General features: G+C 43.0%; 1 protein-coding gene and 4 non-coding genes across 8 annotated transcripts; 2 read left to right on the top strand and 3 right to left on the bottom strand.

Annotated features, from left to right (window-relative positions):
* Positions 1–16,411: 16,411 nt before the first annotated feature.
* Positions 16,412–16,484, top strand: Trnak-uuu (transfer RNA lysine (anticodon UUU)). Its single transcript has one exon. It is a non-coding gene; the product is annotated as a tRNA-Lys (tRNA).
* A 481-nt stretch (positions 16,485–16,965) lies between these two features.
* On the bottom strand, positions 16,966–17,038 carry Trnak-uuu (transfer RNA lysine (anticodon UUU)). The gene has a single exon. It is a non-coding gene; the product is annotated as a tRNA-Lys (tRNA).
* A 4,774-nt stretch (positions 17,039–21,812) lies between these two features.
* Positions 21,813–21,947, bottom strand: LOC150058505 (small nucleolar RNA SNORA48). Its single transcript, XR_016536921.1, has one exon. It is a non-coding gene; the product is annotated as a small nucleolar RNA SNORA48 (small nucleolar RNA).
* A 1,089-nt stretch (positions 21,948–23,036) lies between these two features.
* On the top strand, positions 23,037–52,992 carry Mdm4 (MDM4 regulator of p53). 4 transcript variants are annotated; one of them, XM_090341359.1, is made up of 12 exons: positions 23,037–23,118; positions 25,472–25,580; positions 27,956–28,030; positions 32,613–32,746; positions 33,579–33,634; positions 39,813–39,880; positions 40,604–40,703; positions 41,782–41,835; positions 43,862–44,022; positions 46,221–46,361; positions 49,984–50,064; positions 52,253–52,992. In XM_090341359.1, exons 2-12 carry the CDS (start codon positions 25,503–25,505, stop codon positions 52,823–52,825), a joined length of 1,521 nt encoding a protein of 506 aa, XP_090197485.1. In that variant the 5' UTR covers positions 23,037–23,118; positions 25,472–25,502; the 3' UTR covers positions 52,826–52,992. The 4 variants fall into 4 exon arrangements, with proteins under 4 accessions (XP_090197485.1, XP_090197489.1, XP_090197487.1 ...); XM_090341360.1 differs by lacking the exon at positions 23,037–23,118 and adding an exon at positions 23,792–23,825; XM_090341363.1 differs by lacking the exon at positions 41,782–41,835 and having other exon boundaries at positions 40,604–40,649.
* LOC150058504 (U6 spliceosomal RNA) lies at positions 26,851–26,957 on the bottom strand. The gene has a single exon (XR_016536932.1). It is a non-coding gene; the product is annotated as a U6 spliceosomal RNA (small nuclear RNA).
* Positions 52,993–56,100: the final 3,108 nt, after the last annotated feature.

Raw genomic sequence — 56,100 nt, 5'->3', positions numbered from 1 at the left:
CCTAAAAGATCAAGGAGCCCCCACTCCTGAGTGAGATGGATCTTCCCCAAGAGTCAGCTGACAACAGAAAGGTCTGGAAAGTTGTCTCTGGGAGAGAGAAAGAGGACGTACACAGTTCTACAGGCAACATGCCATCACTCCTCCAGCTGGCAAGGGGGTCATGGTAGACCTTCCATGTACCACTCAGCAGCCTAACCCTACTCCACCTCCATAAGGTCTATGTGGGAATTCTCACCTCTCTGGCTATGATGTTCTTCAGGAACATATAGTTTTTTCTCCCAGGTTCCCATTACCTACCCCTAATTTTTGTCAGTGATAGTGCTGGAACTCTGGGCCCTGGGCTGGTCAGCTCAAAGCTAGTGCTCTACCACTTTGAGCCACAGAGCCACTTCCAGTTTTCTGTGGTTAATTGGGGATAAGAGTCTCATGGACTTCCGTGGCCAGGCTGGCTTTGAATCTTGATCCTCAGATCTGTGCCTCCTTAGTAGGATTACAGGCATGAGCCACTGGCACCTAGGGATCTATCCCCAATTTAAAACAATCTCCTTCGTAGGGAAGAATCAACTCTACTCACTCCAACTTTCTTTCCCCCTATTAGGTACAGATCAGGGATGAGACATGTCCTCAGTGTACAGGAAAGTGGGGCTGAGAAAGGCCCTGGCATTACTATTATCTAGACCACCTGCACAAGAAAAGTGCCTATTTCTTCTATTGAGTAAGATAAACTGTAATAACAGTTCAAAATGAAGCCAGCTGTAATCTCAGCTACTCAGGAGGCTGAATCTGAGAATCACAGTTAAAAGCCAGCTCAAGCAAGATAGCTCAAGAGACTCTTATCTCCAATAAATCACAAAAAAGCCAGAAGTAGAACTGTGGCTCAAGTGGTAAAGCACCCTTCAAACAAAAAGCTAAGGAACAGTGCCCAGGCCCTGAGTTCAAGTCCTAGTACTGCCATAAAATAATTATCATTCAAAGTGGATTCTCCTTGGTCTTCTACTCTCTCCTTCACCCTCTCACCTTCTGATTTGCTGCAAAGCATAACAACTAATCTGAAAAAAGATTCAGTTGGCAACAATGCCTTCATGCAAATTTATTTCAGGAGGGCCTGGCTTAGATGGGTGTGTAGTTTGGAAATGAACCGTGTACGTGGAGCAGGCCTGGTCCCCACTTCTATAGTGAGGAGGATACAAACAGAGATGAAGTAGCATCCAACATCTAAGATAGGCCCCAGGGACGGAGACAAAGAAGGCAGACACAGGAAGTTTCCTGAGATAAGGAAATTTCCAGAGGCAAATGACCTTCACTTCCCTTTGAAAGGCTACGTTAGGTGAGGCTTCCCTGGGGAGCTCTCAGGAAGATCATTGTTCCAGAATCTGCAGGCTCCTTAATTCATCTCTGGTAAGTGAATTCCCATACCAATGTTGAGAGAGAAAAGAATTTCTCAACCAGGAAGTGCAAACTACCAAAAGTCAACTCCTTTCACTTTTGTGACCTGGGTTACAGCATGAGTTCCAGGATGGCTGAAACCCAGAAGAGCCACTTCTCCATGAGGTCATCTCCAGTCCAAACATTTGCTGTTGTTGTTGGTTGTGAGGCTTGAACGCAGGGCCTGGGGACAGTACCTGAGCTCTTTTTGCTCTACCACTTTGAGCTACAGTTCCACTTCTGATTTTCTGGTAGTTAACTGGAGATAAGAGTCTCATGGAGATTTTTCTGCCCAGGTTGGCTTTGAACCGTGATCCTTAGATTTCAGCCTCCTGAGTAGTTAGAATTATAGGCTTGAGCCACCAGGGCCCAACCCTAACACTTTACTGACTATAGAGAATGCAAAAATCATCCCTTAAGGGGCTGGGAGTTTGGCCTAGTGGTAGAGTGCTTGCCTAGCATGCATGAAGACCCGGGTTCAATTCCTCGATACCACATACGTAGCAAAAAGCCAGAAGTGGTTCTGAGGCTCAAGTGGTAGAGTGCTAGCCTTGAGAAAGCCCAAGGACAGTGCTCAAGCCCTGAGTCCAAGCCCAGGACTGGCAAAAAAAAAAAAATCATCCCTCACATTTCATTTTAGTAAAACATGAAGAGTGCTGACATGAACATATAACAAGTTAATATGATTAGAAATCTGGGGGCTGGGTGGCAAAGTGCTTGCCTAACATACATGAAGCCTCGGTTTGATTCTTCAGTACCACATACACAGGAAAAGCTGGAAGTGATGCTGTGACTCAAGTGGTAGAGTGCTAGCCTTGAGCAAAAGAAGCTCAGGGACAGTGCCCAGGCCTTAAGTTCAAGCCCTAGGATGGGCAGAAAAAAAAAAAATTCTGCCTTCATTTTCCCAGCCTTCTCCTCCCCAGTACCAAATCTGTTTACTAGATTGCCTAGAAGGTGGCCAAATGACCTCATCTGATTATTCTAATTGTTCTCTCTTGAAAGGATAAAAAAAAAATAATAAAATAAATAAAAAAGAGGAAAGCTATTAAGGCAGGAGCCTTAATTCTCATATGTGGACCTCATATAGTCTCATATACGGGCCTCAGTCCCCAAATGACCAAGGATGAAGGTGGTGCTCAGGGTGCCCTAGGGCTGGGTTGAAGAGACATCCCTGGGCCCCGTCCCTGAGAAGTTATCTAAGGAGGTCCCTGTCTGGTGACCAGACATTCAAGGGACCTACTACAAATTAATTCTGAAATTCTGCTGCCCTTTCCCTTCTCCTTTACCAATACCACTGGCACTGATAATATGAGCACAGGGTATAGATGCCTTGAGGTCTCCTGCTTCAAATCCCACCTCCATCACTAACTTGCTGGCTAACCTCAGGAAGAATTAGCTATCAAGTTACTTGCCAGTTTAGTAGTCCCTCCCCTGATTCCCTACAAATATTAAGCAGATTTTCTCTCCTAGTTCCCAACTCCATTTAGAGAAGAATATCCAAGGAATAGTTTATTTTGTGTTGTCAAATCAGTCTTTGCTAGCCAAAAAGCAATGGTTCTGGAACATTCCCTACTCTATACCCCCCCATCCCTCATCCTGCTACATAGGCACCTCTCACTGCTCTCCTCCCACACCCTGCCCCATGATGGATGCTAAAACCCAAGATATATAGCCAACTTTTGTAGAATAGTGTCTACAGTATCGTTTTCTGAGGGCTTTTGCATACATGTTCAGTCTGTTCATTCGGTTGGCAAGCAGTGTCCAACAAGACACAAGCACTTTTACCCCCCATTTGACAAACATGCTAACTAAAATCTTAGGTGCCCAAATTGTCCCTGCACACTTATCTAGGAAGTCACAGTAGGGCTCAAAATGGGGCCCTAATGGAACTGCTGTCCAAGTTCACATCTGGGGAACAGGAGGAGCTTCAAGTTTATGGTCAGTTACAAAGCCCCAAAAGGAACAGAGACTCCTTCAGTTTTTCCCCTGCTGGACCAGACAGGAGTGTCTAAGGCTGAAGGACTAGATAAAAGACACGTGAAGTTCTGAGCCCAGGGTGTGGGGGCACAGCAGAGGGGACCAAAGGCCTGCAAGGGTGTAGAGTGCTAAGAGTACAAGCCACATCATGGCAAAACACAGGCATTCCAGATCATTAGGCAAATCCCAGAAGGAGCATCCCAGAAAAATGCTCAGAGAAACTGACTTCCCTCACCCCAGCACCCCTCCTGGGCTGTCCCTCATCCATGCATCCAGTGGAGAGAAAATGGACAAGCTGCCTCTGGCCAGGCCTGAGAGCTTCATCTAATTCACAGACACACACCCATGCCCACTCAGCATTAAGGCCAGAGCCATGGAAATCAAACCTTGGCCTCACCCACCAGTCAAAGGAGAAGCAGCCACAGCCTGGGTCCAGGGCTCCAGCTCAGAGCCACTGTCTCCTCCAAGGTTGGCTGCCAGGCAGAGCTATAAAATGTGCCTGGACTTAATTTTTCCATGGATGCAACCCCAGATGGGGCTGCCAGGCTCTAGAGGAGCTTTGATTCCAAAGGCTCATTGTCTCTGTGCCCTGGGATCCACGGTGACAGTTAGGGAGAGTATTGGAGGGTCAGGGCCATTTCCCTTTCTAAGACCTTGGGCAGGAATAGAGTAAGTTTTCATTCAAGACTGATTCGCAGCTGGAAATAAGTGCAAATTACTTACACCTGCTTGGCCATGGCCCAGACAATCAGGTAGCTTAGAGAACGAAGGAGGGGCAGCCATGGCCCACTTCTGGGAGTTTGAGTAGCTGCGTAACTCTGGGTGTAAAGAATCTCTGGTGCCTGCTGGGATCAACCAGCCCAGGGCACACAACTCCCCAACAGAGTTGGGGGGGGAGAAATCGGGCAGCCAGAGACAATAGATTCCATACCCAGCATGAATGGTGGGATTGAGCCAGGAAAGCCACAAAGACACCCAAAAGAGTGGTGCTGAGGGAAGGAAAGTTGGCTTTTAGAAACAAGAGCAATGGTAGATTTTACCTTCTTGCCTACCTACCTACACACACACTCACACACTCTCCAAGTAGGGTGTGCACAGCACTGAAGCTCATCCATGTGGTAATCTTTTTTTCCCAATCCCGGAGCCTGCCAAGCCCTTGGGCTCCCCACCCCAGCTAGGGCAGCCTCGCTTGGACTTCCAGCTGCGACGGCACCCCACCCCTCAACATCAAAGCCATCGCTGTCGCTATAGGGAACTAAAATAAAAAAAAAAAAAAAAACCGAAAGACAGTACAGGCCAGGAGGGCAAGGTCTTCCCAGTGGGCCGGGAGCGCAAGCCCCGGGTGCTTCTCCTCTTCCTCTTGCAAGCTTTTGGTCTGCCTTTGCCGCCATAGCCTTATAAGGGAGAAGCCAGCTTTGCACTCCCTGACTTAAAAACGTGCACCCCGTCCTCAGGCTGGACGCAGACTTGCCACGGCGCACGGAAGGCGCCACCCCCATCACCTCTCCTCGGGACGCATCTGGCTTTTGATCTCTCCGGCCAGCCACCCCCCAGCCTCTGCTGGCTCCTACCTCCCAGTACCCGGGAGCCGGGAAGTGTGATCCGAGGGGCGGTGGTGGGCGCGGGGCCCGGGAGGCCGGAGCGGCGGGCGCGCCGCAGGGTGAGGGGCGAGCAACCTGCAGGGCGCCGCGGGCAGCGCCCGCGCTCCCATTGTTGCACTTCCTCGACGCTGGGCTGGATGGGGCGCCTGTCCACCTCCACCGCTCGGGCTCCGCGGCTCGCGGCGGGCCTCGGGCTGCCCGCAGACCCCCGGGCAGGGCGCGCCGAGTCCTACCTGCGCGGGCTGCGGGGCTCGGCGGAGCCGGGCGTCGTGGGCGGCTCCGGGGGAGGCGGGGGGGATCCGGGCGGCCCCGGGGGCCACGCGCGCTCCACCTCCTCACCGCCGCGGCGCTCTTCGCTTTGCACCGAGCCAGGGAGCCCGGAGAGCAGCTCGGGGAATGGACCGGGGCGCCGAGAGCGCGCGCCGACTCGCGATCAGGCGACCCCGGAGACAATGGCGGGAGCAGCGGGCGAGCGGGGAGAAGCCATCTCCCGGACAGCCGGCGCACTGCACGGACGCCGCTCCGCGCGCGCCAGACGCGGCCCGGACAGCCGCCGCCACCGCCGCCGCCGCCGCCACCGCCGGCCGGAGGGAGGGCGGGGCGGGAACCCCGGCCGGCCTCCCCGCTCCCTGCCCGCCCCCTCCCCTCCTCCTCCCCTGATCGCTTCCCTTCACCCTCCCCTCCCGGATCGATCCCTCTCTCCCCTCCCCTCCTTCCTTCCCCTCCTCCTTTTCTTCCAGCCCTCGGCGCGCGGGCGTCCTGCGCTGCCCTCCCAAGCCCAAGAGCCGGGACTCCTGCTTCCCAGGAGGGAAGGGTGAGGCTGCTTGTAGGTGGTCCATACTTTTCCCTGCTGGAGCTCCCCCACCCCCACCCCGCCTTAAGTCAGGTGACAGCAAGCCAGGCCTTTGGGGACACTGGGGACTGGCCCCCTCCTCATCTTCGTGCCTTCAGACCAGAGGTGCAGGTGCAGGTGCATGCGGTGCGGGGATACACACACCTGAGGGGAGAGAGGAGGCAGAGGACCCTCCAACCCAACTAATGGGACCAAAGGAAAAAAACAAAAACTTTTAGTATGTTATATCCCAATAGTTTACTTTTGGTACCTTTTTTTGGAGCACTGATCTTGAGAACCATTTTCCTACATCTTGTGAAGATCAGAACCTGATTCTCCCTCCTCTCTCCTCTGCATCCCTACAAGGTGCTGGGGTTTCAGGATACACAGACTCCCTCAGATGGCCACAACGCCCCAGCAAAAACGCCTGTGGAAACAGCCAAGAAGTCTTCTTGCCTTGCTCCATGGGAATATTTGTTAAACGGCTGCCATTCTAATCTAATGGAGTCCGAATGATGTAGGTCTCCTAAATTTTTCCCCCTGAATATGCATGTCTGCCACAAGCACAGCCAGAATCCCTCAGGAGACGATGCGTGAAGGTCATCCTAGTGTTAGTCTCAGAGCCTGGAAAAAGACCAGGGCTGGGTAAGTGGGAATACCTAGAGGAAGCCCAATGGAAAACAGCAGGTAGCAGTATAAAAAGTGCATTCCTGGGCCATGCCTTTAAACCTACCTACTTGAGAAGCTGAGATCTGAGGATGGCAGTTGGAAGCCAGCCCAATGAAGGCAACAGAGTACTAGACCTGGATATAGACAAAGAGACCTGAGGAGTGGTGTGACCTGGCAAATTAAAGCGGGGAGGATTGGGCAAATGAAAGCTTTGTCCTCCCGATCCATGCCATCTGTCCCTTGGTTTCCTGGTGAGGACTAGCTGCTGTGGACTCATGCACAAGACTGGGTGCGGGGACGGCATTGAGGACTTGATATTGATTCTTTGGAGTCATGACCAACCAAAACTCCCTCTAAGTAGTCCTCTTCCTTTTCCTTCCCTCTGTCTAGTTTCAGATAATCACTCCTGACCATTGAGGCCTGGAGGTGGGCTGCTGCTTGCTGTTGGCCCCATGTACAGCATGGTATTCCTGGTGGCTTTCCTATTCTCTGCTGCCACACTGTTCCCTGCTTCCACTCCCCCGCCCCCACCACACACACTCACAGTGCTGGGAAGCCCGGTACCTCCCACATACTAAGCAAGTGCTCTATCACTAAGCTACACCCCCAGCCCTAATTATTTTTAAGAACTCTTCTCAAATTACCCTAAGAATAATGTGCCAGTTGCTTTCTGATAAGACCTGGCTGTCACAGGAGCGTAAACTGGGAGATGAACAAGGAAACTGAGTCTACATTCTGGCTGGGAAATCACAGAAACTCAGAACTGTGGCAGAGATGAAAGCAAGCTGATATCTAAGCATAAGAGAGACTGTATAAAGGACAGGTACTAGTGACATGCCAATAATTCAAACTACTACAGAGGCTGAGATCTGATGCTGGTGGTTCAAAGCCAGACCAGGTAGGAGAGCCTGTGAGACTCTTATCTCCAACTAACCAGCAAAAAAAAAAAAAAAAAAAAAAAGCCAGGAGTGGTGTTCAAATAGTAGAGCCCTAGCCTTGAGCTATAAAGTTCAGGAACCAGTGCCCAAGCCATGAGTTCAAGCTCCACAACTAGCACCAAAGGGGTTAAAAAGTCCAGGAGTCTTATTGCCATTAACCAGCAAAAAAGCCAGAAATAGAGGTATGGCTCAAATGGAAGAGCCTTGAGCTCTACCTTGAGCAAAAAAAGACAAGTGGGAATAAAAAGCTCAGATTCAAGTCTCTCTCTCTCTTTCTCTGTGTGTGTCTCTCTCTCATACACATACACACACACTAAAAAAATAGAATGAGAGAATATGTCAAATAAATGATATTTAACAATATATTGAATGTAGGGAGTTGGTGAGGGGAGGAATCCTGAATTATAGCCCGGTTAATCCCTTAGGAATTGGTGGCAGAGATAGTCCAGGCTAGAGATAAGAGCTGTGATAAGGCTGGACCTTGGTGTGGGTTAGCCATCATGAGTTTAAATTTGGACATGCTGGGGTTGAGTTGCCCCTGGGACTGTCAGTCACAGGTAGTAATAAAATGATGGGCTGTATGAGATCACCAAAGGGGACAGTCAGAGAAAGGAAGAGGTAGCAAAAGAAACCAGGAAGTAGCCAGAGAGATGGGGGCCTAGAGTATCTAGGGGGAGTGGGGAAAGCTTGTCAGGAAAAGGTGAAGGACAGTACAGGACAGGGAGGACACACAGGATGGAGAGGTTTGGAATGGCCAGGAAGTCTCTGGTGTCCCAAGTTTGAGAGGGAAGATCACACAAAGCAAGAAGATGAGGGCCAGGAGTTTGCCTAGTGGTAGAGTGCTTGCCTAGCATGCGCAAAGACTCAGGTTCTTAACGCCAATTAATCACTAGAAAAGGGGAAGTAGGGTGGTAGCCTTGAGCTGAAGAGCTCAGGGACAATGTCCAGGCCCTGAATTCAAGCCCCGTGACCCACACAAAAAAAAAAAAAATAGAAAGAAAGAAGAAAAAGCCAGAGTGGTTCTGTGTCTCAAGTTCAAGTGGTAGAGCCCTAGCCTTGGAAAAGCCCCAGGACAGTGTCCAGACCCTGAGTTCAAGCCCCAGAACTGGCAAAAAAAAAAAAAAAAGCAAGAGCATGAGTGAACTCTGTCCCAGGCAGGGAAGATGGACAGAGACAGGACATTCTAGGATTATCTGAATGATTATCTGGACAAGAGATACACAAACAGATGTGCTCATAAATTGGAAAATCTAGAGGCTAGACTCAGAGGACTGGCTACTACCAGTCTCTAGACAATGTGTTAATAGAGAAGGCCTAAAAGGGGGTTGAAAAAGAGAAACTTGAGGTTTAAACAGCCACAGAAAACAATGAGGGGATGGAGGTGTAGCTCAGTGGCAGTTTGGGAGAAGGCCTGGGTTAAATCCCCAGTACTTGATTTACAAAAAAGGTCAGAGGCAAGACGATTACAGGAAGTGGAATTAGCAGAGTGTGGATAACAGCTAGAACTGGCTAGAATAGTAGTAGGTCATGGCTTCAAGCAGAACGTTGATTTGCAGGCATCCCAAGGACAATGTAGAATGTTAGGTAAGAGTCCCCTGGGGTAAGTGAAACAGAAAAGGCTGATAATATACCCCCATCCCACTTGAGTAAGAGTAAGGGTGAGGTGTTGGAATTCTGGCTTTGAGCTCTAGCTCAGGTTTTGGTGCTCTACTACTTGAGCCATAGGTCTATTTGTGACTTTTTTCTTTTTTGCCAGTCTGGGCTTGAGCTCAGGGCCTGAGCACTGTCCTCGGACTTTCTCATGGCTAGGGCTCTACCACTTGAACCACAGCACCACTTCTGGCTTTTTTCTATGTATGTGGTACTGAGGAATCAAACCCGGGTCTTCATGCATGCTAGACAAGCACTCTACAACTAGGTCACTAGGCCAAACTCCTGGCCCCTATTTGTGACTTTTTTTTTTTTGCCAGTCCTGGGACTTGAACTCAGGGCTTGAGCACTGAGCACTGTCCTTGGATTTTTTTTTTCCTCAAGGCTAGAGCTCTACCATTTGAGCCACAGCACAATTTCTGGCTTTTTCTATGTATGTGGTACCGAGGAATCAAACCTGGGTCTTCGTGAATGCTAGACAAGCACTCTACCACTAGGCCAAACTCCCAGCCCTATTTGTGACTTTTTGGTGGTTAATTGGACACAAGAGTTTCACAGACTTTTCTGTGTTTGCTTAAAACTTCCATGCTCCATATTTTTAGCGACCTTACTAAATAGGATTACAGGTGTGAGCCACCAATGCCTACCCTTGAAAGTTCAAATTCCTAGCCAGGTGTTGGCTCATACTTGTAATCCTAACTATGCAGGAGGCTGAGATCTGAGGATTGCAGTTCAAAGCCAGCCTAGGCAGGAAAGTCCATGAGTCATTTATCTCCAGTTAATCACCACAATGTTGGAAGTGGTGAGTTCTCCCAGGACAAGCATGCACACACACACACAATTCAAACTTCTGAAGAAAGCCCTGTCACAATTACCTCTTGCTTTTCTTTCTAACATCAATCAACAAGGACTTCATCCTGTTCATTTTGTTTATCTTTGTCTCCCTAGACCAACAACTGACCATTAATATTCAATCAACCTGAATATTTGAGTGAATAATCTCCCACATTACAATGCAAATGCTACACTTCAATTTTATTGAGCTCTTTGCAGATTCTATGACAATATTCTCACCCAGGGAGGGAGGGGCCTTTCTATAAGCTCCCCCTCAGTTCAGGAACGGGTCCTCCCACCCTGCTCCCCCATCCCTACCTCTGTTCATTTCACTTTGCGTCACTGACTTAAGGGAAGAGTATCAGATGCCTGGCAGGTGAGACACACGTGCTTCTCATTGGCTCTCCACGGCTGTCTGCTTGTATTGATAATCCTTTTTTTTTTTTTTTTTTTAACAGCCTTGGGACATAAACTCAGGGCCTGGCCATTGTCCCTGAGCTTCTTCTGCTCAAGGCTAGCATTCTACCACTTGAGCCACAGTGCCACCTCAGGCTTTTCCTGTGTATGTAGTACTAAGGAATCGAACCCGAGGTTTCATGCATGCTAGGCAAGCACTCTACCCTGTATTGATAACCTTGTATGGCCCAAATTATGGATGATATCATAAGCATCTAAATGGTCCTTGGCAGAAAGAGAAGATTCTTCATTCACCCCTGGAAGGAAGAACAACCTCCTGAGAGAGGAAATGGTCACTTACTAGTTTCTGTGATCTGAGGATGTGGTCTGTTACAAGATGAAAGGATTCTGCAGATGTGATTAGCTAAAGACCTGGAGATTAGCCTGGGTTATCCAGATGGACCCTATTTAATCATACCAGCCTTTAGAGACTTTGTGTGTGTGTTAGTTGTGGGGCTTGGACTCTGGGCCTGGACTCTGTCCCTGAGCTCTTCAGCACAAGGCTATCACCCTACCCATTGAGCCACAGTGCCACTTCAGTTTTCTAGTGGTTATTTGGAGATAAAAGTCTCATTGTTTAGTGCCCTGGCTGGCTTTGAACCTCGATCCTCAGATTTCAGCCTCCTGAATAGCTAGGATTATAGGCATAAACCACCATGCCTGACAAAGTGGAGACTCTTATTTGACACCACTGGTGGCTCAGTCATGTAACCTTAGCTACTCAGGAGGCTGAGATCTGAGAATTGCAGGTCAAGGCCAAACAGGAGAAGAAAAATCCAGGAGATGCTTATCTCCAATTAACCACCAGAAAGCCAAACATGCAGGTGCAGTTCCAGTCGTAGAACACTGTCCTTGAGCAAAAAAGCTAAGGGATAATGCCCAGGCCTTTATTTCAAGCCCTAGTACCAACACACACACACACACACACACACACACACACACACACACACACACACACACACACACACAATCTTTACTATAAGCCAGAGAGAGATGAGATGGAAGAATGCAGGGGACTCACACCTGTAATTCGAGCTACTCAGAAGCTGGAGACTTGAGTTTTGCGATTCAAAGCTAGCCCAGGCAGAAAAGTCCCTATGAGACTCCAACTGACCAGTCAAAAACCAGTATCAGGACTGTAGCTCAACGTGGTAGAATGCCAGCTCTGAACAAAAGAGCTCAGAGACAGGGCCCAGGCCCTGTGATTCTCACCCACACACACACAAAAAAAGTGTAGCACTTAGGTGTTAGGCACATCTGTTCAAACCTACCTGTGTTAAAAGAATTAGTAAAATAAGCTTAAGAGAACTAGCAGCTCAAATATACAGTCTGAGGGTTTAGCCTGCTCTCTAATGGCCAGACTGAATTTATGTCAAAATGTAGTGTTTTCTGCATTCAAGTTGTTGGATGGAGGTTCTGAATCAAGGAATGTTACCATCCTCAAAAACAAGGAAGAGATTTCACCTTGGTTTATGTGAGCAGGTGTGTCTAACCTCTAAGACTCATAAAATGCAACTAGGCACCCTGCAATAATTGTATCTCCAACATTGATAGCTGAAAGTCTGTACCTTTTACTACCATCTACCATTTCTTCGAGCTTCCAAATGGAACAGCCCTGCTGACGCTTGGACTCATCGTGGACTTCTGACCCACAGGACTGAAGGTAACAAATTTGTATTGTCTCCAATGTGCTAAATTTGGGATGATTTGTGCAGCAGTCATAATAAATGAATAAACCCCAGAATTAGGTTTCCAGGAAATTTCCCTACAGGGATCTCCTAAGAGAGCCTACACATAGCTCCCTGGGCCATGACACTAGTTGTGGGTGTTGTAATGGGTTGTGTGCAGTTTCCTTAGCTGGGAGGGGAGAAGTGGTACTATTGCTCCACTTCTTGAGTTTAAGCCCCAAGACTGGCAAAAAAAAAAAAAAGTGTAAAAAAATAAGCCGGGGGCTGGGAAGGTAGCTTAACGATAGACTGCTTGCCTTGCATGCATGAAGCCCTGGGTTTGATTCCTCAGTTCCACATACACAGAAAAAGCCTGAAGTGGCACACTGTAGCTCAAGATGGCAGAGTGCTAGCCTTAAGCAAAAGAAGCTCAGACCGTGAGTTCAAGCCTCAGGACTGACAAAAAAATAAAAATAAAAAATAAAAAAGTCAGCCTCTGGCCAGATGCTAATATCCCCCCGCCCCCGAAAAAAATAAACTGGGCATGGTGGCTCCCACCTATGATCTTAACTACTCAGGAGGCTGAGATCGGATTGTTCAAAGCCAGTGTGGGCACTACAAAGATTCTTATCTCTAATTAATCACTAGAAAAACGGAAGTGGGGGCTGTGGCTCAAGCATAGCCTTGAGCTGAATTGCTCAGGGACAGCCCCCAGGCCCAGAGTTCAAGCCCCATGATTGCCCCCCCACCAAAAAAAATAGCCAACAAGTGGAAACAGGTAAGTACCCACCAACAGATGAATGGATAGAAGAAATGTGGCACATATAGTGTGGAATACTATTCAGCCCTAAAAATAAAGGAAACTGGGCTGGGAGTTGGCTTAATGGTAGAGTGCTTGCCTAGCATGCACAAAGACCCAGGTTTGATTCCTCGGTACCACATACATAGAAAAAGCCAGAAATTGTGCTGTGGCTCAAGTGGTAGAACTCTAGCCTTGAGGAAAAAAAATCCAAAGACAGTGCTCAGTGCTCAAGCCCTGAGTTCAAGCCCCAGGACTGGCAAAAAAAAAAAAAAAAAAGTCACAAATAGGGGCCAGGTGTTTGGCCTAGTGACCTAGTGGTAGAGTGCTTGCCTAGCATGCATGAAGACCCAGGTTTGATTCCTCGGTACCACATACATAGCAAAAAGCCGAAGTAGTGCTGTGGCTCAAGTGGTAGAGCTCTAGCCTTGAGAAAGTCCAAGGACAGTGCTCAAGCCCTGAGCCCAAGCCCAGGACTGGCAAAAAAAAAAAAAAAAAAACCCAAAAAACAAAAAACAACAACAACAAAAAAAAAACAACAAAAATAAAGGAAACTGCTGAGCATCAGTGGCTCAGACCTGTAATTCTAGCTACTTAAGAGTTTGAGATCAGAGGATAATGGTTCAAAGCCAACACATGCAGGAAAGTCCTATGAGACTCTTAATCTCTGATTAACCAACAACAACAAAAACAACCCAGAAATGATACTCTGGCTCAAGTGGTAGAGCACTAGGCTTGAGTGAAAGTGCTTGGGGAAAGCCTGCCTTGTGCAACTTCATCCATGAACCTGGAGTAAAATAAATCAGATGCAGAAAGACACATACTATATGGTCTTACTTACGCAGAATTCACAGAGTCAGGGGGCATTGTTATGGCCTCTGGCAGTTAGTGAGGGAAATAAATATAATCTTCTAAGTATGAATGTTTGGGATTTAATTATTGTAACAATGTTGCTTTATATAAGAGTATAGAAGCTGGGTGCTGGTGACTCATACCTGTATTCAGGAGGCTGAGATCTGAGGATCCTGGTTCAAGCTAGCCCAGGCAGGAAAGTCCCTAGGAGATTCTTATCTCCAATTAACCACTCAAAAACCAGTAATAGAGCTGAAGCCCAAAGTGGTAGAGTTCCAGCTCTGATCAAAAGAGCTCAGGCATAGCACCCAGGCTCTGAGTTCAAGTGTTATGAGCCACAAAAAAAGAAAGAAAGAAAGAGTGTTATGCACATCTGTTCAAACATACCTGTGTTAAAAGAAATAGCAAAATAAGTTTAAGAACTAGCAGTTCAAATATACCATCTGGGGGTTTAGCCTGCTCTCTAGTGGCCAGATTGAGTTCAACAGTTTGTGTCAAAGGACAAGTTTCAGAAAGCAATTCAGGAACAGCAAAAAGACATCATTTATTGAGTACCTCCTGTTTGCACAGCAGAGAGGTAGGCACACAGTCAAAGCAGAAAGCAGTGAATCTGAGAGGGAACCATAGGGAGGGCTGGTATATTTAGAAGATGTTGTGTGATATTACCTGGTTGGAGTGCAGGGAGGTAGAAAAAGGGCCAAATTGTAGCTTAGATCTGTTTAAGGAGAATAATTATTTTATCTTATGGGGAAAAGTATGAGAGTTGTCTTAGAAGCCACGTGCCCCCCCTTCAGTGTGTGTGTGTGTGTGTGTGTGTATGTGTGTGTGTGTGTGTGTGTGTGTGTGTGTGTAAGTCCTGGGGCTTGAACTGGGGATTGGCAGGGTGCTGTCCATTAGCCTTTTTTGATCAAGGCTAGTACTCTACCACTTGAACCACAGATCCACTTCTGGCTTTCTGGTGATTAAAGATAACAGTCTTGTAGACTTATCTGCCTGGGAGGGAGGACTGGTTTCTAATCACAGTCCTCAAATCCTAGCCTCGCTTGAGTAGCTAAGATTACATGTCGAGCCACTGGTGTCTGGCAGTTTCCATTTTTTTTTTTTTTTTTGTCTATTGTGGGACTTAAACTGTGAGCCTGGGTGTCATCTCTGAGCTCTTCAGCTCAAGGCTACCACCCTACCCTTTGAGCCACAGCACCACTTCCAGTTTTCTGGTGGTTACTTAGAAATGAGAGTCTTATGGACTTTAGTGTCCAGGCTGGCTTTGAACTGCAATCCTCAGATCTCAGCCTCCTGGACTTTTCCTCCTTTTAATTAAAAAAGAAAAAAAGCCAGTCATGGACCTTGAACTCAGGGCCTAAGTACTGTCCTTGAGCTTTCTCAAAGCTAGAGCTCTACCACTTGAGCCACAGCACCACTTCCAACTTTTTCCTATGTATGTATGCGGTACCAAGAACGGGGGGGTCTTCCTGCCTGCTAGGCAAGCATTCTACCACTAGATCAAACTCCTGGCCCAGTTTCCCTCTTTTTATCCGTGAAAACCTAAGCCTATTCAGCATCCTTAAGTTTGGTGGTCTTTGTTCTAAAAGAACCACACAATTGTAGGAAACGAAAATTCCTCCCCCTGAGGCTGAGTTATTTTTTCATTGTGTTCAGAAGTTCTCAGAAACAAAAAGTGAATTCCCTTATCACTCTTTGAAATTTCATCATTCTGTGTTGTTGCACGCCCTGTGAGTCAGGGTTGGTGAACTGGTTTTAGAAAAAGTAGGTTGATTTGCAGGCTTTACTTAACACTCCATGTTCCACTGCTGGTGGGCATAAGCTATATTACAATTGAAAGGATTCTTGTGAGCACATATTAAAAACGGTTACTTACTTGTTCATTCCTGAAAGGAGGAGGAAAAGACAAAATCAAAATCTAAAATCAAAATTCCTATAGTGTAAATTCAGACGGGCCTCTCCACAGCCACTCCTGTTTACCTACAATGGGTGCCCCCCTTTCAGGAATCAAATGTCTTTTCTTCTTCCTCTGGTGAATGGCAGTGTTATTTTCCTTAAAGGAGTGGTAGTGGAGGAAATAAAGCTTTCATCAGACTTAATTAAGAGGCTGTCTCCTGGGATAGTGATAGGAGAAAAAAAGTGTAACTGAAAAGTGCACTGGACACATGGCTCTTGCTTGTAATCCTAGCTACTCAGGAGGCTGGGATCTGAGAATCTTGGTTCAAAGCTAGCACAGCCACTAAAGTCAGTGAGACTTTTATCTCCAATCAACCACTAGAAAACCAGAAGTGGCTGTGTGACTCAAGGGGTAGGGCAGTAGCCTTGACCTGTAAGAGCTCAGGCACAGCAGAGCCCAAGCTCAGAGTTCAAACCCCAGGGCCACAAAAATAAATAAATAAATAAATAAATTAATTAATTAAAAAAAAAAAGATAGTGCAGCCCTGCCTTTGAAGTCTCAGTCTCCTGTAACTTACTATTATTAATTTCACTTCAGAGAATTTAGTTGGTATTGGTAATTAAACAAGCAAAATGAAGGCATGTCAGAAAATAAATGCATTAAGTGAGTGCAATTTTAAAAAGTTAGAGAAATATTATTTTACTTTATTCAATTAAGAAAATACTTTGAATCTAACCGAAAAGCAGAATTTAGTGAGGAGCAAACAAGTCATCATTTATATCAAGTAAACAAAAGCAGAGACCCACAGTAGAGCGCCCGGATAGCTCAGTCGGTAGAGCATCAGACTTTTAATCTGAGGGTCCAGGGTTCAAGTCCCTGTTCGGGCGTGTCCGCTTTTTCTTTTCAAACGGTGTTTATCGGCCAGCACACTAGGGTCAGGATTTAAGGTTACGGGGAGTACATCTCAAAATATAAAGGTTGGTTCACTTGGAGTTGATTGCAGACTATGCTACGTTCCTTCTTAAAGGGGAAGAGAAGGTGATTGCAGGAAGCCATTTCATTCTTGGCGGGCTCCGAAGCCTTGTAGGCGTGGCACCCATGCCAGGGAGGAATTTGTTTCTTCGGATTGCTCAAACAAAAATCTGGAAAATAAGAAACTGGAATAAGAAACCCACATTCTTCCGCACTCTCATTTCCAACCCCCTCCCCCGACATAAACATATTACGCAGGAATAACGTATATCAATTAATTTTTTGATAAGTATTGCAAAGGGACGCAGACATTAGTATTTAGTTAGAAATGTGTAAAAATGTTGGTTGTTGAAAGACAAAAACAAAATGACGAAAAGAAACAAGAGGAAAACAAAGCGCCCGAACAGGGACTTGAACCCTGGACCCTCAGATTAAAAGTCTGATGCTCTACCGACTGAGCTATCCGGGCTCTTGCGAGAACCCGTCTCGCTCTAAAGCTCTTTAAGTATAAGGAAACGTTGCGTAATGGGGCCCGCAGAGGATTCCAGCGCAGAATCTGTACCTTTTCCTATCTTTCACCAGCTCGGTCCAAATCACAAAATCAATTTACACGTACTTGCTTCATCCTTAGCCAGACGTCTTTGGTATGTCATCTAAACAGATCCAGGCTTGCAGCCGTGATCTGGGGCCTATTTTTACCGTTGATCACCATGGACTCCGCATTGCAAAGCCGGTAACCCGACAGGGCAGACGTCTAAGAGAAACGACCAATAGTCCTGTTCTGAAGCTATTTGCACTTAGATTATCGTGTAGGTCATTTGGAGGCATCTCAAGTCATTTTGGGTGGCCCAAGCACCTGTCTGGCCTTGGGAGCAGAATCCCTGAGAAGCCCAGGGAGCCCGAGAGCAGCCTGGAGGCCCCTGGATCCGCCCCTCTTGACCCCCAGGCCCTTCCCGTCCGCAGCCGTGGGTAACCTGAACACCGCCAAGAAGCTGGGTCAGAGCTACTCCCCGCAAGACCTTGAGATTTCCTAAACAATTGAATTGGAAATGATGTAAGTGCCCATACAAATAAATCGGCCTTTACATGAACTTGTTATGCTGCCATTCATAGCATTACAGAATATGAAAATATTCTGTATATTCAAAATATTTTTTTTCTTTTTAGGCATTTTCAAGGAAAACCAAACAGTGGCTCAAGTGGTAAAGCACTACTCTTCAGCAAGAAGACTCAGAGACAGCGCCCAGTTTAAGTTTTAGGACTGGCACAAGTGTGGGGGGGGATGGAGGGAGAGAGGAGATGAGGGAGAGGGGGAAGAGGTAGAGGGAGAGCAACTATAGCTTTGAGCAAAAAACTTAGGGACAGTGCATAGGCCTTAAGACTGGCATACATACACTCAAGAGCAAACAAGGAAACAAAAATATGTGAAACACATTGAAAAGGTAAATACAGCTATCAGAGACTGGGCTCTGAAGGCCAGTGCCCTAGGTGAATCCTGTTTACCACTGTGTAATCCCTCAGCATATAATATTCAGAACCATGACTGATACATAATAAATGTGATCCTAAGAAGACATTATGACAAAGACTGGAGACTATCCAGCACTTCAACAAAGAATTAATGTAACTGACTTGACATGGAGGGAGATATAGAGACTTGTGAAAGCTGATAAAATTAGGTTAATCTCAGGCAAGAGGAAGAACTTTACTCCCTATTAAAACTTTGACACATTAATATTCCAGCTTCCTACTCAAAGGACACACATTTGTTCTATTAAAAACAACAGTAAGGGTTATCACAAGTAAACATTCTGAACAAGAATTACACCCAGACCATATACATAGGAAAAGCTGGAAGTGGTGCTGTGGCTCAAAAGGAAGAGCGCTAGCCTTGAGAATGCTCAGGCCCTAAGTTTAAGCCCTATGCCTGGCCAAAAAAAAAAAAAAATGCACCCAAGGAAATTCTATCAGGGCTAATGTAGAATGGATTCTAAAACTGGCTGTGTGTAGGTGGGATGCTGAGAAGTAATATTTGATGGCCTTCTATTTGCTCAGAATCCTTTGATTTTTTTTCTACTATGTATTGAATAACACTTGGAATTTTTTATAGCAGCTTTTAAAATAAGCTTTGAATATATACACATTCAGAATCCTCCAAAATTTTCCCCCACTTTTGTTTGGCTAGCATTCCAAACTAGTACCCCATCCAATAGAAACAGAATTCAAGCCATGTATGTAAGTAGACATTTTCTAGTAATCACATTTAAGAAAGGAAAAAGAAACTCCTGAAATCAATTTTAATAATATTTTATTCAACTCAGTATATCCAAATATCTTTTAACCAACAACCATTATAAAAATATCATAGATATTTTACTTTTTTTCAGTCTACAAAGTCTTTGAAATCTGATGTGCATTTTATACTCAGAAAACATGTCAGTTTGGACAAACCACATTTCAAGCTAATATACTAGTGTGGTTCAACATTCTGTCTTAGTCCTACATTAGTTTGCATAAACCGATGCTTCAATGTGAAATCTTGACTTTCTTTTTCGCCAGTTCTGGGCTTGAGCTCAGGGCCTGAGCACTGTCCTTGGACTTTCTCATGGCTAGAGCTCGACCACTTGAGCCTCAGCACCACTTCCGGCTTTTTTCTATGTGTGTGGTACTGAGGAATTGAACCCGGATCTTCGTGCATGCTAGGCAAGCACTCTATCACTAGACCAAACTCTTGGCCCTTGACTTTCTTATAAATCTACATCATTCTTTTTTTTTTTTTTCCTTGCCAGTCCTGGGGCTTGAACTCAGAGCCTGAGCACTGTCCTTGGCCTTTCTGAAGGCTAGAGCTCTACTACTTTAGCCACAGCACCACTTACAGCTTTTTCTGTATACATAGCAACGAGGAATTGAACCAGGGTGTTAATGCATGCTTAGGCAAGCACTCTACCAGTAGGCCAAACTCATGGCCACTACACATCATTCTTCTCCCTGACTTAAGTCATACCATTTCTTCCTTCAATCCCCTTCTCCCATTCAGCTTCATTTTTTTTTTAAGACTTCACTCCAATTATACTTCTTTTACAAAACCTTAAATGATCATGTTAAACAGGAAATTAAGTTTCATTCAAGAGCTGTAGACCAAAGCTGGGTGCTGGTGGCTCATGCCTGTAATCCCAGCTACTCTATAGGCTGTGATCTGAGGACAGACATTCAAAGCCAGCCTGTGCAGGAAAGTCTGTGAGACTCTTATCTTCAATGGACTACTAAAAAGCCAGAATTGAAGCTGTGGCTCAAGTGTTTCTTTTTTGTTTGTTTGTTTTTTTGGCTAGGCCTGGGCTTGAGCTCAGGGCTTGAGCACTGTCCTTGGACTTTGTCAAGGGTAGAGCTCTACCACTTGAGCCTTAGCATGACTTCTGGCTTTTTCCTATGTAGGTGGTACCGAGGAATAGAACCTGGGTCTTGGTACATGCTAGGCAAGCACTCTACCACTAGGCCAAACTCCCAGCCACAAGGCTCAAGTGTTAAAGCACCAGCTTTGAAATAGCGAAGGGCCTGGGCACTATTCCTGATCTTTCTAGCTCAAGGCTAGTGCTACACCAGTTTTAGCTTTCAAAGGTTTATTCCTAGATGAGTGTTTCATAGGACTTTCCTGTCCAGGTTGGCTTTGAATCATGATCCTCAGATCTCAGCCTCCTCAGTAGCTAGGATTATAAACATAAGCCAACGATACTTAGCTGTCGATCTTTTTTTTTTTCCAGTCCTGGGGTTTGAACTCAGGGCCTGAGCACAGTCCTTGGGCTTTTTCCTCAAGGTTAGCACTTTGTCACTTGAGCCACAGCACCATTTCTGGCTTTTTTCTAGGTATGTGATACTGAGGAATTGAACCCAGGTTTTCGTGCAAGCTAGGCAAGCACTATAACTAAGCCAAACTCCGAGCTGTTGATCAATTTAAAAATGCACAAACCGAAGAGGATATTGTCTTGACATTCTAGTGGAACCTGAGAAGCTCATCAATTATTGCACTTTCACTGACAGTCTGACTTCTCCACTAGCTTGATTCCAGGTCTTGTTTTGGAAGCCTCTGGCTTGGTGCTTGGCATACAGTCTGACTTCTCCACTAGCTAGATTCCAGGTCTTGTTTTGGAAGCTTCTGGCTTGGTGCTTGGCATATAGGTGTTCAGCAAACACTTGTAAATTCTAAACAAACTGAACTATCTGGGGCTGCATTATGAATGCAGGACTCTAGGAGACAATAGAAAAGTACATGAAATAACCAGTTATAACTAAAAAGATACAGATTCCTGCTTACGAATTAAGTGCCAGAGCCAGCCAGCAGCAAACGGGGGTTCCTGACTTAGGGGATAGGGACTTGGAAAAGAAAAAGCAGACAAGAGAAAGATGGGGTCGAGAGGTCTACAGCTCAAGTCAGGAGCCCAAATCTGCAGAGCCTAGGGCTATAAGCTTAAGACTGTAGCCTCATTTATTTCTTTGTTCCAATCTTAAATACTTTTCTTAAAGTCTTAAAGAAGTTCTTTTTTGAGCAACACAAAAGGAAGTGGGGTTTTTTTTTGTTATTGTTTGCCAGTCCAGGGGCTTGAACTTGGCCTGAGGACTGTCCCTGAGCTGGAGCTCAAGGCTACCACATTATCCCTGGGCCTGGGTCTTGTTCTTGAGCTCTTCAGCTCAAGGCTACCACCCTACCCTTGAGCCAAGCCCCACTTCCCGTTTTCTAGAGGTTAATTGGAGTCTCAGGTCCTTTTGTGCCTGGGCTGGCTTTGAACCTTGATCCTCAGATCTCAGCCTCCTGAGTAGCTAGGATTATAGTCGTGAGCCACCGTGCCCAGCTCCTTGGACACCTTTTGCTCAAGTAGTGCTCTAACACTTGAGCCACAGCAGTTTCCAGCTCTTTTCTGAATATGTGGTATTGAGGAATTGAATCTAGGGCTTCATGCATTATAGGCAAGCACTCTACCACTAGGCTATGCTCCTGGTCCCAAAGAAAAGATCTTTGTATGTGCCAGTACTAAGGACTAAAGTCAGGGTTTTGTACACTGTCTAGCTTTGTCCCTCAAGGATGGTGCTGTATCACTTGAACCACAGCTCCCTTCTGGGTTAATTGGAGATTAAGAATCTCCAGATTTGCCTGCCCAGGCTGGCTTTTAGCTCAGCCTCTTGAGTAGCTAAGATTACAAGGTCTGAGCTACCAGCACCCAGCCGTGGCTGATTTTTTGTAGCTTTTTTTTTTTTTTTTTTAAAATATGAACCAGGCATAGGCATAGATCAAAAGCTATGCTGGGGAAAACATGAAATTGCTTTACTCCTGGGCAATACAAGATGAACATCATGAAAATGATGCCACTTTGCCCTAAACAGGGCCTCAGAACTCTGAATCTTAGAGTGTGAACGTGAAGGTAGATGTTGTCCGATTTTCCTTACTGTGGTTATGAATGTCTTGAAACACATTTTAAAAACAGAACAGTAACTGTGTATAAGATAGTAACCAGGGTGGAAATGGGACTCTCTCACACACTTAAATACTGAGGGGGTTTTGTCCTGTAGAGAGAGAGAGAGAGGGTTGGGGAGAAAAAGGGATGTTTGTCTTCAAGACCTAGACCAATCTACAACATTTTTTCAGGTAATCCTCAAACTTAGAATTGTAAGGAAAATGGAGTAGCATGGAAAAGGAACAGGCCTGCCTCTATCCTCAACAGGCGAAGGGCACAGACCTTCCCACGGGATTGGAGGCTGTGCTAGGGACTGGATTGGAGCATAGGCTTAGATAGGGCTTAAGGAGGAGGCCCCCAGAGGAATGCTCTTCCTGGGGTGTGGGGGCTCTTATCCCCAAGTGATCAAGGTCAAGGTCCTGAGCATGCACGCACCTGCTGCTTTGCTTGACCCTGGGTAACAAGACAGGACTCAGTCCTTCAATGATCATCCTGCAATAAATGAAATACTGGGGGGGGGGGGAGCAGTCCCGTTCGGACCTGCAGCGTGTGGCAGACAAGGGTGGGTGGTCCCAGGAGCGCTTATATAAACAATGCATGAGGAGATGAGAAGACCTGGCAAGGAGATCCAGTGACTTGTGCCTGGCGCTTTTTTACCACCTATCTCGTGAACCGTTTGCAAACTCCAAAGTCGTCTCCTCTCCAGAAAGCAAGGCCCAGGGCGCCCGGGGGAGAAGGGACACACGAGGACACAGAGGCGGTGGCGAGGGAGCGGTGCTGTCCGGGAGAACAACGGCGGGCGGGGTGCGGGCAAGCTCGGCCCCCTCGCCTCCTGGCTTCCTGGCCGTCTATGACGCCTCCGCGCACCTCCCAGGGCCCGGAGCGCCTCCCGGGTCTCACCGCCCCCCGGCGTCTACTCTCTGGTACGACTGAGCTTCTCTAGCTCTCCAGTCCTCCCGCTGGGCCCTCTCGATGGTTCCGGAAGTGCTCGGCGTCAAGAGCGTGCGGGGGCGTTGGGAGACCGGAAGTGGCGTCATCACTCGCCGTCTTCAAATGCTGCCGAGGCGGGGCTCGACGGGGGCGCGACCCATGGAGAGGCCGTAAGGTGTGGATGTGGGGCTGGTCCGCGGGGCGCACGGAGGTCGCGGAGTAGGGGCGGGGAAGGAGGAGCCGGCCGTGGAGCCGCCGCCGACCGCGAAGCCGGGCGGGCCGGGGGAGCGGGCGGCGGGCGGGCGGGGCTTGCGGCGTGGGCGGCGGCGTCCGCCTGGCGGGTGGGGCCCGGTGCGGGAAGGGAGAGGGCTGGCGGGCGGGAGGCCCGGAGGGAGGGAGGTGGGGTTACGGGAGGCCGGCTGTGCGCTGGCGCCGACCTAGAGGAGTGGATTGGAGGTCGGGGAGGACTGGAGGGCGGGGGGCGGGGGACGGGGACGGGGCGGGGGGGCGGCGGCCACACTCGCTCTGCGGGGAGGGGAGGACGGGAGGGAGTGAGCTTGTCGGGTGGTGAAGTGGAACCGCTGTGAGAGCTGCTGTGCGTGCTCCTTCGTGTTCTGCGCCCTCACCCCTCCCGAAATGCAATCTCTCGAGTTTGCTTTTTTTTTTCTTTCTCCTCCTCCCTCTGTGCCACTGCTCAGGGACCTGGGCTCTTTCTCATCCTATGGTGGTCTATCACTTGAGCCACACCTCCACTTGGTCTTTTTGGCGGTTCATTGGGGATGAGTCATACGGACGTCTGGTCCTAGCCGAGCTCGAACCACGATCCTCCTGTCTCAGACTCTTGAGTAGCTACGACTACAGATGGGAGCCACCCAGCACCTGGTGGGATGTATATTTTGATTACTCCCCTCACCATGTTTTATTTATTTATTTATTTATTTGGCCAGTCCTGGGCTTGAGCTCAGGGCCTGAGCACTGTGCTTGGGCTTTCTCAAGGGTAGAGCTCTACCACCTGAACCATAGCACCACTTCCGCTTTTTCTACGTATGTGGTACCAAGGAGGAATCAAACCCATGCCTTCGTGCATGCTAAGAAAGCACTTGACCTCTAGGCCAAACTCTTGGCCCTTTATTCTTTTTTTTTTATGTGGCTAGTTCAGATCACACCTTTCACTAATTAAAGCCTGAAGACAAACTTACACATTAAAAAAAAAAATACACAGTGAGCCAGAAGCGCAGTGGTTCATCTCTGTAATCTTAGCTACTCGGGAGGCTTAGATCTGACGATCAAGGTTCAGAGCCAGCCCGGGCACAAAAAAAGAACCTTATCTCCAATTAATCTCTAGAAAATGGGAAGTGGGGTTTGGTTCCAGGGTATGGCCATATTCTTGAGCTCAGGAGCAGTGCCCAGGCCAAGTTAAAGCCCCATGATCCATAAATATATACATGCATACCTACAAATAAAAATACACAGTGAAGAAATATAAACCTTATATACTTCAATTCGTATTCCTCTTCCCCCCTCTTCCCTATAATTGTCCATATTGTAGGTATATAGTTGCCAAGTTCTTTTTAGGTTTGGCACACTTAAAAGTTGTTTTAACTGGGACTGAAAACGTTGAGTCACTCTTCTGTGGTGCAAGGCACAAGTCAAGACTTGTTAAAACATGTTGCCTAGGTTTTCCTGAAAGTGCTTTGGAATTTTAGTAATTTCCTAGTGCTTCAGTTATTTTCTAGAGGGTGCTGTTGAGCACAACCTACTGGAGGAGATAACTTGCCACCTGGTATCTAGTAAGGGAACATTGTAAATTTGACTTTCAGCTGGAACAATTTATTCATTAACATCAGCGAGGTGGGTGGAACAAGCCCTAACTTGTTTCAATTTCTTACATCACCTGGGGGAGGCACAGACAATGCCTAGTTTTTAAGTGCTTAAGGTATATATATATATATATATATATATATATATAATCAGTTCTTGCAAAAATTTTTGATTAAACCTTTTCTTGCTGGATCTGTCTAGAAGGCGATCAAAGAAAGGTATGGGAATCCTCAGTATGGGTATATTGCATTTTATAAAGATCTCTGAATTATACATATCTTTAATACTTGATGACATGCTGACTGCTTTTTAAAATGTTAAGACAATTTTTTTGGTCTTTCTCTTGCTCTCTCTCTTTTTTTACTTCTTTTTTGTGATAGAAGTTTATTTGCAAGATCAGGCATAACAGCATCTAAGAATGCCATAACGATTTATATTCCACAACAGTTTTGAGTGGTCTCTTTTTATAATGGGTCTCTAACTCAGTGCCCAGATGCTGTTCCTTAGCATTTTCCACATAAAGTTGGCATTCTACCACTTGAGATACATTTTTATTTTTGGCTTTTTGCTGGTTAATTGAAAATAGTCTCATGGACTTTTGTTCCTGGCTGGATTGTATGTGTGATCCATGGAGGCTTGGATTAAAGCAAACATTTTCAAGTTTAGAATAGATTATTTATGTGTAAATACATATGTATTTCTTTCAGTTACCAGTGGTTTGCAATATTCACTGCCAAAATGACATCACATTCCATCTCTGCCCAGTGTTCAACATCTGACAGTGCTTGCAGGATCTCTCCTGAACAAATCAGTCAGGTAAGTAATTTTTGGTGGGTTTTTTTTTTTTTTTTTTTTTTTTTTTTTTTTGTGGGTCTTGGGGCTTGAGTTTGGCCTGGGTGCTGTCCCTGAGCTCTTCAGCTCAAGGCTACCGTCCTGCCCCTGGGCCTGGGTATTGTCTGCGAGCTCTTTAACTCAAGGCTGCCAAGCTACCCTGGAGCATAGCCCCACTTCTGTTTTCTGGAGGTTACTTGGAGATAAGAGTCTCAGGTCGTTTTGTGCTGGGGATGGCTTTGTACCTTGATCCTCAGATCTCATCCTGCTGAGTAGCTAGGATTATAGGGGTGAGCCACTGTGCCAGGCTTTTGTTTTACATTTTTAAGAAATTAAGTTGGGTCATACAACTGACTGCAGAGTAGAGATGTTTGTATTTTAAAATGTTAGGGATGTGGGTAAACAGCAGTTTGTTTGTTTATTTATTTATTTATTTGCCAGTCCTATGGCTTGATCTCAGGGCCTGAGCATTGTCTTTGGGCTTTCTCAAGGCTAGCACTCTACCACTTGAGTCACAGCACCACTTCTGGCTTTTTCTATGTATGTGGGGTGTTGAGGAATCGAACCCAGGTCTTCGTGCATGCTAGCAAGCACTCTTACCACTAGGCCAAACTCCAGCCCCAACAGCAGTTTTTATTATTTAGTAAATATTTGAAAGCATGGAATGTTCTTAGTTTAGGGATGTCTAGTAGAGAATTTGTAATCAGGTTATGTATATTTGTTTTGTCTCTTACTTTACTGTAATTAGTTTTTCTTTAAAAAAATTAATTTGGCCGGGAGTTTAGGCTAGTGGTAGAGTGCTTGCCTAGCATGCACGAAGACCCAGGTTCGATTCCTCAGTATCACATAAATAGAAAAATGCTGGAAGTGGTGCTGAGGCTCAAATGGTAGAGCTCTAGCCTTGAGAAAGTCCAAGGACAGTGCTCAGGCCCTGAGCTCTAGCTCAGGTCTGGCAAAAATAAATAAATAATTAATTTAAGGGGCTGGAAGTTTGGCCTAGTGGTAGAGTGCTTGGCTAGGATACATTGAGACCTGGGTTCAATTCCTTGGTACTATGTATATAGAAAAGCCGGAAGTAGTGCTGTGGTTCAGTGGTAGAGTCCTGTCTTGAGAAAGTTGAAGGACAGTGTTCAGGCCCTGAGTTCAAGTCCCAGGACTGGCAAAAAAAAAATTAATTTTAGCAAATGTTATTCTAATGGAGAAATCCAAACTTTATCTGTCTTAAGTTATTCATAGTAAAAATTTCTTTCTTTTTTAAAATATGGAACGCTTCAAGAATTTGCGTGTCATCCTTGCGGAGGGGCCATGCTAATCTTCTCTGTATCCTTCCAATTTTAGTACATGTGCTGCCAAAGCGAGCACTCATAGTAAAATTTTTTGACCATCTGCATTCTCCCTCTTATAAAATCTTTCTCTGGAGCTGAGGTGGCTCACACCTATCATCTTCACTATTTTGGAGACTGATCTCTTGAGGATTGTGGTTTGAAGCCAGCTTAGGCAGGAAAGTCCTTGAGTCTCTAATCTCCACTTAATCTCCAGAAAACTAGGAGCAGTGCTGTAGCTTAAAGTGGTAGAGCACTAGCCTTGAGTGAAAAAGCTCAAGGACAGTGCCTAGGCTTTGAGTTTAAGCTCCATAAATGAAAAAGATCTTTCCCTGAGATTTGGTGTATCCTTTTATTTATCACATAACATACCTTGTTAATATCCTGTATGAAGAAGGTAGGTTTTGGATTTGATGAGGAAAAAATGTGGCATATACCAATGTTTTTGTGAAAATTGACTATAAATTCAAGCCTGGTACCAGTACGCTTTCCTGTGCTATCTATCCCCTGTTCCCCTCTATCCTGTTCCCCCTTCTCTCTTTTCTCTCTCTCTCCCTACTGTCTCCCTCCCCCAAAACACAAGATGGAATTTCGAGATTGCCACCCAAGATTATATAGCATGAAATAAGCCTGTGTGATTTCCAGAACTTCAGCTCATCTATGTGAATACTGAGATAGAAGGTGAAGGGTCATAAGCTATGGTAACTTTTGCTTCCCTCAGCTATAACAGATGAGAAAGATCTTCCTTTTTTGACAGGGGAGGGAGGGCAGTCCTGGGGCTTGACTCAGGGGCTGGGTGCTGTCCTTGAGCTTTTTCAAAGATAGTGCCCTACCCCTTGAGCCATAGCACCAGTTCCTCTTTTCTAGTCAGTAATTGGAGATAAGCGTCTAAGAGAACTTTAGAGCTAGCTGGACTGGCTTTGAACTGCCATCCTCAGATCTTAGCCTCCTAAGTGGCTAGGATTAGCCACTGGCACTGGCTCGGCTACAAATCTTAATTGAAAGATAAATAGCAGATTTATTTTATGTTTGCACCAGGTACAGCCCAAACCGCCACTTTTGAAGATATTGCAAGCAGCAGGTGCGCAAGGTGAAATATTCACTGTTAAAGAGGTAAGCTATCAAAGAAAATTATCACTTTTAAGAGGGTTTGAGATACAGCAGCCAGTAAACACAAAGCTCTGAAATCAGTGCTGAGAAATAAGTTTCTACTTCTGAAGTATTGGAGGAATAGCTCTTCTTTTGTTTTTCCCCCAGTCCTGGGCCTTGAACTCAGGGCCTGGGCACTGTCCTTGGGGTTTTCTCAAGGCTAGACCTCTACTACTTGAGCCACAAGCACCACTTCCAGCTTTTTTCTATGTATGTGGTACCAAGGAATCGAACCCGGGTCTTCATGCATGCTAGGCAAGCACTTTAACCACTAGGCCATACTCCCGGCCCCCTGACTTTTTATGTCATAGCACCACTTCTGGTTTTCTGGTGGTTAATTGGAGATAAGAGTCTCAAGGACTTTAGTGCCCGGGCTGGCTTTGAACTGAGATCCTTAGATCTCAGCCTCCTGAGTAACTAGGATTACAGGCGTGAGCCACCGGGCCTGGCATAATTTCTTTCTTTTTATTTCCTTTTGAAGTGTATAAGATTAACCTTGAATTCTTTTTTTTTTTTTTTTTTTTTTTTTGCCATTCCTAGGGCTTGATCTCAGGGCCTGGGTTCTGTCCCTCAGCCTCTCTGTGCTCAAGGGTAGTGCTTTACCACCTGAGCCACAGTACCACTTCTGCCTTTTTTTCTGCATAGTTTATTTGGGAAAAGAGTCTCATGGCCTTTTCTGCCTTAGCTGGCTTTGAACTGCCGCCATCAGATCTCCGGTCCTGAGTAGCTAGGATTACAGGCATGAGCTACTTACTAATGCCTGACTTTTTATTTTTATTTTTATTTTTATTTTTTTTTTTTGCCAGTCCTGGGCTTGAGCTCAGGGCCTGAGCACTGTCCTTGGACTTTCTCAAGGCTAGAGCTCTACCACTTGAGCCTCAGCACCACTTCCGGCTTTTTTCTATGTATGTGGTACCGAGGAATCGAACCTGGGTCTTCATGCATGCTAGGCAAGCACTTTAACCACTAGGCCATACTCCTGGCCCCCTGACTTTTTATTTTTAATAAAAAACTCAAACAAAAAAAATCACTTGGAAGATCTGTACCTTATTACTGTTCTGATAATCTGTTATGCTTCTCAAACACTTGGAAGACATACACCTATTAGTATTACTGTTCTGTTAACATATTATGCTTCTCAAACAATCTGAAGGCATTTCAACTTTTTTTTTTAACAATACCTATATTTCCTTATTTATTTTTTCTGTATTGGGGCTCAAATCTAGGGTCTTTCACATACTGAGTAGGTACTCCACTACTGAGATAATATCCTCAGATCCTTCATTTATGTAAAATTGTTTTAATGAAGCTGTATCATTTAGCACCATCAATTATGCCATCTTATTCATTTACAGTAGAGTTTTCCTTTGTTTACATTATAAAGTCATTTAGGAACCTTCACTTTGTTTTGTTCATAAAGTTTCCAGATAATTTGTTTATTTGTAGCAGTCTTAGGATTGGTCTCAAGGCCTTGCACTTTCTGGGCAAGCGCTGTCACTTGATCCATGCCTCCAACCCCTAATTTTTACTTTATTTTTGTTGGTTGTAGCACTTGAACTTAGGGTCTGGGCACTGTCTTTGAACTTTTCTGTTCAAAACTAATGCCCTAGGCCAGGAATTTGGCCTAGTGGTAGAATGCTTTTCTAGCATGCATGAAGTCCCAGGTTTGATTCCTCAGTACCACATACATAGAAAAAAGCCGGAAATGGTGCTGAGGCTGAAGTGGTAGAGCTCTAGCCTTGAGAAAGTCCAAGGACAGTGCTCAGGCCCTGAGCTCAAGCCCAGGACTGGCAAAAAAAAAAAACAAAAAAAACTAATGCCCTACCACTTGGAGCCACAGCTTTATTATTATTATTATTATTATTTTTTGCCGGTCCTGAGCACTGTCCTTGGACTTTCTCAAGGCTAGAGCTCTACCACTTGAGCCTCAGCACCACTTCTTCTATGTATGTGGTACTGAGGAATCGAACCTGGGTCTTCGTGCATGCTAGGCAAGCACTTTAACCACTAGGCCAAACTCCCGGCCCTATTATTATTTTTTTAGGTAGTTAATTGGCAATAAGAGTCTCATATTCTTTCCTACCCAGGCTGCCTGTGAACTGTGATCCCTAGATTTCAGCCTCCTAGGTAGCTAGGACTACAGGCTTCATCCACCAGCACCCAGCTCCTAATTTCTTTTTTCATATAATTTTTATTGTAACTAATAGAAGGGTTACATTATATTCACCAGATAGAAGGTGCATTACTTCACAAACATTGATACCCTTTCTCATGTCTTGGTCCCCATTTCCCTCCCCCCACCCCGTCCCTCATCTTGTTTTTTCCCCTTCCCTATTCGATTTCAAATAACCAAATACCAGCTTCTAATTTTTTTTTTTTCCATCAGTTGTGGGGCTTGAACTTGGGATCTGAGCACTGTCTCTAAGCCTCTTTGTGTTCAAGGCTAGCTCTCTGCTTGAGTCACATCAGTTCCAGTTAATTGGAGATAAGAGTCTCATGGGGACTTTTCTGCCTGGGCTGGCTTTGAACTGTGATCCTCAGATATCAGCCTCCTTAGTAGCTAGGATTATAGGCATGAGCCCCCAATACTGGCCAGCTCCTAATTTTTATCTTATTTATTTATTTTTGTGCCAGTCCTGGGCTTGAGTTCAGGGCCTGAGCACTGTCCTCGGACTTTCTCAAGGCTAAAGCTCTACCACTTGAGTCTCAGCACCACTTCTGGCTTTTTTCTATATATGTGGTACTGAGGAATTGAACCTGAGTCTCCTGATTTTTATTTGTAATGCATAGTTTTCAGTGTGTTTATTGAGGTAATATATAATAGCATTAGTAGTATAGACAGAGTAGTATATTTGTTGTTTTCAGTTATTTTCCTGGAAGTTAGATGGACTTTTTTTTTTTTGCCAGTCCTGGAGCTTGAAGTCAGAGTATGGGCACTGTCCATGGACATTTTTTGCTCAAGGCTATCGTTCTGCCACCTGAGCCATAGCACCACTTCCATCTTTGTCTGTGTAGGTGGTACCCAGGAATCAAACCCAGGGCTTCATGCATGGTAGGCAAGCACTCTACCACTAAGCTACGCTCCTGGCCCTAAATGGACTTTTCTACTTTTAGGTGGTTTTCTCCTATTTGAGTTGATCAGCTATGAGAGCTGAACTAATCAATGAATTCTGGACTGAGGGCTGATTAGAAAAATCATTGCTCCAGTATAATAGGAAATAATGTTAGAAAATTTTGAGTTGATGTTTAGGAATTTATTTTTCTTTCTTTTTATTCTTGTGGGTCATGGGGTTTGAACGCTGGGCCTGGGCACTGTCTCCATAGCCTCACTTCCCATTTTATAGTGATTAATAGGAGATAAGAGTTTCACGTTCTTTAGTGCCCTTCTTTAGTGCCCAGGCAAGTTAAGTATAGCTGTGATTTAATTACTAAATCAACCCTCCCTTCCTTCCTTCCTTCCTTCCTTCCTTCCTTCCTTCCTTCCTTCCTTCCTTCCTTCCTTTCTTTTTTGATTGGTTGTGGGACTTGAACTCTGGGCCTGGGTGTTGTCCTACCTCTTGAGCCACAGTGACACTTCCTGTTTTCTGGTGGTTAATTAGAGATAAGAGTCTCATGAACTTTAGGACTTTAATGCTTGGGTTGGCTTTAAAGAACGATCCTCAGATCTCAGCCTCCTGAGTAGCTAGGATTATAGGTGTGAGCCACCCCTCAGATCTCAGCCTCCTGAGTAGCTAGGATTATAGGTGTGAGCCACATGCCCAACTGATAAACACATTTTGTTAATAAAAAAGTGTATTTCTTAGGGCGCGCCCACCGCCGGGAGGCTCAGGCCTGTAATCCTAGCTACTCAAGAGGCTGAGATCTGAGGATCAAGGTTTAAAGACAGCCTGGACACAAAAGGACCTGAGACTCTTATCTCCAATTAACCTATAGAAAATGGAAGTGGGGCTTGGCTCAAGGGTAGGGCGGTAGCCTTGAACTGAGGAGCACAGGGACAACACCCAGGCCCAGAAGTAGAGTGGTAGCCTTGAGCTGAAGAGCTCAGGGACTGCATCCAGGCTAACTACCAGCCCCATGACCACCCCCCCCCCCCCCAAAAAAAAAAAAAAAGTGTGTTTCTTGGTTAGGGAGTTTGGCCTAGTGGTACAGTGCTTGCCTAGCATGCATGAAGACCCAGATTCGATTCCTCGGTACCACATACATAGAAAAAAACCAGGAGTGGTGCTGTGGCTCAGGCAGTAGAGCCCTAGCCTTGAGAAAGTCCAAGGACAGTGCTCAGGCCTTGAGCCCAAGCTCTAGGGCTGGCACCAAAAAAAACCACCCCAAAACAAACAAAAGTGTTTCTTATAAATGAGCAGCACAGCAAGATAATGCCTGGATTAATCTAATAGTTGGAAGTGACTGTCCTGTTGTAGGACCTTTGTACACTGTCAGTATGCAGGCCTGGACAGTTTCCTTATCTTTTCTCTAGAAACTGCTTTTCTTACAGTGTATTGATTTGGGAGCATCTGAACAGATCATTTCATGGGGTTTCATTCTCATGCAGGTAATGCACTATCTGGGCCAGTATATAATGGTGAAGCAGCTTTATGATCAACAAGAGCAGCATATGGTATATTGTGGTGGAGATCTTTTGGGAGAACTACTAGAACGTGAGAGCTTTTCTGTGAAAGATCCAAGGTAAAAATAGTGAATCATTGTGTTTGTTTTATTCTTGAGTGCTTATTCCTTTTTTGGGGGGGGGGGTGGATCGGTCATGGGACTTGAACTCTGTGCCTGGGCACTGTCCCTGAGCTCTTCAGCTCAAAGCTACCCCTTGAGCCACAGTGCCACTTTAAGTTTTCTGGTGGTTAATTGGAAATAAAAAGTCTTGTGGACTTTAGTGGGTTGACTTTGAACCTGGATCCTCAGATCTCAGCCTCCTGGGTAGCTAGGATTATAGGCGTGAGCCACTGCTCCCAGCGTTAGTGCTTATTCCTAATCTAGATCTCTGTAAGTTACTAGTGGTTATTTCTTCTTTCAGTCAATAAGTGTTTTAAGGGCTTGCATATATTATGTAGCCGGTGTGGCACTGGAAGTACAGCAGCGAGCAATACTGATGACTGAATGGAGCTTAGAGAGTAGTAGTTCCACACTCCGTGGCTTTAAACTGCCATCCTCAGATCTTAGCCTCCAGCACCTGGCTTCACTACTATCATTTTTCTTTTCTGTTTTTTTTTTTTTTGTTGGTCATGAGACTTGAACTCTGGGCCTGGACATTGTCCCTGAGCTCTTCAACTCAAGGCTACCGCTCTACCCCTTAAGCCACGGCACCACTTCCAATTTTCTGATGGTTAATTGGAGATAAGAGTCTCAAGGACTTTAGTGCCTGGGCTGGCTTTGAACTGCGATCCTCAGATCTCAGCCTCCTGAGTAGCTAGGATTAATAGGCTTGAGCCACCATTCCTGGCTACTACTGTCTTTAGAATGGCATTTGAGATTGCTAATTTTCTTTTTTAAATTCCTTTAACAGCCCTCTCTATGATATGCTAAGAAAGAATCTTGTGACATTACCCACTGCTACCACAGGTATGTCATATATTTCTTTAGTTGGTTATCACAACTTTGAGTTTAAAGGGGTAAATGATGGGAAGATAAGGAGGATTGAAATGAAAATAGAGTGCCATTTTCTGTATAACCAGGAAGGATAGAATATGTCACACAGAATGTTATTATGTCAAATCTTTCACTGTGAAAGTACACTGTGAATAGAGATGCCTACCTATTAGACTTAGTAATTATAAACATTTGCTCATATTTGATTTATATTGACATTAAAAATATCTCATGAATCAGAACTCTTTTCCTTCAAACATAACTGCAACATCACTATTGCATTCAGTAATAACAAAATTAATAAATATTCTATAATTCCCTTCAATAAGTCTCTTCCACAAAGATATCTTTTATTTTTTGGATTGTTCACATCAGGAGCCAAAGTCCACACATCACATTTGGCTGATTAAGTATCTTCAATCTATAAAACATATCTCTTTTGTGTGTGTTTTTGATTTGATTTTAATTAACACTTTTATTCAATAATAAAGCTTTGTCTTTAAAAATGATAAAACAATATTTGTGGAATACCACCTGTTTCATCACATGTATAGAATGTGTGTATAATTGAATTAGGCATATTTGTCACCTCATATATCATTTTTTTTATGTGTTGGAAGTATTAAAAATCCTCATTTGTAGCTACTTGGATACATAGTACGTTAACGAGAGTAGCCCACCTGTCATGTGGAAACTTCTTTTATTTCATTGTCACTTACTGGTTGAAAAATGATGGGTCATGTATCTGATAGAATTGGACACATTTATTTTATCCTTGTGATTATTTAACTTGTTTCTTTGTCCTCCCTAGTTTTGGTAAACTAGTAATGCTTGAATAGATTCAAGTTTACATTTCTTTGCCAAGAGATCTTCATAGATGGTTTTAGTACTTCCATTTCATCACATCAGTCATGTAAGATCTATTTGTCCTTTTTTTCAGTCATGTGAAGATTCTGTGGGCTCTGGTAGTATCAGTCTGATCCATTCATTAAAGATTCCCTTAAGACCCTTTCCCATAATGGTGTGCATATATACACACATATGATGCATATATGTATACACATGTACACACGTTTTATGGTGCTGTAATTTGAACTTAGGGCCTCATACTTGGTATGCAGACACTATACTGCTGAGCCACACCTCCAGCCTTCATCTAATGAATTCAATAAATGTCAATTCCAGAGCTTTTAAGGGTAGTGCCCTTTAATTTAGTTAACTAAACTGCAGGAAACAGCTGCTTTGGATTCTAATAATTTCAGCATAGTGGTGTGGTAGAGATAGGTGAATAAAGTAGTTCGAATTAGACTCTAACCCATTTCTCATTCATGTCCAAAGAGTGAAATTTTGCCTCTCCATTCCTACATGGAGCCCTTTTGTCAGTTTTAAACCAGACACTTGGAAGAAAGTTCAAGTTATGTGGTCTCCTTAGATTGATTATGTTCACTGAATAAATATGCTGAAAATATTTTTTCCCACTAAAAATTGATCTCATCAGAAAGAGAAATTTGGCTTACAGTGAAGCATGATTTTGGAACTTGAATTGTACTTTTTGTTGTATTTTAGTTTCTACTGAGGCTTGAACTCAAGATCTTGAGTTCTTAGCTTTTTCCCTCGGGGCTGGTGGCTCTGCTAATTGAGCCATACCTCCACTTCAGCATATTTGCTAATTAATTGGAGATAACTTTTGAGGATTTTCTGCCCAGGCTGGCTTCAAATGGGATTCTCAGATTTCAGCCTCCTGAGTAGTTAGGGTTGTAGGTGGGAGTCACTGTTGTCTGGTACTGACTTTTTAATGAGTGTGTGTGTGGGTGTGTACGTACGTGTGTGTATGTCAGTCCCAGAATTTGAACAGAGGGCCAGGGTGCTATCCTGAGTTTTTTGTGCTCAAGCCTGGCACTTCACCACTTGGACCACAGTTCTCCTTCTAGATTTTATTGGTAATTAATTGGAGATAGAGTTTCATAAACTTTCTTGCCTGGGCTAGCTTTGAACTACAGTACTTAGACCACAGGCTCCTGAGTAGCTAGGATTACAGGTATGAGCCATTGACACCTGGCTTCGTTGACCATTGGCTTTTTTTTTTTTAATTGAGCCATTCATTGATTTCTATTTGAAAGAGAAAGCCTTTCAAGTTTTATAGTTATTTATGAAATAGTATGCATTCTTAGGGTAGTCATGGATGGCTTAAAATACATGGAGAATTTTTATGTTGCTGATCTACTTTTCTAGATAAATTTGTTTTCTGCTGGTTTGTTCTCTGTATATCTAGAGTGGTTGTAATTGTCATTTTTCCTTTATTCTCTTTCTTGTACTTTCTCTGCACAATTTAACATGTCATGAATTGTTCAGAACCTTTTTTTTTCTTTTTTATAGTGGTGCCAGGTATTGAACCGAGGGCCTTGTACAGGGGGTGGGAAGTAATTAACCATTGAACTACATTATACAGTTCTGTAACAGATAATTTAGTTCATCTTCACAACTACCCCGTGAGGCATTTAGGCTGGAGATAAAGAAATAGGATTTTCAAATGGAATGAATGATTTGCCTAATATCAGATTGGTAGAGTAGAGATTTCTGACTGACCAGTCCTTGATCTGCCATACATTGATGCCTCCTCCTTAACCCTTATTTATAAACAGAATCCCCTTTTCCCAGTTTATTGGACATACTTTTCCCTGTGAATATATTTAAATTTCATTTTGAAAAATTGCAGGCTGAAGTTGTAAAAGGCCAGAATAGTGATATGTACCTGTAAATAATATTGTTTTCGAGGCCACGGCAAGAGGATAAGTTCAAGGTCTGCCAGGGCTATATAGCAAGATCTTGTCTACAAAAAACAAAACCAAAAAAAATCCAAGTTTAAAAAATGTCATGTAGAGTTCCCATATAAGGATTGCCTAGATTTCCCGAATGGCAAAATCTGACGTATGTTACGCAGTACGGTGGGTGTTTCAGAATATTTTCAGAACCAGAAAATTGTGCCAAGTAATTTTGTTTTTGAACTCAGGGCTGGCCGTTGTCCTTAGACATTTTTTGCTCAAGGCTAGCACTCTGCCACTTGAGCTACAGCTCCACTTCCAGCTTTTTCTGTATATGTGGTACTGAGAAATTGAACCTAGGGCTTCATGCATGCTAAGTGAGCACTCTACTACTAGGCTAGGCTTTCAGCCCTGTGCCAAGTAATTTTAATTGGTTACCTACCCTAACTTACCCTTGTATTGGTTCTTGTAGTTAGCCATCTTTGTTGATTTTCATAATTGGATTACATGTGTTTTATTTGAGGGGAAAACTGAGTAAAATGGTTATTTTTTAATTTACCCTCCTCATCCCACTCATGAATTTTAGTCTTATATCTCAAGACTGGATTTTGCCTAAGCTCTTCTCTGTTTCAAAGTCTGTACCTCTAATCCCATGTTCCAGTATTGTTCTGTTGGAAATCTAGCAACAGTTCTAGAGAATGACCTGGCTTTGATCTTTTTTCTGATCATCACGGTGGAGCTAACCTTTGTGGCTTTCCTGCTCTGAAATACTCCCAGCATTGTCTACCATATGGGCTTGTAAAATTGTACTTGGGTACAATTTTATATCAAGTAACCTTTGAGAAATCTAAACTCATGCCTGCTGCAGTGCTGCTGAGAAACTTTGTAGGAGACCTGGAGAGTTTTGAATAGCTAGATGTGTTTAAATGTTCAAAGTGTATCTTAGTAATGTGTAAAACTTTACACCTTTACACATAGGTTAGATCTTTATTTTGATGATTGAAATGAAATGTCATTTAAAGGGAAAGTGAGGCAGCAACACTTTGGTAGTATAAATGATAATAATAGAATTGCTTTACTAAGAAGTTCCTAACATTGACCTAACATTGTATGTTAGTCAAATGATGATCACTGTGATCAGAAAACACTATCTTTGAACTTGTTATGGCTAAACATAACAATACTAAAAATATTCCTTATTAAAATTTTGATAAGTTTGCTTTGGGCTAAACAACTGAATTGTCAAGATCGTTTTCTGTCATTTGCATTTTGGTGTGTGTGAGTGCCGATACTGGATCTTTTAACTCAGGGCCAAGGTATACTTTACCTTAGCTTTTTCATTCAAAGCTGATGCTCTGTCACTTGAACCACACCTTCACTTTTGACTTTTTGTCTAGCTAATTGGAAATGTGAGCCTTAAAGGATTTTTCTACCTAGGCTGGCTTTGAACCTCAATCCTCAGATCTCAACCCTTAGCTATTCACAATCTGAATAGTTAGGATTATAGGCATGAGCCACTGGTGTCCAGAGAGTCAGACCAGGGTAGAATCTGTATTTTTTCTGATAATCCATTTTAGATGATGATATATCCTGTGAATGTATTGTCCCTGGAACTAGTAATATCTGGTGGACTTGATCCAAAAACAGTGCTTTGTTTACATATAACTTCATATAAAGAACAGTTTTTAAGTTCTTAAAATCTTTGCAACCTAGTTTTTTTTTTCTGAAGCTGGGTTTTTATCTTTTGTTCCACTGAAGAAAGTCCAAGTACTTGAATATATTTGTCTCTTCAGCTAATATATTATCTAGGAATTTCTGTAAGCTAGGTTATACTTTTCTTTGCTTCTTTTTATTGTCCTTCAGAAAAACTCTGTCTAGTTCTTTTTCCTTTTTAAAAATTTTTTTTTTGCCAGTCCTGGGGCTTGAACTCAGGACCTCTGGGCACTATCCTTGGACACATTTTGCTCAAGGCTAGCGCTTTGTCACTTGAGCCACAGTGCTGCTTCCGGCTTTTTCTGTTTATGTGGTACTGAGGATTTGAACCCAGGGCTTTGTGCATTCTAGGCAAGCAGTGAACTACTAGTCTACAATCCCGGCCCAGTTTTTCTTCCTTCTTAAAAATATTTAGCCACATTAGATCCAAACAGTGCAAGATCGAGGACTCAATATTTGCATACCCAGTGATATGGACATGGTATGGGAAATATAAACACAACTACATAGATATAAAAACTTATGACTCTATAGACATAATGTTTTATTACACTGATTAATACATATCTATGTTATACAAACCCTTAGCTTAATTTTGATTATGTTCTAAAAATTAAGTACCTGTGATTGTATACAGAGATTCCCTTCTTGAATACTTGTTTGTTAAACACATCATTTGAAATATGATGTAAAAATCAATGTTAATAAATTCTTTAGTAAAAAAAAATATTTAGCCAGGCACGGTTGGCTCATGCCTGTAATCCTAGCTTCTCAGGAGGCTAAGATCTAAGTATCGAGGTTCAAAGCCAGCTTGGGCACTAAAGTCCGTGAGACTCTTATCTCTGATTAACCACTAGAAAATGGGAAGTGGGGCTGTGGCTCAAGGGGTAGGGCAGTAGCCCTGAGCTGAAGAGCTCAAGGACAGCGCCCAGGCCCAGATTTCAAGCCCCATGACTGACCCCCCCCCAAAAAAAATAGATACATACATATATATATATATATATATATATGGAGAGAGAGAGAGAGAAAGTGGGGAAAATGAGACTATTTAGGTGGTACGATGCTTAGAATACAGGTTTAAAGGGTTATCACTGTTTATAAAACAAATGGGAAAAATTCCAGGTTCTTATATCTTAAATCTTAACACTTAAAAATACAAATTAAATTTATTTATTTTTTAAAATTTTTTATTGTAATTAGTAAAAGGGTTACATGATATTTGCCAGATAGAAGGTGCATTAATTCACATACATTGATACCCTTTCACATGTCTTGGTACCCATTACCCTCCCCCCCACCCCCCCCTACAAATTAAATTTAAAAGCTCAAGTTTTTTTTCTTGTTGTTGTTTGTAAGTTGAATAAATTTGGTCCTGCTTGTAATCACTTTTTGCATAAAAATTTGAAAACATGCTATGAAGAACATTTTTTGGTCAGTTTTCACTTTCTTCCAGATTATACTTTGGAATTATTTTGAACATGGCTTTTTTGGTCTTCGTGGTTTTTATCAGTTTTGGTTTTTACCTTCTCGCACATGAGAGCCATTTCTAGCTAACATATAGAAGCATGTCTGAAGGGACCAAACCTGGCTTTAGGATTGTTTGCTGCGGTCCTGTTTGTGTGGAAAGAATGGTTATTACCAGGGAAGGTTTTCCTTTTGTTTTACTTGCTATCCAGATGCTGCTCAGAGTCTGGCTCTCGCACAGGATCACAGTATGGATATTCCAAGTCAAGACCAACTGAAGGTAAAATCACCACACGGTGACTTCTTTTCTTGTACAGAGTGGCCCCTTCTCTGTACCTGTGGATCTTGGACTCCCAAGGCCTTTCTCTGAATGTCATAATAATTTAATGAGAAAGGTTGTTGGGAGTTCACAGACCAGGGACAGAGTGAACCTTCTCTGTTCTGCCCATAACAGAGTTCCAGTCTCTGAATCTTTCTTTGGGATGTAGCACTTCTGATCTTCAGTTCTTCCAGTTGCACTTTCTTTGGTTTGTGTTTGCCTGTGTGTATGTGTGTGTGTTTCAGATTGTGAATTTACACAAATGTTTAAGAAAACTACTTCATTAGATTTTTACCAGGCTGTTGTAGTTAAGTTTATGTCAGGCCATTTTATAAAGTTCCCTCATGGACAAGGGGAAATAATGTTAGTATGTGGCAAGAGTTTTCTGGATTATGCTATTTTGTAGTAGGCAAGTGGTTTTATACAGATAATCTGTTATAAAAAGTAGATTTGGGCTTTCGTACAGTTTATTTTTGTGTGAGATTCTCTTAGTTCTGTTTGTAGAGATTAAGAAAACGTGCTGTGTTGGCTTTACTTGATGACTGGTTGTGAACTCCAGAGTTCTCTCTTAAGTGCATAACCCATTGTGTTGCACACTAACTGGTGAGCCAGAGTGGAACTGCTACATCCCCTGGTCTCAGTCATTTCTACTGCACTGATAGATACCTTTCTCCCTTCTTTCAGCAAAGTGCAGAGGGAAAGCCCAGTTCCAGGAAAAGAACTGAAGAAGGTGATATTTCCATCCTACCTATCTCACAGCATAAACGCAGAAATTCTAGAGGAGGTAATTTTGGATTAAGACTATGAAGACTTTTCTTTTTCTAGTTTTCTTAAGTAGAAGTTCTTTTCCTCTCTCTCTGCCTTGTATACAATTTTTTTTTTTTACCATTTGCTTCCATTTATTGGAGTTCATCTCAAAAAATATCATTTATATGATCATATGCCCATAGCTATTGAACCTTTGTGATCCTCTCCTAAGAATATCTGTCTTTGGTCTCACTATGTGAATGTCTAGAGTCCTATATAATTTGTCATGTCTGTACCCATTTAGATCCATACTTCTGGTATCAGCAAAAAGGCTTTTCTGCTACAAAATTCTTCATTCTACCTTCTATGCCTGTCTCCATCACATTCATTTTTTTAAATATATTTTTTATTGTAATTAATAGAAGGTTACATGATATTTGCCAGATAAATGGTGCATTAATTCCCACACATTGATACCCTTTCACATGTCATGGTCCCCATTTCCCTCCCCCCTCCCCCACCCCTCATCTTGTTTTCCCCTGTTCCCTATCCAATTTCAGATAACCAAATACAAATATATCCGATATATCAGGTAACAAAGTGAGATACTATAACAATATGAGATAACCAAGGGACAGTAGAAGTGATGAGAGATAACATAGTACCTTAAGAACAACAATCATTAATTATATGGCTTATGTTTACATCATATTTTAAATGACAAGTTTAACAAACAATTGTTCAAGGAGGGAATCTCTAATTACATTCTCTGGGACTTAGTATTTAGAACTTAATCAAAATTAGGCTGTATACAATTTGATTCTTTTTTTTTTTTTTTCCTTGCTAGTACTAGGGCTGGAACTCAGGCCTGGGTGCTTTGTCTTTTTGCTCAAAGCTGGTTCTAATTGAAATTAAGAGTTCCATGGATTTTCTTGCTCAGGCTTTGAATCAGATCCTCAGATCTCAGCCTCCTGAATAGCTAGGATTGTAGGGGTGAGCAACCAGTGACTGTCTGGTTAGAATATTTTGTATTGACCTTTTGCAGTAAAGACTAATTTTATAGATTTTGCAAGTTTTGAAACATAAATAAACTATACATATTTACTTCTTGTTAGTCAAGCCTGCTAGAAGAAAGCCTGGTAGTCACCGGATCTTTGCCAGCTATTTAGGTATGGTTAGGTTGTTCTAAATCTTTAAATTAAAATTGAATCAGTTTATTATGCTGAATTGTTTTCTACAAATTGCACTTGAACATAAAATGAATTTTGGACTACTTGTTTACCTTGGAAGTCTGTAAATATTAAAGATACAGCCAAGCACCGGTGGCTCATGCCTGTAATTCTAGCTACTCAGGAGGCTGAGATTCGAGGATCAGGGTTTAAAGCCAGCATGGGCACAAAAGTCTGTGAGACGTGGTGCTGTGGATCAAAAGTGGTAAAGCACTAGCCTTGAGCTGAAGAGCTCAAGAACAGTGCCCAGGCCCAGAGTTCAAGCCCCATGGCCAAAAAAAAACTTTTTTTAAGTGCAAATCTTTATTTTCTAATCTATGATACTTAAGAGAATATGAACAAGCTGGTTATTGGTAGCTCACACCTGTAATCCTAGCTACTCAGGAGGTTGAGATCTGAGGATTGCAATTTGAAGCCAGCTTGGGCAGGAAAACCCATGATAGTCTTGTCAGTTAACCACCAAAAAGCTGGAATTGGAGCTATAGCTCAAGTGGTAGAGTGTTAGCCTTGAGTATACAAGCTCAAGAACAGTACTTAGGCACTGGGTTCAAGCCCAAGAACTGGCACAAAGAAAGCCAAAATTAAAAAAAAAAAAAAAACCACAGAAAAACACACAGAAAACACACAAACAACAACAAACACCAAAGTGTAGAAACAGTTATATTAAGAATCTTTGTATAGTTTGTGATGGAAATTTGGCAGTAAATAGTTTTAGAATGTTTAGGAAAGTCTATAGATAGAAAGTACAGAATAAGTATTTGTGGAAAGAATAAGTTATAGAGCTTAAATGTAGATGAAAATAACTTTAATATGATGCCATTTCAGGATCATTTTTAGCAGTGAGTAAATACAAAGATTGACATGAAGTAGCCAGGTTACTAACCTTATGTGTGGCAGTTATTACAGAAACTCCTTTAATCACTTTCAGTACATTTAATCATCTGTGATTTAATTATCTGGAAGGCCTAGTACACTGGGGAGAGATAGAAGATAGTGAGAAAGTAGGGAAAGAGTTGAAGTACAACAAAAAAGAGATTGGTAGCAGCAGCTTATGTTAGTGTCTTGAACATAAGGTCTTGAGATATGTGTGGCCTTTAAGGTTGCTACATGATTAACCCTAGAAGAGTTCATTGATCTAGAAGGGGCATATGTATGTTTTTATTTTGACAATCTAAAGTTTATTTTATAATAGTTATTACCTATAAAAACAGGAATTACTGAGAAGTGTCCCAACAAGCCTGACTGAACAACTGTGATTGCCTATTATGGTCAATATTGCCCTACTTTAATCGCAAAGGTTAGGTCACTATCTGTTACCATTTGCAGTCCAGTGGATCAAGTACTTGCTCATATCAGAGCAAGTCATTATGATAATGGAAGGAACACGTAAAATGCCAGTAAGTGACTACTTAGAAATGGTTTTAGAACAGTTTCATACTTGAGAAGTTTTTTTTTTTTTTTTTTTTGCCAGTCCTGGGCTTGAGCTCAGGGCCTGAGCACTGTCCTTGGGTTTTCTCAAGGCTAGAGCTCTACCACTTGAGCCTCAGCACCACTTCTGGCTTTTTTCTATGTATGTGGTACTGAGGAATCGAACCCGGGTCTTCATGCCTGGTAGGCAAGCACTTTAACCACTAGGCCAAACTCCTGGCCCACTTGAGAAGTTTTTATAGCTTAGATTCCTAATTAAGTGAGCATATATTCCTAGTACTGCAAATGGAGCCTAAATGGGCGATTCAGGTTCTGATGCTTAAGAGAAATCTTTTGAGTTCTGGTTCTTACCTATTGAGAGTGTGAATGTCTTTTACTTGTCATATAAAGCGATTATAAATATTCTGGTGGTTCTTATTTTTTTGTTGTTATTATAAAGGAAAGTGATGAATAGTGGAGTTAGGGTTTATAAGTTGAATAAAGAGTTGAGTATTGGATCTTGTGTTAAGCATATATTGTTTCCATTTGACTACTGTAGATGAAGATTTGATAGGAAATTTAACTCAAGCTGAAACATCTAGGCTGGAACTTGATTTTGAGGAGTGGGATGTAGCTGGCCTGCCTTGGTGGTTTTTAGGAAATTTGAGAAACAACTATACACCTAGAAGTAACGGATCAACTGATTTACAGACAAACCAGGTAAACTTCACATTTGAACAGGAACTATGTCCTCTGTTCTCTTCTGCTTCTCTCCTTCACCCTTCTGCATTGGGGTTTGAACTCAGGGCCTTGTGTTTGCTTGACTTGCTTGCTCAGCTGGCATTCTTATTTATTTATTTATTTACTTACTTACTTACTTACTTACTTATTTACTTATTGCCAGTCTTAGGCTTCTACTCAGGGCATGAGCACTGTCCTTGGGCTTTCTCAAGGCCAGAGCTCTACCACTTGAGTCACAGCACCGCTTCTGGCTTTTTTCTATGTGTGTGGGACTGAGGAATCGAACCTGGGTCTTCGTGTATGCTAGCTGGCATTCTCAACACTTGAGTTACATCTCCGGTCAAACTTTTTTTTTTTTAATTGTTGGGATAATGTGTAGAGGGGTTACAGTTACATTCGTCAGGTGCATTACTTCTTGCACATTGATACCCTTTCTCATGTTTTTTTTTTTTTTGGAGCGGGGGGAATCATGGTGCTCAGCCTGGGTGCTGTCCCTGAGCTCTTCACCTCAAGGCCACCTCTTCACCCTTGAGCCAAGCCCCACTTCCTATTTTCTAGAGGCTAATTGGAGATAAGAGTCTCAGGTTCTCTTGTGCCTGAGCTGGCTTTGAACCTTGATCCTCAGATCTCAGCCTCCTCAGTAGCTAGGATTACAGGGTGAACCACTATGTGTGGCTCCTTCTCATGTTTTTGTCCCCTTTTTCTCCCCCTCCCCCTCATCCAGTCAAACTTTTTGCTGGCTATTTTGGATATGGAGTCCAGCAGACTTCTCTGCATGGGCTAGCCTTGAACCCACTCATCCTTTCAGGTCTCAGAGTCCTCACTATCTAGGATTATAGACTTGAGTCACTTGTGCCTGATTTTGTTTTGCAGAGTTTTGTTATTCATTTTTTCTTTTTTCTTTCTTTTTTTTTTTGGTCAATCATGGGGCTTGAACTCTGGGCCTGGGCTCTGAGCTCTTCAGCTCAAGGCTACCGCCCTACCCCTGGGCCTAGCTTGAGTTGTTATTCTTGATCACATGTTATATTGCTTAAGAAGTCTTACTGTTTTGGCCCGTATGATACCTAGGTATATGTCTCTACTCCTTGATGCCTAACTTCTATATTGAGCTCCCTGCTTAACAGTTCTACTTTTCGAGTTGCTGACATTTAATGTGTGGGGTGTTGTATTTCTTTTGGAGGTACTGAGGCTTGAACTCGGGACTTGGCACTTCCTGGGGAGTGCTCTAATACTTGAGACATTACCCCTTTAATGTAAAGTCGTGATTTAACAAAACAAAAAGAAAACTTGGCTTTATTAAACATTCCATCCCTAGCTTTTTTCTTTCTTATAAATTACCTAGTATTTTCAACCAGATATCATGGAGATCCTGATACCTTGCTTTGTCACAAACACACTTGGGATATAAAAAAGCTGAGGTTCACTCCTCCCTCTCCCCCGGCCTTCCTGAGCTATTTAGTGCAAATGATACAGAAGCAAAAACCTTTGCTAACTGTCAAAGCAAAAGGTTTGGATTACACTTAGTATCCTAAATTTAATTTTTTTTTTTTTAGAGTTTTTTTATTTTTATATTTTTTTGCCAGTTCTGGGCCTTGAACTCAGGGCTTGAGCACTGTACTTGGGCTTTCTCAAGGCTAGAGCTCTACTGCTTGAGCCACAGCACCACTTCTGGCTTTTTTCTGTGTATATAGTATCAAGGAATTGAACCCAGGTCTTTGTGCATGTTAGACAAGCACTCTACCACTAGGCCAAACTCCAGGCCTAATTTAGACTCCTTTAGCCATGGTTTGCCTCTCCTCCTACCATTCTTTGTTGTTTGCTGTGTGCATTTCAAACACCATACTTGTGACCCCAGATTCCCCTCTCAGGCAACTTAAATTTATACTTGAACTTTCTGAGAAAGAACACTTTTTTTTTTTCCCCCCTGGTCATGGGGCTTGAACTCAGGACTTGGGGACTGTCCCTAAGCTTCTTTTGCTCTCTTCCACTTGAGACATAGTGCCACTTCCTACTTTTTCTCTTTCTATGGTACTGAGGGATGTAACTCAGGGCTTCATGTATGCTAGGCAAACACTCTGCCACTAAGCCACATTCCCATCCCAGCAATTTTTTAGTTTATTTGTGTTTGCTGAATATTGGTACAGAGCCATCAACTCATGTTTATTTTTCTCTGTTAGGATATAGGAACTGCCATTGTTTCAGACACTACAGATGATTTGTGGTTTTTAAATGAGTCAGGATCAGAGCAATTAGGTGTTGGAATAAAAGTTGGAGCTTCTGATTCTGCACAAGAAGTAGGGAAAGTGAATGACAAGAAGGTATGTTCTAAACATTTTTTGTTGATTGTATTTATGTGTCCGTAGTATAATATGCTTAGCTTTCTGTATCTCTTCAAACAACAAATTGCTCACACAATTTTTTTTTTTTTTGCTTTGTGTGTGTGCGTGTGCATGGGTGCGCTGGTCCTAGGACTTGAGCTTAAGAATGGCACTTTTACCATTTCAGTCACAATTCCACTTCTACTTTTTGGTAGTTAATGGCAATCAGGTTGAATGCTGGTGGCTCACTCCTGTAATCCTAGCTAATCTGGGGGCTAAGATCTAAGGATCATGGTTGGAAACAAGCCTGGGCAGGAAAGTCTGTGAGTGAGACTTTACATCTCTATTGTATTTACTTATAGATACAATAAACTACTCAAAAAAATCAGAAGTGGGTGCTATGGCTCATGTTGGTAGATGACTAGCCTTGAGTGAAAGGTTCAGGGACAATGCCCAGGCCTAGAGTTTAAGCCCCAGGTCATCTCCCTCCCTCCCCCCCCCCCAAAAAAAAAAAAAGTCTCATAGACTTTCTACCCAGGCTGGCTTTGAACCTTAATCCTTAGCCCCTGAGGAATCAGGATTATAGGTGTGACCCATCAGAGCCTTGGCTACTTTTAGGTTTGTTTTTGTGCTAGTCCTGGGCCGTCCCCAAGATTATTTTGCTCAAGGCTGGTGTTCTAGCTATAGCTCCACTTGCAGCTTTTTGGTGGTTAATTGGAGATAAGAGCCTCTGTTTCCTACCTGGGCTGACTTTGAACAACAATCCTCCCACACTGTGGGGGGTTTTTAGTCCTCGGTCCCTCCCGACCCGCAGGAGGGAAGGAGAGAGAACACGCCCCAACCGGGACGAGCAGAGAAAGGAGAGGGCCAACTGACCGCCCGCGCCCAGCCCTCTGTTGCCGGAGGACAATCAAGACGCATCAGGGAGACCCATCAAGGCAGGAACTCGTTTATTGAGGAAGTACATTCAGCTAATATAGGATGCAGGAGCCTATCAGCACAAAGGTGGGCAGGGCAGAGGAGGTCCACGTGTTCACTCTCACTATAGGTCTTAACAGAGAGTGGTAAAGCAATAACACATTCATATCCAATGATAATCAAGTCTCAGCAGAAAGTGATTCACAATACAACAGTGATTCACAATACAACAATAGCTCAAAGTTAGGCATGGCATTCATACATGACAGCTCATTTTTTTACGTGGTTATCTTACTCAGTGATGCAGATTCATGGGCTAACCTGACCCTGCACTCTGCTCCCAACACCATACTAGCTTCTTAAGTCGCTAGGGTTAAAGGTATGAGCTTTTTGGTGGTTAATTGGAGATAAGAGTCTTCATTCCCTACCTGGGCTGGCTTTGAACAACAGTCCTCCAATACTAGCTTTCTAAGTAGCTAGGACTAAAGGTATGAGCTAACAGGCATGAACCACCAGCACCTGGCTTTCCCATTTAGTTATCCAACTTTAAGATTCACACTATTATAAGGTGGTCTTACAAATGAGATAGGGTTTTATGGGAAAGCTCCTACTTTATTAGAACCAATTTGCTCTCCTCCTTCCCCTTTACTTATTTTTAATTTTCCATTGTGTACTATTCTAGAAATCTTGAAAGGAAATCTTGAAAGAGTTCTAAAGTTCAACATTTCCTTCTATAGGAGAAAATTCTTTGTTTATTGAAAAAGTTCAATAGTTACCATGAACATTTTGTAATTAAGTTAGAACAAAGATGATTTCTTTCTACATATCAGAAGAGAGAAAAGTTAGAACTCAGTGAATATGGTGTGAATACCACATAGCAAAGTGACAAAGGTAGTGTGCTCAAGCTTCAAAAGAAAAAGGGCATTACAGTTAGTGTTCAGCATTTCTCAGTCTATATCCATGGACAGATCTAAATTGTGCCATCCCATTCATTCATTAATTTGTGGAATTCCCATAAGAATTTGGGTTGTTCACTAATAAACAGATGCTGTGTTTTCTAGACTAGTTGTACACATCAATAGGAATGTCAGTTGCCAAACGTACGTATAGAATTAAAATAAATAGGCTTAAAATGTGATCTTTTGTAAGAAAGTCATTGTATTGAGGTTCATATAATAAAAATTTTTATTCTAGCCAGGCAAGGTGGCTCACATCTGTAATCCTAGCTACTCTGGAGGCTGAGATCTGAGAATCGCAGTTCAAAGCCAGCCCAGCACTGGCAAAAAAGACCTTGACACTCTTACCTTCAGTTAATCCCTAAAAAATGGGAAGTGTCCCGTGACAGACTCCCTCCAAAAAAAAATTTTTTTTTTCCATTTTCTGAGCTACAAAATGAGGGCTTTAAGTTTTAGATTTTTTTTCTTTTTTTGGTGGGTCATGGGGCTTGAACTCTGGGTCTGGGCGCTGTCCCTGAGCTCTTGAGCTCAAGGCTACTGCCCTACCCCTGGAACCACAGCCCCACTTTCTGTTTTCTATGGATTAATTGGAGATAAGAGTCTCTCTGTCTTTTGTGGCCGGGCTGGCTTTGAACCTTGGTCCTCAGATCTCAGCCTCCAGAGTAGCTAGGATTACAGGTATAAGCCACCTCACCCAGCTTAGAATTTTTTTTTGCCAGTCCTGGCTTGAACTCGGGGCCTGAGCATTGTCTTTGGGCTTTCTCAGGGCTAGAGCTCTACCACTTGAGCCACCATTTCTGGCTTTTTCTATGTATGTGGTAACTGAGGACTTGAGCCCAGGGCTTCGTGCATGCTAGGCAAGCACTCCACCAGTAGGCCAAATGCCTGGCCCGAATCTCAGATTTTTTAGAGCCCTTACTGGCTTTGAACCCTGATCCTCAGATCTCAGTCTCCTGAGTATCTAGGATTACAACTGTGCGCCATCATGCCAGGCATGATGTGAGTTTTAATTTATTTTTTTGTCTCAGTCCTGGGGCTTGAACTCAGGGTCAGGGTCTGGGTACTGTTACTGAGCTTCTTATTGTGAGCAATCTACCACTTGGGCCATAGTGCCACTCTGCGTTTTCTGTTTATGTGGTACTGAGGAATCGAACCTAGGTCTTCATGCATGAAAGGCAAGCACTCTTATCACTGAGCCATATTTCCAGCCCTGTCCCTAAGCTTTTGTACTCAAGGTTAGCATGCTACCACTTGAGCCATAATTTCACTTCTGGATTTTTGGTGTTTAATTGAAGATAAGAGGCTCATAGCCTTTTCTTCCCCTGCTGGATTTGAACTGTGATCCTCAGAACTTAGCCTCTTAAGTAGCTAGGGTTACAGGTGTGAGCCATCAGTTCCTGGCTAGAATGTGAGTTGTTTGTTTTTGTTTTTGTTTTTTTTGCCAGTCCTGGGCTTGAGCTCAGGGCCTGAGCACTGTCCTTGGACTTTCTCAAGGCTAGAGCTCTACCACTTGAGCCTCAGCACCACTTCCGGCTTTTTTCTATGTATGTGGTACCAAGGAATTGAACCCGGGTCTTCATGCATGCTAGACAAGCACTCTAACCATTAGGCCAAACTCCCAGCCCCATAGAATGTGAGTTTTAAATTGAAGTTATTTTGTCTTTTTTTTTTTCTTTTTTTTTTCTTTCAGGTAATAGCATCATCTAGAACAGGTAAACTTTACTAATAAGATGTCTTTGCCTTCACAGGTGATTGAAGTGGTAAAAAATGATGACTTTGAGGACTCGAAGTCCTTAAGTAGTGATACTGATGTAGAAGTTACCTCTGAGGTATGACTGTCTGCTAAAGCTCTTGAATTGGCCACATGTTTAGACTGTGTAGGCTCAGCAGCTTCTTTGTGTTGAAGAATGCTGTTTTCCCCATTTTTTTGTCCACTTTTCCTAGTTGCTAAGAGGTGTTGGATTTATTTGTTAGATCTTGTTAGAGGTTTTTTTTTGGAATTTTTGAAGGAAAAGGGATAATTTGGTTCATTCTTGAATTACTTGGGGAAGGATGACCTCTGTGTCCCTGTCATCAAATGGTTTGGACATAACATAGTAGATATTACTCAAAGTGGTCTTGCTTTTCCTCACTAAGCACCTCTATAGTCCAAGGATAGATAGAGCTAGAATCTATCTAAAATTACTTTGTCGATTACAAAAATTAATTTCTTTCAATATTTTCTTAAAAGGTACCAAATAAAGTTTCCACACAGATTAATATTAATGGAGGACTATTAAAGATTTGTTAGCAAGCTCTTAGGTAATAGGTTTGAATGTATTAGCAATTGATAACTGAAGTCTAGATCAAAATTTATAGTTTGTTTTTCTTGTTTTTTTTGTTGTTGTTGTTGTTGTTTTTTTGTTTTATTTTGTTTTTCGTCAGTCATGGGGCTTGAACTCTGGGTCTGGGCACTGGCAGATTTTTAGAGGGTGTGATTTAGCTCTACAGTTAGCTACACATGGTCCCAGAAATAGTGAGAGTACAAAAACTAAAAACTAAATTTTTTTTTTTTTTTGTGTGTGTGTGTGTGTGTATGGGTCATAGGGCTTGAACTCACCCTATGACACCCAGGCCTGGGCCTGGAGGGTGTCCTGAGCTCTTCAGCTCAAGGCTACTGCCCTACCCTTGAGCCAAGCCTCACTTTCCCATTTTTCTAGAGGTTAATTGGCGATAAGAGTCTCAGATCCTTTTGTGCCCTGGCTGGCTTTGAACCTTGATCCTCAGATCTCAGCCTCCTGAGTAGCTAGGATTACAGATATGAGCCACAGCACCCAGCAAACTAAATAATTTTTGGGGGGGGGGCGTGGCAGTCCTGGGGCTTCAGCTCAGGACCTAAGCACTGTCCTTGGGCTTTCTCAAGGCTAGAGCTCTGCCACTTGAGCCACAGTACCACTTCTGGCCTTTTCTATGTATGTGGTACCGAGGAATCATACCCAGGTCTTCATGCATGCTAGGCAAGTACTCTACCACTAGGCCAAACTCCCAGCCCTAAAACTAAATAATTTTAAAATCTCATTTTAGGGCCTAGTGGTTAAAGTGCTTGCCTAGCATGCACGAAGACCCGGGTTCAATTCCTTGGTACCACATACATAGAAAAAAGCCGGAAGTGGTGCTGAGGCTCAAGTGGTAGAGCTCTAGCCTTGAGAAAGTCCAAGGACAGTGCTCAGGCCCTGAGCTCAAGCCCAGGACTGGCAAAAAAAAAAAAAATCTCATTTTAGTTTCAGCTTTCTTTTTGCTAAGGTGTGTTTTTGCCACCAGTTCTTGGGGCTTGACTTATAGCATGTCCTTGGACATTTTTGCTCAAGGCTAGTCCTCTGCCACTTGAGCCACAATGCTACATCCTGCCTTTTCTGTATATGTGGTACCGAGGAATGGAACCCAGGGCTTCGTGCATGCTAGGCAAGCACTCTTCCACTGGCTATGCTCCTGGTCATTTTCTAAGTTTTAAAACCTGTATTATTAGAAGAGAAAGAATTCCACCTGTTTTTCATTTGTTTAGTCTTTTTGTTAATTATTATTTTTTGGTGAGTCATAGGGCTTGAACTCTGGCCTAGATTCTGTCCCTTAGCTCTTCAGCTCAAGGCTACCCCCCACCCTTGAGCCAAGCCTCTCTTCCCGTTTTCTAGAGATTGATTAGCATGAGTGCCTCAGGTCCTTTTGTGCCTGGGCTGGCTTTGAACTTTCATCCTCAGATCTCAGCTTCCTGAGTAGCTAGGATTAAAGGCATGAGCCACCCACTCAACCATTTGTTTAGTCTTTTGCTGGACAAAGAAATAAATTATGTTTAGAAAAGAAAGCAAGTATAAAACTTCTACAAACTTTCTGCCACATGGCCATAGGCTTTGTTCACTTCTCAGCTGAACCACTGGTGTGGAATATCGAGGCCATCGATAGCTTAGTGAAATGATAGCCTGCCATCTCTTTGTCAGCTTCACATGAAGTGAATATTAATTGGCTGCACTTACCTCTTTATAGGATGAATGGCAGTGTACTGAGTGCAAGAAATTTAATTCTCCAAGCAAGAGGTACTGTTTTCGTTGCTGGGCCTTGAGGAAGGATTGGTATTCAGATTGTTCTAAGTTAACTCATTCTTTCTCCACGTCTGATATCACTGCTATACCTGAAAAAAAGGAAAATGAAGGAATTGATGTCCCTGATTGCCGAAGAACCATTTCAGCTCCAGTTGTTAGACCTAAAGATGGATATGTGAAAGAAGAAAATTCCAAACTTTTAAATACCTGTCACTCAGTGGAATTCTTGGATTTGGCTCACAGTTCTGAAAGTCAAGAGACTATTTCAAGCCTGGGAAAACAATCAGATAACCTTTCTGAGCACAGAACAGATGCAGAAAGTGTGGAGAATTACCAGAATATCATGAAGCCTTGTAGCTTATGTGAGAAAAGACCACGAGATGGGAACATTATTCACGGGAAAACAAGCCATCTTACCACTTGTTTTCAGTGTGCCAGAAGACTAAAGAAGACTGGGGCTTTGTGTCCTGTTTGCAAGAAAGAGATTCAATTGGTTATTAAGGTTTATATAGCGTAGCTGAATCAGTCATAGAGAAATATTGGATTAGGTCACTTATCAAAACATCAGTATTCTTGTGAGGCAGAGGCAGGAGGATGACAGGTTTGAGGTTATTTTGGTCTGCATTCTTGGACTGTCTCCAAAGAAAGTAAAATAACACTGAGCTTCTGCTCAGTGTGGCCCACCGTATGTGTTCATTTACTTATGTAAACATCTTTGTTTTGTGTCATTTCTGCTTCTCATATGAAATTTGAGAATATTTTAGAACTAGATGATCCATTTGGGAACTATATGAACAGAGGAAAAGACATAAAGCATTTCATAGTTACTTCCCAAATTGTCATTGTTGGAGGAACAGTCAGTACAAACCATAATGCTTCATTTATTTTACCAAATTGTCTTCAATCAGTTGCTAATGAATTGTTCTTTACACTTTTCTGTTGTCAGAATCCAAGGTAGTTAGTTAAAAAATGCTAGGCTAACACTGAGAAAAGCTTCCTAACCTGATTAAATTATGAGTGTTTTTCTGATCATTGTTGAAAGGAGACCACCTAGAAATCAGAGAAATCAGAACACAGGTTTATTGTTATTAGTTCTTTGTGTGTTTTTGTTATGCTAGAGATCAAACCTATGGCCTCCAACATATGCTATGCCACTGTGTCCAACCCTCTTAGTGTTACAGCCTTGCTGTGTTGCTTAGATGGGTCTCAGACTCCTGATTGTTCCTCGTCAGCCTCTAAAGTAGCTGGGATTACCATCTCTTACTAGAAAAATCTTAAAATACAAAGATTTCTTCTTTACATGCCTAGGTATAATAGTTTACAAACATTTTTGCTAACCACCTCATAAAATATTTTTGGGACAATTATCTGTAATTTTTTGCACACTTGAAAACTGTAGATAGGCTAAATGGAGTGTTTTCTTGGAGAATTAGCACTCCAAACAAGTTACAGAATGTTTCTGTCACCCCAGAGTGTTCACTTTATTCCTTTTGGGCCATCCTTCAACTATAACATGGTTCTCATTTGCACATTTTAAATTTGACAACTAATTTTTTTTTTTTTAATGGCCGTGGGGCTTGAACTCTGGGCCAGGGTGTTCCTGATCTCTTCAGCTCAAGGCTATCACTCTACCAGTTGAGCCACAGTGCCTTTTCGGGTTTTCTGGTGGTTAATTGGAGATGAGTCTAACGGACTTCCATGTCCAGGCTGGCTTTGAACGGTGATCCTCATATCTGAGTACAGGCATGAGCCACCAGCTCCCACTAACTCCCAACTATACATCTAAATTTTTTTTGGTGGGAGGGGGTAGTGAGGGAGTCTGATCCTGCAGTTTGAACTCATGGCTAGGGTAGCTGACCACTTGAGCCACAGCTCCACTTCTGTTTTTTGGTGGTTAATTGGGGATAAAATTCTCAGACTTTGCTCTAGCTTTGAACCATGATCTTCAGAAAACTGAGCCTTCTGAGTAGTTGGGATTACAGGCATGAGCTATGGTGCTTGTCCTTTGACATCTAAGTTTAAAAAATTTAAGTACTTAAGGATAAACCATTCAATATAATTTATATGTTTCAAAATATTTTTTAAGTCTTGCAGTTGTAGTTTTGATTTTAGAAAAAAAGTCCTGTTGTATAAGCTGACAAAGTCTGTTCTCATTTACAAACAGATGAGCCAAATCAGACTAGTAACTTAAGTCAGAAAATATACTTATTGTAGCTCAGTTCAACACATGAGAATGAATACAAAGATACCCGTCTGGCACAGCTTTTCCACTAATTAGCTTTAAAAATGAAGTACAGAATTCTGAACCAAGCTTTCCTTCTTGCCTTACCTTCTTGGTCCTCATTGTCTTTTGAAGTTCTGCAGGTTTTTGGTTTTTTTTGTCTCTTAGTGCCTCTGGAGTTATTTGTACCCTAGGCAGTGGTCTATAGGGGATGATTTGGGTAAGGACTAGGGGGGTTGTGAAAAGAGAGAAATCTTTCAAATTAGCTACATTAGTTTTAGGACAAATGAAGTGTAGGCTTTCAAGTGGATTTTCTTATAGTTATCTCCATCTGATAAACTCCCGGGAACATCTTGGCATTGCCCTGGGGATACACCCAGGAAAACCTTCATGTGTCATCAGAGATATGAATGTATAAATTTGAAGACTGAAGCCCTAGGGCTTTTGAACTTAGCAGAGTGGTCATAGAATCACCTAGGTTTCTGGTTTAAAGTGCCCCAGTCCCCTGGATACATGTTCCTGGAAGTTCAGATGCAAGTATCATATGTAGTATGCATATGGAAGCCCTGCTCTAAAAGGAAAGATTTTTTTCCTTTCTGTTTTTTAGGTACTAAAGGAGACAACAAAATCCTTTCATTAATTTCCAGGAACAATGTTTTCTTAAAATTACTGATTTTTAAAAACTATAATGCCCTTGCATCCAGTCCCTTTGCACAAGTGAAATGAGAGGTTTTGGTAGAACTGGAACTAGAGGCAGTCTGCTGGCTAGTAAGTAACCTCATAATTTGTTAAGTACTCTAAGCATGGTGCATGTGGAATTGGGAATGGCTGCACTCTTACAATAAGTGGATTTATACCCAAAATGAAACTTAAGAGGAGGTCTCTATGTTGCCAGTCCTGGCCAATCAGCATGTTACTTCTTGCCCTCTGAAAGCAAGTAACATTAACAGAGGAACCTGGACTGTTTTCTCCTTTGTTGCCGCTTTTCTGGAGAATGAAGCATCCCTAAGGATGAGTTATTGTCTCAAGAAGCAAAACTGTCCTCTGGAGGAAAATGTCTTGCTAGAATATAGTGAGTGTTCTGAAACTTTCGGAAGTTAATTTCCTCCCCATTCATCTACCATCAGTACTGCTTATAATACTTTAATAGTTTTTTCTTTTGTGAATCAAGTGTTTTTGTAAGTTACAAAATGGTTTAGAAATTTGTAGTTGCATCATAGTGATTGATCCCTTATAAGCCGTAAAAACAAAAAAACCCAAACTTAAGAGCATTGTATTTGTTTCATAGATATGAAATGCTAGTTTTGGTACATCCTTAGCCCTATAGCTTATGCGACCTTTCTCCTTTTCTGGCTTATTCAGCTATGTTTTCACTGTCCTCCTTAACACTGAGTACTTTTCTAGAAGTGTAGAAGATACATTTCTGGTTTTTATTTTGTAGTGTTGGGGGTGTGTGTTTGTGTTGAACCCATGCTTACCTGGTTTATTTCAAACCATTTTTTTAAATTGCAGATTGTATTTTACTCTGTCCCTAAAACAAGGCATAATTTATGAAGTCTTCAGAGTTTATT

This window comes from Megascapheus bottae, chromosome 10, assembly GCF_031878675.1.
Source record: "Megascapheus bottae isolate mThoBot1 chromosome 10, mThoBot2.hap1, whole genome shotgun sequence".
Lineage (NCBI taxonomy): Eukaryota > Metazoa > Chordata > Mammalia > Rodentia > Geomyidae > Megascapheus > Megascapheus bottae.
Note: the sequence above shows the minus strand (reverse complement) of the source record. Positions and strands in the feature narration are given on the sequence as shown.

Excerpts from the sequence above, each read along its gene's own strand:
- Mdm4 (XM_090341359.1), top strand. The coding sequence starts at position 25,503 with ATGACATCACATTCCATCTCTGCCCAGTGTTCAACATCTGACAGTGCT. Across the intron at positions 25,581-27,955 it reads CTCCTGAACAAATCAGTCAG|GTACAGCCCAAACCGCCACT; the intron begins GTAAGTAATTTT and ends TGTTTGCACCAG. Across the intron at positions 50,065-52,252 it reads ATGTAGAAGTTACCTCTGAG|GATGAATGGCAGTGTACTGA; the intron begins GTATGACTGTCT and ends ACCTCTTTATAG.